General features: G+C 36.2%; 3 protein-coding genes and 7 non-coding genes across 13 annotated transcripts; 1 reads left to right on the top strand and 9 right to left on the bottom strand.

The window, feature by feature from the left end:
* The first annotated feature begins 22,066 nt into the window (after positions 1-22,066).
* On the top strand, positions 22,067-24,826 carry LOC133822366 (small ribosomal subunit biogenesis GTPase RsgA 1, mitochondrial). Its single transcript, XM_062254670.1, has 5 exons — positions 22,067-22,807; positions 23,580-23,798; positions 23,909-24,103; positions 24,216-24,409; positions 24,537-24,826. Exons 1-5 carry the CDS (start codon positions 22,139-22,141, stop codon positions 24,709-24,711), a joined length of 1,452 nt encoding a protein of 483 aa, XP_062110654.1. The 5' UTR covers positions 22,067-22,138; the 3' UTR covers positions 24,712-24,826.
* Positions 24,827-25,322: 496 nt separating this feature from the next.
* On the bottom strand, positions 25,323-28,969 carry LOC133822367 (large ribosomal subunit protein uL22y-like). The gene is made up of 7 exons (XM_062254671.1): positions 28,852-28,969; positions 28,715-28,751; positions 28,488-28,528; positions 26,081-26,311; positions 25,892-25,994; positions 25,740-25,807; positions 25,323-25,613 (listed from the first exon to the last, which is right to left on the bottom strand). Exons 1-7 carry the CDS (start codon positions 28,852-28,854, stop codon positions 25,548-25,550), a joined length of 549 nt encoding a protein of 182 aa, XP_062110655.1. The 5' UTR covers positions 28,855-28,969; the 3' UTR covers positions 25,323-25,547.
* On the bottom strand, positions 26,483-26,611 carry LOC133828431 (small nucleolar RNA snoR74). Its single transcript, XR_009891042.1, has one exon. It is a non-coding gene; the product is annotated as a small nucleolar RNA snoR74 (small nucleolar RNA).
* On the bottom strand, positions 26,757-26,886 carry LOC133828434 (small nucleolar RNA snoR74). Its single transcript, XR_009891045.1, has one exon. It is a non-coding gene; the product is annotated as a small nucleolar RNA snoR74 (small nucleolar RNA).
* On the bottom strand, positions 26,970-27,099 carry LOC133828436 (small nucleolar RNA snoR74). The gene has a single exon (XR_009891047.1). It is a non-coding gene; the product is annotated as a small nucleolar RNA snoR74 (small nucleolar RNA).
* Positions 27,307-27,436, bottom strand: LOC133828435 (small nucleolar RNA snoR74). The gene has a single exon (XR_009891046.1). It is a non-coding gene; the product is annotated as a small nucleolar RNA snoR74 (small nucleolar RNA).
* On the bottom strand, positions 27,631-27,760 carry LOC133828432 (small nucleolar RNA snoR74). The gene has a single exon (XR_009891043.1). It is a non-coding gene; the product is annotated as a small nucleolar RNA snoR74 (small nucleolar RNA).
* On the bottom strand, positions 27,974-28,103 carry LOC133828437 (small nucleolar RNA snoR74). Its single transcript, XR_009891048.1, has one exon. It is a non-coding gene; the product is annotated as a small nucleolar RNA snoR74 (small nucleolar RNA).
* Positions 28,248-28,378, bottom strand: LOC133828433 (small nucleolar RNA snoR74). Its single transcript, XR_009891044.1, has one exon. It is a non-coding gene; the product is annotated as a small nucleolar RNA snoR74 (small nucleolar RNA).
* Positions 28,970-34,342: 5,373 nt separating the features above from the next.
* On the bottom strand, positions 34,343-41,977 carry LOC133822368 (uncharacterized). 4 transcript variants are annotated; one of them, XM_062254673.1, is made up of 22 exons: positions 41,819-41,975; positions 41,467-41,713; positions 41,014-41,099; positions 40,762-40,863; positions 40,452-40,558; positions 40,255-40,355; positions 40,056-40,143; positions 39,539-39,627; positions 39,216-39,355; positions 38,954-39,113; positions 38,723-38,858; positions 38,399-38,495; positions 38,012-38,141; positions 37,149-37,208; positions 36,862-36,980; positions 36,657-36,781; positions 36,143-36,367; positions 35,785-35,945; positions 35,427-35,590; positions 35,040-35,122; positions 34,864-34,949; positions 34,343-34,764 (listed from the first exon to the last, which is right to left on the bottom strand). In XM_062254673.1, the coding sequence occupies exons 2-22, from the start codon at positions 41,677-41,679 to the stop codon at positions 34,621-34,623; spliced, it is 2,616 nt and encodes an 871-aa protein (XP_062110657.1). In that variant the 5' UTR covers positions 41,680-41,713; positions 41,819-41,975; the 3' UTR covers positions 34,343-34,620. The 4 variants fall into 4 exon arrangements, with proteins under 4 accessions (XP_062110657.1, XP_062110656.1, XP_062110658.1 ...); XM_062254672.1 differs by having other exon boundaries at positions 41,467-41,977; XM_062254674.1 differs by lacking the exons at positions 41,467-41,713; positions 41,819-41,975 and adding an exon at positions 41,274-41,422.
* Positions 41,978-72,089: the final 30,112 nt, after the last annotated feature.

Genomic DNA, 72,089 nt, shown 5'->3' on the forward strand with positions numbered 1-72,089 from the left:
AAGCGTCAAAGAAAATGAGAACCAAGCACTTAGCACTAAAACTGAAGAAAACTGGTTGAGGTACGGGGGTTCTCCTAAAACTGCTTGGAGAGGTCCCCTCCGGACCTAGATTTGGGACCAATAGAGATCCCAAGATCTTAAGTCAGGAACTAAAAGTCAAAAGTTTTTCTAACTCATCTCAAATAGTCCTGAGGCGTCCGAATTGATCTGGGACAACCAAACTAATATGAGTTATCACCTAGAAAATCTACGATTTAGGTCTACCACTATCCTACCTAGAACCACCCTACACAATGGTCATAACCCTAATAGTTTTATGGCCGTAGAAATAGCGTGACAATAAAAACAACAAAAAAAAACGAATAAACATATGAGAAAATGACCAGAAAACTTACTGTGAGGTATTGGATTTAAGATTCATAGAGTTTTAGGTGACAACGTTGGCAAAATCTTAGTCTTGAATCTAAGAAGATGATGTAGCAGTTCCTTGGCACTCCCAAATGTGTGTACTGGGACAGAATTGTCTGCTGGTTGAACGGAAAGAGGCTTCGTCGGAAATAAGTGAACACGAAGTTGTATCAATCGCCGGAGAATCTCGTCGGCAATGTTGAACATATGAAGCTTTCTCTGCTCTCTAGTTTGTATGGGATGAGTAAAGTTTGGAAATAAGCATGTCGAAGTATTTATAGGGAAAAAATCCACTATTTGATCCAATGGTCCACAATGGAGATCTCGAGATTATCTCCATCTGACAGTCCTGGATGATGCAAGGGCATTAGTTGGCCTAATTGAATCCTAAATCATGGATTCATCAATCCACGATCCACACTTACCTCATCCAACGGTCCGTGTTAAATATCTCGAGACTATCCCCAACGGTTCCAGATGGTGCAGAAGCATTAAACAGCCCACGCGAGTACCCAATAAATATTTTTCGTATAGATGAGACGTCTCGAGAATTGCGCTAACACCCTTTGGTTACTTGGGCAATCAAAAGATTCTTTCCAGATCTTTAGGGTGCGAGTAGCGTAGATGCACCATCAACCTGGAGACACGTTTCTGAGACGTTGGGAATTTGAAAGGATGGGGATCGCCCAAATGGCCCCCAAGTAAATGAACTCGGTTGTTGGTAAACGAACCGGGATGTTTGAGATTGATTCGGGAGAGCGAGGCAAGTCTCCACCATGCGAACATGGATGAAGACTTGGGGGTAAATGTTATCCATGTTTTCCACCTGTGACACGTGGCATAACCCAATGGGCCCGTGGGGCCCATCCAAACTTGGTGAACGAGGTAGGAGGAAACCCCAGATAGCCCAAGCACCATCGAGCCCAACAACATTCAATGGGCGTGAGCATAACGAAGGAACCGGGACTAAGATGCAGGCCCCGACCAACTTATATCTTCCAGGATGCCAATTGAGGTAGCAGACTAACTGGTCAACGGAGACGGACCTTATTAAGGATCCAGGGGAGATACTCAGTGTCACGATGTCCATCTTGGCAAATGAACTCGAGTCTTGGTGAATGAACCAGGACTCCGGTAAATGAACTAGGACATTAGTAAACGAACCCGTATCAAACTTCCAGATAGGGCAAGCCTAGCTTTCCCTGATGTTGACCTGTCCCCATGAAATCCGGCAATTGGTCTCCTCAACTAACTTGCAGAAGAGGGTATGCACGGAACGTACATTGTTCCTAGGAAATAGTACTGCCACTACTTTGACAGATCCTATCCCCAGGATCCCCTTAGAAGCCCACGCGGACTAGTCTTTGCTAATGTACAATGGGCAGCTGTAAGGCTTGGCCATGCCTAAGCTGGCCCAATGGGCCCAGATTAACTACAAATTATTATGTAACATTCTTTGTATTATGGCTCCATTAGCAAGCAAACTATAATTACATCCCTATTGGGCCCGAATTAGTCCAGCCCAATGTGCTTGACTACCTATAAATAAGGCTAGTTGTGCAATGTAGCGGGGATCCCAAATTTTCTCTTGTAAGCAAATACTCTGCTAAAAATTTGTAGAAAACTCCATTGTTAAAAACTCTCTAAAGTCTAATACTATTGACTCGTGGACTAAGGGTCATTAACGCCCCAATCACGTAAAAATTGTGACTGTTCATCTCTAATTCTTTCCCTTTAGCTCTTACTTATTAACATATTTCTAGTTTCCGAAAAACTCGGTAAACATATGTACTTAAAAAATCTTTCGCATGATGTAATTAGAGAATTGGTAAGAACTTACTTGGGAAAAGCAAAGCTATTTTGTATGTTAATCCAAAAGAAATTCCAATATACCCTCAATTCCATTATACATGAAAGAAAAAGTATAAACAAATCAATAAAGCATGATTAATACATTTACATCAATAACAAATTACAGATTTAAAAACAACGAGAAAAATATCAAAGTAAGATTTATACTATTACATCAAAAGAATTATAAATAAAAAAAATTCTGCTTCAAATAAATAGTCAAATTTAACAATAATTATTAAATTTTAAAAAAAAATCACAAAACATTAAAACTTAAAATAATGAAGAAGAAAAATTGAGGACAATAATACATAGAAAAAAAATAAAGATAGTTTAACTGTAATTTTTATTTGGCTTACCTTCTTGCTCTTGTTTTGTAACTTTGGTTGGAAAATGGTGACAAGCAAATTGAGGTCTCAACGCAAGAGAGGAGAGGGAATAGAGAAATAGATCTAGGTTTTATAATTTTTTTTTATTTTTTTATCCTTCCTTTATATGATTTAATTGAATATATTGATTTTAAGGCAATTGCCTTTTTTTTAGTCTCCCGCCAAACTTATCTGCATAATTTTTTTCTTCAGCAACCAATGTGCATAGTTACCAAAATAAAATATAGGAAAATGTATAACTTAAAGAAAATACGTGTATGTAAAATAAAAATTATATATAGCATTAATTATTACACATAGATATATGTGGGAACTATGTGCAGTTAAAAATTAATAAAAAACATTAACACAAAAATTTTTGTGGGAAATTAATTGTAGATAAAAATAATAATTTATAGTGATAATTATTTACCCACACATAAATATGCGTGGAGCATTATGTGTAGATAAAGGCATGAAATTTAATACCACATCACTGCCAAGCCACCAAAACACAAATGTGAAAAAATTTCTCTAATAAAAAACAATAGAGGGAAAATATAGCGCCAATTTTATGTCCGCATAAAATGAAACACCCACACATAATTTAATTTATGAACTGATATTAGACACACTTTATTTACCAGACATATTTTATCACTATGTGCAGGTAAATGTCAAAAAATACCCACACATGTTACGTGTGGGGTAACATATGCGGATGAAATTTTATTTTTTGTAATTTTGTTGTTAAAAATTATTTTCTGAAAACAATGCCTAACATCTTAATTTATTTTTAAAAAACAAATTTTTGTTTTTAAAAATATAAAACAGTCTTTTACTTAAGGTTAGCAAAATGAAATAACATGAAGATCAAGAGAAGCAAAAAATTCAAGGCAGAGAAGAACAAATTCAACCAAGAATATAATTAATAAAGCTAAAAAAACAATCATGTTGATTGAAAGAGCCCATAAATAAAGAGCAACAATAAACTTGAGGAAGAGAATACAAATCTATTTTAGGGCCAGAGAAGAGGAGGTAAGTGCTTGAAGATGAAGATCAGTACATCTGAAATCTTAATCCATTTTTGTTCTCCCTCCTTGTTTTAATCATCCTCCACATGAACTTCTTTTTATTTGAATTTAAATTGGTAATGAACTATAAATAGTTGTTTCATAAATTTTTTTCACTTTTTTTCATATTCTTATTTAATTGTCTTCATTAGTTTACCTCAAAGCTTTCCGAGCAGCATTGACCAAGAAAGCGTTGGAAAGACTACTACTACTCGACCAACAAACTGTCCAAGCCCAAGTCCAAGTCCAAGGAGTGCCAAAAGCTATTCGGATGATCCTCCTAGTCTCAACTTGGGTGGCACTAATCAATCATCAAACACCATAGCTGATTCCAACGATATTCAAAGTAGTACAAGTGCAAGTAATAATACTCATTCTTCATCAGATTCTACAACTACTTTTTCTGGTGCCCTGTGTCTTTTCCTTTTGAAATGGACCAAAGCCTTTATATGTCTCTTATTTCTAGATATTTTAGTTATATGATGATTCATGCTGATATACTTCAAGTTGGGGTGCCTACTACTGCTAATCCACCATCAGATACCGAGCCACCATCAGATTTGGCTAAACCATCATCACATACTGAGCCACAATCAGAATCTGATGATTTAGCTAAACCACCCTCACATATTGAGCCACCATCAGAATTGGCTAAACCACCCTCACATACTGAGCCATCATCAGAATCTAACAATTTGGCTAAATCAGCAAATAACCAGTCGCGTGATAATTCTTCTTCATCGCCAGATTTTCAGCTTTTTCAAAATTATGACGTGAGATTTCCACCCTTGTCATAATCTTCACATCCCATCTGCTTCATCATCACATCTCCATTTGCACCTACACAACTTCACAACGAGATTTAGTATATTTTTAATTGCTTTTTTTTCTTTCAATTTTTATTTGAAATCAGATTGGATATTTATATTTTTATTTATTTTTTTAAAAAAATATTAATTTATTTATAAAAATTGAGTACAAAATTTTATTTTATTTTAACAGAAAATTTAGGGTTTATAATTGTAAATAAATATATTTTTTAATTTATATAATGTAATATATTTAATTTAGGGTATATATAAATTTATTGAGGGTAAGTCTTGCTCCGAAATTCAAACCATAATAGTACTTGCTATTATTACGGTTATACAAAATCATAGGCAAAAATCATGCAATTAAATAGGTTAGCAAAAAAAAACTGCATTGAAAAAAAACGTAATAAATTCAACATGATATGTATGTGTTTTTTAAGTACCATATTATAAATGATTATCTACTAATAAATACATTTTTTTTGTAATTATATATCCTATTTTTTGTTGCAATAATAATCAAAACAATGATTATGTTGCTGCCTTCTTTCTTTACTAGTCTAACTGTATAATATGTTCTTGTTGCTATAAGAATATGAAAAACAATCTTCTTTCTAAAGTTTTGTAGAATATTTTATTATTAATCATTATAGAGAAAAGTCTTTGATTATTTTGTTTAGTACAATTCAATGACTTATTTGATAATGGTAATAGATTACCACCATATCAATTATAATATTATATGCCTTTTTTTTTTTTTTTTGAAAGGAACAATCATGTTCATAAGCTAGCACCCGTTGGAGAAAATTGCAAGAACTGCTAGATTTCCTAGCATCCTTTGCTAAGCCATCTGCTAGACAATTGTCACTTCTTCTAATAATAAACTTAATACTACAATAGTTAAAGATTTTAATAAGACTAGAAATGTCATCTAGAATAGTACCAAGCTGCCAGTCTAGACCAACTCCAACTCCATTGAGGTACGCACTTCACTAGGCTCAGGCAATCAGTAAACAGCACACAACGACTCCAATTCTTTTCCTTGGCCCACTACAGTGCTAGTTTAACTGCGAGAATCTCCCCATGGAGCACGTTCTGTACCATCCCTCTCTGCATTTAGTGATTGCCACAGCTGCTATACCCGCGCAAATGTGCTTGACTGCTTAAGAGTGAGATGAAATATGTCAAAACAATATCGATCTACTTGATATTTATATTAAAGTAACATTCTTTCTGTGGTAATTATTGTAATCTTGACATAACTAATTATCTGATATTTTCTGTTAGTAACAGTTAAGTTTGTTTCTTTGGTTAAAAGAACTCAACTGAGCTGTCCAAGCTTTAAGAGTCATATATATATATATATATATATTTGTGGCTCATGTCTCGGATTGATAGAAGAAGAAAACAGAGGAGAGAAGTCTGATCTCAATCTCAGGTTTAAGAGGTTTTGCTAAGGAGAACTGCTTCAAGAGATTTCGGCTCAGAGGGTTCCTAGGAGTGTTGAGTGAATCTTTGTACGAGTGTGTGAGGAAATCTTTGTAATGAGAGGGGTTTCTTCTTGAGTGAAAAACCAGAGTGTTTGAGAGAGATTAGCTTGGTGTTCTACTGTTTTTCCTGTACAGTAAGAACAAGGTATTCTGACTTTCTTGGAGAAACAATTGAGAAAGATCAACAAAACCCTTGAAGAAAGCTGGATGTAGGCTAACTATATGAGTTAGACGAACCAGGATAAATTCTTTGGTGTTCTTCTTCCTTTTATTACTCTTATTTGTTTAACATTTGTTTGCACTTAATGTTTCTGATGCAATGCATGTTCTGTTTTTGGGCTTAAGTTTATGATTGTATAAACTTTGAGATACATTTGTTTTGCCTTTAACTTCACTTTAAATTCTGTTCTTCTTCCCACACTTTCTAATGATAATATATTACTTTGATAGTACTTCCATGTGTTGACAGGTTACTTTGAGGGTAATCCTAACAAGTATGGAAAAAAAAAGAACTATATATATTGTAAGAGAAAAAGCTGAAAAAAAAGTTATTTGAATTATATTTTACATATAATTAATTAAAAAAATTATTTTTTGTAAAATTAATTTGTTTACACCTTTTCTTTTGTAGAAAAGAAATATGATCAATTTTGTAATTTGTTGATATAATTAATATATGGATTGTTGGGTACGATAATTTACATATGTAAAAATTCATTTTCTAAATAAGTTTGGAAAGCTATACCGGTAAGGTTCTCAGTGTTTACAACCCGTGAACAGTTTTCGGTGCGATTTTTTTTATGACCGTGTATATTGTAGCTATTTAGAGCATTCTGCAAATTTTCAGAAAATTCCAAATAGTTTACAGTATTGAAAACTAGGTTTAAACATGTTGTTGCACGCGTGACTAACTTTTTTTATGCGTATGGAAAACAATATGTTTAAACCTAGTTTTCGGTACTGTAAACTATTCGAAATTTTTTGAAAATTTGCAGGATGCTCTAAATAGCTACAATATACACGGTCATAAAAAAAAAAGTCGCGCCGAAAACTATTCACGGGTCAAGAAATACTGAAAACTCTTCCAATAAATCTTAAAATGAAGCCCTTATAAAAAAAATTTCGTTTATATATATATTATTTGATGAATGTCACGCTTACTTTTTTTTTCTTCCCTTGAATTCGCCACTCGAATTAAAGGAATTAATTATATGTATATTAATTTAAATTGTAAATAAGTTTTGAAAAGCACAAACAAAACTAGTCAGATAAACAAAAGCTTATGGATTTATTTGGTCGTAAATTCTATTGTAATTAATGAATACATGCAAAGCTAGGATGCCACGTCATTAGATATCTCAGTTTAGAGAAATGATACGAGCGTACTAACACATGGCACCAACGTCCAAGTCATGTGGACCTCATATCGAAACCTTTAAAATCCAAAACGAAGAAACCAAAATGTGCCAAAACCATCCAAAATTTTCTAGCTCTATCTTTATGACATTTTCTTTTCTTTTGGCCTTAATTTATGTTAGAAAATGTTATGAATGGATTGGTTTTTCAAAATGAAATTTTCATGCAATTTGGTATTTCTTTCGTGAAAGTTTTTCTTTTTAATCATACTATATATAAAATTAATACATTTTGTTCATTCACATTTGGATGCATGGATCAGAGAGGTGTAACTATGTGATTTTTTGTGCTTAGCTTCTTGTATTTGTGATCACATTTGAGTGTTTGATCGTTTTAGTATTGAGTTCTTGAAGTGGAATTTTATATCTTCATTAATCTTGCTTTGTGGGTTTTGTGATTTAACTATATATGAATCATGTTTCTCATTTTTTCATCATTATCTTTACAATTTAATTAATAACATCTTGATTAGTATCTTTTTTTGGGTATATAATACAAAATACTGGAATTTAATTATAGTATATATGTTGAACATGACTTATTCTTTTTTGAGATTGTTGCTAATAAGTTTAAATTTTTTACTATTTTGAGTATATATGTCTATATGAAATTTGGCCTCCATATCTTCAAGATCATAAATAGTTACATGAAATGGATATATTTGTACGTCAATGTTATTTCTAAGTCATTTTATTTCAAAATAGATTTGATAATAATTGTGGAATTAGTTTCTCCAAATCCTAACCCATACCAGTCATAACATAATAACTAATTTGTCAACCAATAACAAGCTTATTAGAAGCCTATATATTGAGACTTGGTCTTGCTCGAGTTAAGAAAGAAGCTCAAGAACAGAGAAAAGAGAGAGAGAGTTGTTAGCTGGAATTTGGGTTTTGTATTGAGTATCACAACTGTTAGAGAGTGACTACTCAGGGGAGAGTGTGAGGAAGAAATACAGTTGTTATTGAGAGGAACATCTCATTAAGATTCAACTATATTGGTGTACTCATTTGTTACTGATTTGAGCTAATAAAGGAGAAATAGAAATGTTCCTAAAACTGGATTAGGAACAAGATCATCACTGATCTTATTCTGAACCAGTATACTCGACTCTCTTCTTTGTCATCTTATTTCATTTTCTCCACTTATTTCATGTACGTATTGATAGTATAATTATTGAGATTATTGTTGTGATTGAGTAAACTAACATTTAGTTTGCACTTTTGGGATCTTGGAACAGAAATCAAATTTGATTTCCTACAAAATCAGAGCCAGGTTTGACGATCTAAAGCAATCAAGATCCTAGTGCTTCCGCATCAAGATTAATCAAGAACAACATCACACTAAGAACATGTCGACAATGGCAAAGTTTGAACTCGAAAAGTTTGATGGTTCTACCGATTTCCCTTTATGGTGTGAAATTTTTAGGGGTATTCTTGTTCACCAAAAGGTTGCTAAGGTGCTAAGAGACAAAAAATTGTTGGAGAGTAAGAAGGCAGAAGAAGTAGCTGAAATTGAGGAGATGACATACTATACAATCATCATGCACCTTTCCAATGGAGTAAGGAGAAATTTGACTAGAGAAACTACAGCAAAAGACATTTGGGATAAACTTGAACAATTGTACTTGACACCCTCAATTTAGTCCAAGATCAACCTTCTTGAAAGACTATACAGGTTTAGAATGAATTGTTCCTTTTCTTTAGATGATAATATTAATAAGTTTAATGAAATTATTGTTGGACTTGCTAACATCGATCATAAGGTAGATGAAGAAAGCCAAATCATTATTCTACTAAGATCACTACCAATAGCTTATCAAGAAGTTAAAGATGCCATCAAATATGACAGGGGTGTTATCTCACTTGAAGATGTAATTGGAGCTCTAAAATCTAAGGAGTTCGAGTTACAATTAGAGAAGGAATCTAGGAAATATGAGGCCTATTTTGCACGAGGAAGATAATTAAAGAGAAGTTTGTCAAGGCAGCCATCTCACTTTCGTTCCAAATCAAGAAGCAAAGATTCGAGGCAATGCTACCATTATGGCAAAGTTGGCCATATCAAAAGATTTTGCAACATGTTGAAGAACTAGAGAATGTTCAAACCGAATCAAGACAATAAACACCAAAATGACTACAATTCACAACCGGATCACAAGAGCAATCACAAACCAAAGCAGTATAATCAAGAAACTGCTGCTGTAGCCGAAACCAATGATGATTGGTCCTCTAACGGAGATGTGTTTTCAATCTTAGAGAATGCATCTAGCAAAGAATGAAATTTAGATTCAGGATGCACTTATCATATGTGTCCTAACCAAGAGTCTTTTTTTATTATGTTAAAACTGATGGAGGTAAAGTACTAATGGGGAATGATATGTATTGCAGGGTATATGGAATTGGCAAAGTTGCAATGAAGCAATTCAATGAAGAAATCAAAATCTTGACTAATGTGAGACACATACCAGATTTAAGAAGAAACTCAAACTCACTTGGGTCACTTGAAGATGAAGGGTATACTTACAAATCTTCAAATGGAATTATGAGAATTGCTAAAGGCTCTCTGATAGTAATGAAATGCAAGAAGACAAATGGATTGCATGTTTTGGAGGGAGAAACCGTGACTATAACTGAGATGCAACTTTGGCATCAAAGATTGGGATACATTAGTGAGCAAGGATTAAGAGAGCTTCACAACAAGGGAATCATTAAAAAATTGAAGCCATGTCACTACCTTTCTACGAAGCTTGTGTCTTTGGCAAACAACACAAGATCAAATTGTCAACAACAAAACATAACACAAAATGAGTGTTGGAGTATATTCATTCTAACTTATGGGGGCCAAGCAAAATCCCTACACTATCATGTAAACACTATTTTTTTTGTCTATAGTTGATGACTAGTGAAGATGTGTTTGGGTATACTTGCTTAGAACTAAAGATGAATGCCGAGAACAATTTAAAATATGGAAAAATCAGGTTGAGACTCAAACAAACTCTAGGATCAAAACATTGAGAACTGATAATGGTTTAGAGTTTGTAAATTATGAATTTGATTTGTTATGCACATAATGTGTTATTACTAGGCATAGATTGTGGTAAGAACTCTTGAGCAAAATGGAGTTACGGAAAGAATGAAATGAACTCTATTTTGAACAAAGTTAGATGTTTGTTGGTTAGCTCGGGTTTGCCAAAATCATATTGGGGAGAGGCTTTAGCTATTGCATGCTACTTAATAAATAGAAGTCCTAATAGATCCATTGATTTGAAAACTCCATATGAAATATGGTATGATAGAAGTCCTAGTTTGAAACACTTAAAGGTGTTTGATTGTGCAGCATATGAACACAAATCTGATGACAAATTGGGAACTAGATCTATAAAATGCATTTTTCTTGGATATCCTATAGGAGTTAAGGGTTATAGATTATGCATTGTGCAAAATGATAGATCAAAAATCATAATATCAAGGAATGTAATTTTCAATGAATCTGATTTCCCTTATTTGACAGCTGAGTTTGGTAGTGTTTCTGTTTCTAATGGTGCAAGTGGAACTAACAAAGGTATTACTAAGTTTGAGCTAAAATATTTTGAAGAAAATGCTAAAGACAATGAAGAGCAAACCAATGTTGAAATTGAATCACAATATATAGAGCAGCAACATGATTTGGTCGACTATCAATTAGCTAGAGACATGGAGAGAAAATTTATTCAACCACCTGCTCGATTTTCTGAAGTTGATTTGGTAGCATATGCACTTGCAACTGTACAAGATATTGATATCCCTGAACCAATTAGTGTGGAAGAAGCTTTGTCTAGTAAATACAAAGATGATTGGATGCTTGTAATGAAGGAAGAAATGGAATCATTGAAGAAAAATAAGACTTAAGATCTGGTTACTAAACCAAAGAACCAAAAGGTTATTTCGTGTAAATGGAACTTTAAGATTAAAGAGGGGAAACATGAAAATGAACCTGGGCCAGATTGGTAGCAAAGGGCTTCACTCAAGTGGAAGGCATAGATTATACATAGGTATTTTCTTCTGTGGTAAAGTACAAAACAATTAGACTATTGTTATCTATTGCTATTCAAAGAGGCTTAAAAGATGAGCAACTTAATGTTAAGACTGCATTTTTTAATGGCTACATTGAAGAGGACATTTATATGCACCATCCACCTGGTTTTCAGATGGAACCAAGTAATCAAAAGCTGGTTTGCAAGCTTAGAAAGTCACTTTATGGACTTAAGCAGTCCCCAAGGCAATGGAACAAGAGATTCAACACTTACATACATGGAATCGAGTTTACTCAGTCCAAGTTTGACCATTATTTGTACCATAAAAATTTGCAACAATCTACTAAAGTATTTCTCTTACTGTACATGAATGACACGCTCATTTTGAGCAAAGATAGAGTTGTGATCAAACTATTAAAGAAAAGTTACAGCAGGAGTTCGAGATGAAATAGCTTGGCAAAGTACAGACAATACTCGGCATAAAAGTAGATAGAAGACAGAATGAAGGGGTAATATTTCTTTAACAATCAAGCTACATCAAGAGAGTTCTACAAAGGTTCGATATGCAAGATGCAAAGAGTGTTTCATTTCCTCTTGGAGGACAATTTACGCTAACTCAAGAGCAAAGCCCAAAAACAGAAGAAATGAAAGAAATGGAGCAAGTGCCTTATGCAATGGCACTTGGCTGCCTAATGTACATAATGGTGGGCGCCTGATCTAATATAGCACATGCCTTAAGTATTCTAAGTCGATTCACTTCTAATCCTAGAATGGAACATTGGAATGCTCTCAAATGGTTACTTAGATATCTAAAGGGTACTTCAAATATGAGACTTAAGTTCAAAAGGCAAGAAGATCATATTTTTTTTAGAGGATATGTTGATGCAAACTATGCAGCTAACGAAGACACTAGAAGGTCAATTACATCATATGTATTCACCACTAATGGGAATTGCATATGTTGGAAGTCAAAACTACAATTAGTAGTAGCACTTTCAACTACTGAGGCAAAGTTTATGGCCACCACTGAAGCCTTTAAAGAGGCAATTTTGCTCCAAGGATTACTACAAGAATTAAGGATGCTAAAAGAAAAGGCAACAATCTTCTCGGACAACCAGTCTTCTATACACCTCTGCAAGAATCTTGTACATCATGAGAAGACAAAGCATATTGACATTAGGATGTTTTGGATCAGAGAGAAAATTGAAGAAGGAGCAGTAAACTTAGAGAAGATTGCCACTGAAGATGTAACATCCCAAATTTCCTAATGTGGCTTAGTGCTTGGATTAGGGGGCCGGGAGGCAATAATTGAGTTATTAGGAGAATTATATTATAATATAATTATGCTTGCATGTTAAAAATATCAAATATGTGTATGTGGGCCTGTTTCTTATAAGAAGGGTATTTTAGTAATTTGACCCGTTCAGGGTATAAATGCAAATATGTGTTTATGTGATTGATACCACATTATTATGTGGGTATATTTGGGTTACTCGACGCGAGGCGTTCCTGATGAGCAAGTTAGCGGAAAAGTCATAGCGGGGTTTTATACTCGGCTCGGGGTGAGCTTGGGGGTAATTTAGTACATTACCGGGAATTAATGGGTAATGGGAAATTATCGGTAATCATGTGAGAATATTGGAAGTAACGGGAATCAAAAGACGTAAATTGTGGATAGCGAGGTTTGAGACAAAGGACAAAATTGCCCGTGTGAGAACTTGATGAATAGGCTAAGGGCAAGGGGCAATTTGGTCATTTCCATTCAATTTAGGATTTGGTTGGCTGGGAACCCCTTAGATGACTTAGGAAACTTAAGGAAAAAGGGTCTCAGCAGCTCTCATTCTCTCTCACGTTCTATATTTCATCTCTTGAAGCTTTAGGTGGTTTGGATCAACTTGAAGGAAATTGGCTATGAAGGAAGGCTTGAAACCAGGGAGTTGTTTGGAGCAATTATCACTTGAGTCATACAGTTGAGGTAAGGGTTCTGAATTGAAGTTCTTATGTTAGTTCTGTTGATCTATTGAGAGCTATGGTGTTTTGCATGTTTGATAGTTGTGAGGATGAGCTTTGAGACTATTGATGGGTTTTAATCTTGTAATTAGTTTTGTTGTTGGAAAGGGTTGTGTTAATTGTGGGAATTGAGTTGGAAGATTGGGATAGAACTAGGTGGTTTTTAGTTGGGTTCGGCTAAGGGAAAAACCCAGAAATTATGGGTTTGAAGAGTTGGGCCGCGGCCTTATTCTTGGTATGTCGCGCCCCTATGAAGCAAGAAGGAGCCAGGAGGGCTCGGAGGCAGAGGCGGGTTGTGGCGCCTTAGAGGAGTGTCGCGGCGCATGTTGTTTTTCCAGGGAGGCCGAGCCTCTGACTTAGAGGCGGGCCACGGTATGGGTCCTTAGGGTCGCGGCCCTTAAGGGGATCTTTGGCCCTAATGAGGTTTTTAGGTCGGGAACTTAACTTCTTGGGCTCGGGGTCGATTCTACTTCCTTATTGAGTGGAATTCGATGACCCGGAGGCTAGGATTTGGTCTGGAAGCTTTTATTCTCCCGTTGTTGATGGAATTCCTTATTATTGTTGTGACTAGGTCTACGCTAAGGGCTCGAATCAGGAATCGTACTCAAAGGGTGTCGCTGGTAACTAGCATTCAGATCGAATGTAAGAAAACTGCACCCATTTTGTGAGTGTGTGATTAGAGCTTAGTCAATGCTAAATACATACATGATTAAGGCTTGGGCCCTGTTAATGAACATGATTATAATTATGTTTGTGAATATCTGATTGAGTACACTGGAATGCGCATAATTATGATTGTAATGCCCCAAATTTCCTAATAAGGTTTAGGACCTTGATTAGGAGGCCGGGAGGGCCATAATTGCTTTATTATTCTATTTAATGATAATATGCATGTTTAGGTGTATTAAATATGCATGTGAACCCATTTGTGATTGATTGGGTGATTTTCATATTTTGGCCATTTCGGACATTTTTGGCATATATGTGAAATGGGCGTGGTGCTTTGTTATTATCTGGTTATGCCAGGGTTACCCAGCACAAGACGATCCTAGGAGGTAAGCTAGTGGGAAAGTCACAACGGGATTTAAGCTTGACTTGGAGTAAGTCAAGGGGTATTTATAGCATTACCGGGTTATTGGGTAATGGGAATTAACATTTGGTGATAAATTGGGAGTTAGCAAGACCAGTGGGAAGTTCTGGAAGTTTTGACTATAATGTCCCCGGGGGTGTTTTCGGGACCCCGAGCATTAGGTTTTATTGGAAGCTACTTAAGCTTGAAGTAACCTTTTAAGAAAATAAAAAGAACGTTCTGAACGTTCTCTCTCCCAAAAGTTCCCTTTTCGTTCCCGATCGCATTTTCGAAGGTATCTTGAGTTCTAGGACTCGGAATCAAGCGAGGATCGAGGCATAGCAATCCTAAGGAGAATTAGAAGCTTATTAGCCGGAGGATTTAGTTGGAAACAACTCAATCAGAGGTAATTCAAGTTTAAGTTTTAAGTTTTTTAAAAGTTTTTAAGCTTGAATTGAGCTTTGTGAATCGTTGAGCTTTTAGGTTGTTTGAACCTCGGGTTTTGGTGGTTTTGGACCATTGGGGAGTTTGGGAACTTTGATTTAATGATTTGGGAATGTTTAGACATGTTTTTGGGAGGTTTTAAAAGGTTAAAACGAAGGAAAAATGGCTGCCCCGAAGTTGGGCCGCGGCCCTGTTCTTGGGCGCCGCGGCCCTTGCTCGAAGAAGCAGGTGCCAGGATTTGGCCTTGCTGGGCGCCGCGGCCCTTGATGGTGGGCGCCGCGGCCCTAGCCTCAGAGAACCCTGGGGGCCGCGGCCCAAGGTGCTAGGGCCGCAGCCCTTGCCCTGTTTTGACCCCGTTTGCTCGTTTTGACCCCGGAAACATGGTTTTGGGCCTCGGGATCATTCCTACTACCCGGATTAGTGAGGATTGATGTCTTGGAGGCTAAGTGTTAGTTCAAGGATTGGTTTTAGAACTTGAACTCATTGGATCACCATTTGTGGTTGTGACTAGGTTTACACTAGAGGCTTGGATCAGGATCGTGCTTGTGGCTCATTTGTTGGTAACCTGTGCTTGGACCCAAGGTAAGAAAACTGCACCCCATATGTGACATGCATGGTTATGATTGATGCATGTTGAATGTTTAAATGTAAACATTGATAGCATAATGAATGCTTGGCAATCTTGCCCATTTGCATATGATTATTGTTGAGGCATGCTGGATGGTTAAGTGTGATGCATGTGATGCACGAGAAACATGTGATTAGGGCATGCCATGAATGATGAATATGAGATTGGTCAGAGCTTGAGTCTCTGTGTTTGTGCATGATCATTATTATGCTCGCAATTGTTAACTAAGCATGTTGAATGCCTCATCTTTGGATAATTGGCATATGATACACATTGATAGCATTGCTTACTTGTGCATGGTACTGACTAATTAGTCAGATTTGGCAAAGGTGCTGGTATCAGCTGTGAAGCTGTGACTCATTAGTCAGGTTCGGCAGTGGTACTGGGCACTGGTCACACAGGGCTGACTCATTAGTCAGAATTGGCAAAGGTGTTAGTATCAACTGTGAAGTTGTGACTCATTAGTCAGGTTCGGCAGTGGTACTGGGCACTGGTCACATTGCGCTAACTCACTAGTCATGACAACCCTAGTGTGTAGTGCAAGCTTTGTCGATTGGATCTAATCGACCCTCTGCATTGAATGACTCAAAGAGCATTAATGCAGGACCGAACTCAAGTTCGATGAATATAAACAAGCATTTATCTAGCCAAGGGCTAGCCATGTAGAGCCATTGCGGGAAATGGGCACTGGGCCCCTAGTGACCTGGTTGTCAGTCACTCAGTATGGTTTACCAGAACCTCAAGTGATATTCACTCATCTGATCAGAGCTATGGGCTCTGCATGATCATTTCGATCATCATATGCATGGCTTGGGCACTGAGGCCCCTAGTGGCTTGCTTGTTGGTCACTCAGCATGGTTTATCGGAACCTTTAGTGTTACGACACTCATCTGATTAGGATTGACTTGATAGTCCTCCAATCAGAAGGCCAGGATTTCTTATCCTGGATACCCCAGCATCTGTTTGAATTCATTTGCATGCTGAGTAGAGCTATGAATGCTAGGCATGCCAGATATGATTTGATATCATGATATGACTGTTTATGAGCATATGAGTTTTCTTGCTGGGCTTCGGCTCACGGGTGCTTTGTGGTGCAGGTAAAGGCAAAAGGAAGCTGGACCATCCTTGAGTTGGAGAACTTAGGTGATGATGTGTACATATGCAGCTGCTCGACCAATACTTGGGCGAGGTTTGAAAGTGGAACTAGGGCTGAACCCTGTTTTGCCGCTTAGTACGGCTTGTTGTAAATAATCTTTTGTAATAAACTCTGAAATTATATTTTTGGGATCCCAATGTATACAGTAAACGTTCTAGTGAAACGTTATATCTTAACCAAAGTTTTTTAACCCCTAAACCGCTAATCACACTTAGTTACACGTTTATGGCCAAATGACTCGATTAGCGAGTTTAGCATTGTTTGCAATGTGCACTGTAGCGGTCCCTGGAGTTGGGGCGTTACAATGATTATGTCTACGACTGTTGTTTGAATGTATTATAATGCATTGTAATTGTTGATATGTATGCTATATGAGATATGTGATTGTCTGTTGTGACTGGGAAGCTCGGTTTATAAACCAGAGGGTTATTAGGATGTTAAATGGGGATCAACTTATTAGTCGAGGGTGTACTGGACTTCGAAAGACTCGTCTTATAAGTCGAGGGTCCTAAAGCATTGACTTACAAATCGGGGGCACGTGAAGCTTGACTTGTAAGTCAAGGACTTAAAGGACTCATTTTATAAGTTGAGATTGGCATTGTGCACGTGGATTACAGGCCACCATGGCTGGGCCACCCCGGGAGTGCAACATGCACTTGACTGGCTCGGATGCCAACAAATTGAAAGGAAGTGCGACACGCACTTGCGTGACCCTATGGTTGCTAATTTGTATAATAACTTCATCAAATTCAGTTATTACTGTCTGACAGATGTGTTACTCTGTGAACTGTTTAATATGTTTTCTTGTTGAGTCTTTTGGCTTACAGGTGCTTTGTGGTGTAGGTAAAGGTAAGGAGAAGCTCAACCAGCCATGAGTCGGAGGGCGATAGTAGTGACATGTACATATGCACTTTGCTCGACCACCACGGCCGAGATGCTCAAGGGAACTAGGGTTAAACCCAGCTTTTGCTGCCTAGGTCGGCTTATTATGTAACTTGAATGTTGTAACTAGTTTTCAAACTGATGTTTTTGGGATCCCGTGTAAAGAACATGTTTTTAATTTAATGAAAATGCTTATTAGTTGACCAAAAGTTTTAATACCTAAACCTTTAGTGGCTTAATCACATGTTTAGTCCAAATGACTTGTCTAGCAAGTCCAGCACTGGTTTTAAACGTACTTGGTGACGAACTCTAATTAGCAGGGCGTTACAGAAGACAACCCAGTTGATGTTGGAACCAAGGTTCTTGCTGTGAACAAGTTTAAGCAACCTTGGTAACTAAAGTTGATGAACTAGGAACACTATCTCAACAAGTGGATTTTTCTACATCTTGGTTATGATTTGAAAGAACTAGGTGGAATTTTGTGGAATTAGTTTCTCCAAATCCTACCAATACCAGTCATAACAGAATGACTAACTTGTCAACCAATGACAAGTCTGTTAGAAGTCTATATATTGAAACTTGGTCTTCACTTGCTCGAGTTAAGAAAGAAGCTTAAGAACAGAGAAAAGAGAGAGAGAGAGAGAGAGAGAGAGAGAGAGAGAGAGAGAGAGAGAGAGAGAGAGAGAGAGAGAGAGAGAGAGTACGAGAGTTGTTTGCTGGAATTTGGGTTTTGTATTGATTATTACATCTGTTAGAAAATGACTACTCAAGGGAGAGTGTGAGGAAGAAATACACTTGCTATTGAGAGGAATATCTTATGAAGATTCAGCTGTATTGGTCTACTCATTTGTTTCTGATTTGAGCTAATAAAGGAGAAAGAGAAGTGTTCCTAAAACTGGATTAGAAACAATATATGATCTTGTTCTGAACCAGTATACTTGACTGTGTTCTTTGTCATCTTATTTCATTTTTCGCACTTATTTCATGTTCTTATTGATAGTATACATACTGAGATTATTGTTGTGACATTTAGTTTGCACTTCTAGGATCTTGGAACAGAAATCGAATTTGATTTCCTACAATAACAATAATGGAAGTTGAAGATGATCGAATCCGCTACTGAGGCCTTTAATAGTACTAGTAATGGAGCTAATTTTGAAGATTATATGCTTTTCTCACCCACAACTTCTCATCCTCTTCCAAGTTTGCCTCGATCAGTTATTAGAAGTTTATTATTATCAACAACTGATAGTTATTTCGCAACCAGTTATAAAGAATATTTCAAAATAACCAGTGGGGGTGATCAACTTCAAAAGCCAAACACTTTCAGCAGTAGTCCAAGTGCTACAAATAATTGTTCTTCATCAGATCCTAGTCTCAAGATAGATGGTACTCATAGTAACATTAATCCTAGCAGTGTCAGAAGTTTCTCAGACCTCCTAGTCTCAACTTGGTTGGTACTAGCATTCAACTTGGAGTGCCTTGAAGACTCCAGATAGAACAAGGAAATAGTAGTACTGGTTTACCATCAGAATCTGATGATTTGCCTCAACCACCAAATGGGCAGTCACATAATTTTTCTACGGCTAGTAATGTTGTTGTTCAGGATAATTCTTCGTTTGAAACACCAAAATTCCAGCTTGATGATCACACTATATTTCCATCCTTGCCACTCCAGGGTCATCTTGACGCTGACATATATAGGCGGAGGAACTTTATGATCACGTTGATCGGCAGCCCAGGATTATGCCGCCACATCCGCAATTGCTGAGTGTTTCACCATACATTGCTCCACAATTTTAGACAACGAGACATGTATACAGTAGAGGTACCATACGTGAAGTGAATATTATTTAAAACGGTAATAGTATTTATTTATATATACTAGATGAGAGTAACGTGAAATGTACATTTGTTTTGTTTTATTTAAAAAAAATTATTAATTATTATTACTAAATTTTTATAATTGTCATATAAATTTTAAATAAATAAATAATATTATACATAAAATTATTTAAAAAAATTAAACCAAAATATTGTTTATGATTTTTTTAGATATATATATATATATATAATATGATAACATTTTAGATCACAAACTAACATATTTAACATACAAAACATTCATGATACTATTCAGAATACACCTTAATGGTTGGATAATAAACTTGTTTATTATTTGATAGAAGATAAATGTTATTCTTCATAGTTACACAATTATATTATTCATATATACACAATATCTATATATAATACTAGATGCAAAAATGCACATTTGCATAGTTTTATTTAAATAAAAATATTGAATATATTTATTAATTCTTTATGATTGTCGTATAAATTTTAAATAAATAAATAATATTATATATATAAAAGAATGAGATAACATATTAAAAGAAAAATTAAACATAAACATTGTTTATAGTTTTTAAAAAAATAAATAAATATATATATGTTAACATTTTAGATCATAAACTACACTATTTAATGTATAAAGCATCCATAATGTTATTCAAATGACACATTTATAATTGAAGAAGAATATTGTTTATTTATTATAGAAGATAAATATTATTCTAATTTCTTATATATTATAAAATATTTAGCTTTGTATTAAAGATTATAATAATAATAATATTTTTTAATATTTGAATTTATATTAATATAATTAATAAATATCTATTTTTAATAACTTTTAAATGTATATTTCGTTGAATATTTGTAATATTATGTTAAAGTTAACAAAAAAAATCTTTAAAATCAAGAATTTATGTTATCTACACACATTTTATATAGAAGAGAATTTATAATATTTATTATTATTTAATATGAATATATATTTATACAAGTTAGATCAAATAAAAAAATAACATATTTTTCATTTTAAATGTAAATGATAAAAAAATTAATAAAAATTAAGATTATATATTATTATTATAATGATATTTTATAATATTTAAATTTATAGTAATATAATTATTAAATATCTAGTCTTGTATTAAATATTACTAGTTTTGTATTAAATATTCTTATAATAATGATATTTTATAAGAACTATGATTATATATTATATATTATTATAATAATATTTTATAACATTGAAATTTATATTAATATAATAATTAAATATTTAGTTTTGTATTATATATTTTAATGATACTTTATAACATTTGAATTTAAATTTATATTAATATAATTATTAAATATATAGGATCTTATATTAAATATTATCATCCTAATAATAATATTTTATAATATTTAAATTTATATTAATATAATTAATAAATATCTATTTTTAATTGATTTTAAGAGTATATTTTATTAAATATTTAGAATATTATGTTAAAGTTAAACAAAAAAATTCATTAAAATCAAGAATATTCCTTAAATACACACTTTTTATATAGAATAAATTTCTACATTTACAATATTATTTTTAAAAATATATATTTATATATATATATTTGACACTCTTAATTAAAAACTAATACTCATTTTAAGAATAAAAAGTTTAATCACAATTTTTAATTTTTTTTAACTCAAAATAAGAATAATATATATGTATACTTAATTTAAAAATTAAAATTATTAGTGAAATCAAAATATTCAATTTTCATGCTTTTAAAAATTAAAGTATATATTTTTAATTAAAAATGATAAATCAAATAATAGATAAGTGATATATTAAATATTTTAGAAGAATAATAGATTCTGAAATTTTATTATTTTTTAATAGATACTTCTATATACAGTTTTTTACATCACATTATTTGTATTAATTACAAAAATAAATAATATTAAAACGTAAAAATTAATTTAAATTGTTTTGTTTCTTAAATTCATCGTGATTTATTTGATACATTACACTAGTTATGTTAACTAATAAAATTACTAGTCCTAAACACTAAAAATAACATTATATAGATTTGAGAAGAGGTTATTGATTTGAATATGAGAAATAAATAATTATTTCATATATTGTGTTTTATTGAAATATAAGATCTTATGTTTTCAATAATATTTATTTAGTATCCTGTAAATTAAAATTGTATATATTTGATACTCAAGATTTAAATTTAATTAATAAAATTTTATCACCAAATTATTATCAGTTATATGTAATTAAGTAGTTATATTTGAATTTCAAACACATATAATTGAGTACAGATTAGTCGTATTAATCAAATTTAAGTATATAATACTAAATATGTATAATTTTAAATTAAATTTTAATAAATATTATTGAAAAGATACATATCAAATTTGTATTTTCATCAAACAAGGTTAACAAATTAGTATTTACGGGATAAATAAAAGAGATAATCACATTCACGAACGTGTCTTAACTCCGCAAACGACACCGTTTTTTTCGTGTCAGTTCTAGACACTGTCACAGTGTCTTCGCCAATTAACAGAAGTGGATAAAACGAGACTCTACTTCTTCACTGATCACTCCTACAAATTAAAATCACAGCCAAATTCTTTTTTTTTTTAAACACAGAAAGAAAAAAAAAAGTCGATGCCGATTTTTTCAATTTCCATATTTTGTTACCGGAGCAGTGCTCACCCAACCTTGAACAACGTCCTCCGCGGAATCCGATGCTTCTCAATAGCTGCAGCCAAACAGCAACAGAATCCGAACAGCGTATCCAGGAAGCTCCACCAGCAAACAAACAAGAAACTCCTCAGAGCCAAACACACCTTCAAGGACTATTCCTCCCTCGCCCCAGTGCTATCCCCTAACGACAAGCCACCGCTCTCGGAGACCCAAGCCGTCGGCACCGTCGCCTCCGCCCAAGCCAACTTCATGCGAGTCGTTGTCCAATCCGAAGAGTCTTCTGGAAACCTCGACGAGGGTTCGGACGATTCTTCTAGAAATGGAGTGGAGTTACTGTGCGTGGTTAAAGCTGTGTTGAAGAAGATAAAGAGGAAGGTTTTGGTTGGGGATACGGTTTTGGTTGGGTCCATTGATTGGGTGGACCGTAGGGGAATGATCGAGAATGTGTTTCAGAGAAGCTCCGAGATTCTTGACCCTCCAGTGGCTAATGTGGACCATTTGCTCGTGCTCTTCTCTATGGACCAGCCTAAGGTGGAGCCCTTTACGCTCACCAGGTTCTTGGTTGAGGCCGAGTCCACTGGGATTCCTCTCACCCTCGCCTTGAATAAGGTGGAGCTCGTAGATGAAGAGGTTAGTATTTGGTTTGGTTATATTTTATTACTGTTCTTGCTAGTTGCTATGTTCTGCTCCTTAATTGATGAAGAACTAAGTTTTTGATACCCAGTTAGTGTATACAATCATAATGGTAGGTCGAGTGGTCAATCCCATTCTTTGCTCCTTACCTCATGGCTTCGATTGTTCATGGAACCATTGTGCTAGGATTTTAGTTAGCTATGAACTAATGAGAAATTGCTTTTGACAATAATGTATATGACTAAGAAACTAGGATCCCTGTCCTAGACTAAGAAACTAAAGCAATTGCAATGTAGGTTCCAAGGAGACTCTACAATATGACTTGGAAACTATAGCAATTGCTATGTAGGTTCTCAGCGGACACTCCAATCTCAAGCCTTGTGGAAGCTACCGTTCTTGGGTTATCTGAAATTTTAGTTCCTTGTTTCTGTTTCAACAAGCTTCTAGCTGATTTTTAGGAGTTTATAACAATGTCCAATGAGGTAGTTTATTAGAACCTAAACCCTTGAATCAGAATGGAAGATGTAGATGGCCTTGTCTGCAAGGAAGGACAACTAAAACACCGCTGTTTTAAGATGCGGTTCTTGAGCTTCATTGAAGTTTTTTTTGGCTTTCTTTTTGATCCGATAGGGCATCTTATCTAAATATTTGGCATACAGTCCAATCTTTCTAATGTTGACATCTATGATCTATAATGTTTATTGTACAATACCATACTTTTATGGTGGTAATCATGTTTAAATAGTGGTGCTTTTGATGGAATACGCAGACAATAATTTCATGGAAGTCTAGACTACGAAGCTGGGGATACAAACCAGTGTTTTGCAGTGTTGAATCCACACGTGGACTTGATTCCCTTGCTTTTATTTTGAGAGATCAAACAACTGTAATTGTGGGTCCAAGTGGAGTTGGAAAGTCTAGTCTGATAAATGCTTTAAGAAACAATCAACTTGCTTCAAATGCTACAATGGATAATTGGTTTGACACCGTGAGTAGTATGACCTATTTCTTATTATTTTATTCTTCATGTAAGTGATAATGGCAATATCAATCCCCCATTTCTTCTTACTTGTATTTTTTTTCTTTTTCCTTCTACAGATTCTAGGAAGCAAATGGTTAGAGGACCAGCGGGTTGGGGAAGTTTCTACGAGAAGTGGCAGGGGAAAGCATACTACTCGCCATGTTTCATTACTTCCGTTATCTGGAGGGGGTTATCTTGCTGATACTCCAGGATTTAACCAGCCTAGCTTAATGAAAGTAACAAAACATTCTCTAGCTCAAACTTTCCCAGAGGTATGCTTGTTTATTAACTGCACTTCATTTCTCTATTTGGTTTCTTGTGCATCTATTTTTCAGCACGAAAATCTACACACCTGTTTTAGCTGGCCAGTCTGTTTTTCTTCAGATCCAGAAACTGCTTAATGCTAATGAGCCTGCAAAATGTTCTTTCAATGATTGCCTACATCTCGGAGAACCCGGATGTGTTGTCAAAGGTGATTGGGAAAGATATCCATTTTATTTTCAACTCCTTGATGAGATAAGAATTAGGGAGGAATTTCAATTAAGGACATTTGGAACCAAAAAAGAAGGTGACGTAAGGTATTTTTCTAATGACATGTTCTTCAGAGAAACGTAGAACTCTTTAATGGGTTTCACAGTTTCTGATTTAAGACACTGTGACTCGGGCACAGTTTTGTTCAAGTAATTGAGTAACTGATTCTGACAGGTACAAGATGGGAGACAAGGGAGTTCAACAAGCAGAACCAAGGTTGGAACTTAAGAAGCATAGGAGACAATCTCGTAAGAGGCTTAACCAGTCAGTTCTTGAGGAATTAGATGAGCTGGATGAAGACAACGATGATGACAACTTACTAGACCAGGAGAATCATTCTGTAAAATGAGTCGCTGGGAATGAAAGACCAGTAATATGTTGGTAAAGCATTGTAAATAGTTGATATGAAGACCCTTTTTTGTTTTGGAAAAGGAATGCCACTCAAGCAAAGTGAGCAACTGCTAGACCAGATCTTCAGTCATTATGTTCACAGACCTCAGTACCTATCCAGTGTTTCACAGAAACCTCTTTTTTTCCAATAATAAATTGGTACAACCCGCTTACCTGACATAACACGTTGCCTATGCGTTTTACTTTAAGCTAGGAAAATAAAACAATAATAAGGGGTAATAAAAACCATTGACGTGAATAACTGCAAAATTCTCGTACATGTTACTGACAGATCCGAACACAGTGGTCAAGTACTTGGAATTTAATCAATCAATTTCAACCCTGGATGTAATGTAATAAAACAATATTCGCATCCCTTCATAACTAAAGAATTTGTAAATGTAGATACCATGCCACAGATAAATGTTGATTTAATTAAGAGCTTTTAGAAAACAATTTGGGAGATAATAATTCGATGACAAATTAAGGTGCAACTCGAATTTTCAGTTTTCTTATTTTCCAAGTTGTTTTTAGAAGTATAGCCGCCGATAATATAACATGACAAAATAATGGTCAAAAAAGCCATAAAAGACTTGGGTAAATCTATCCACCAAATAAATACCAATCCAAAATTCTCAATGACATTGAGCTAACCAGAACTTGGACGAACACACGATGTCTGAAAATTATCTAGATAACATTTAATTGTTATATTTTTAAAGCAACAAAATTCCACAGGAGAAAGAAACGAAAAATCTGATGACCCTCCAAAGTAGAACTAAATGAATGGAACTCTTAAGAAGAAGCACCACTGCGAAGTTGGGTTTTCTTTGATTTGTTTGTTGCCAACTGGGTCTCGGCCTGTAATGGTGAAACGACAATTTTAGAGAGCCATTTTAGAGAGCCAAGACCTCACTTATCAAAATTGAAAATAAAACAATAATAATCATTTGACCAATATCTAAAATGTAATAAACATTAAATTACCTCTTTCTTGACAGCTTCTTCTTTCTCAGATAAAGTCAACTCAATATGGCAAGGGGATGACATATAGGCTGAAAAGAAAAACATCTACAAGTTAATATTGCTTTAATAATCAGAGGATGCATGAAACTAAATCCTAGAATTGAGATACATACGGTTGATCCTTCCATGAGCACGGTAAGTACGGCGTCTTTGCTTCTGTGCTTGGTTGACCTGGATGTGAGATACAAAGAGTGCATCGACATCTAAACCCTTGACCTGGAAATGCACAAGGGAAAAAAATTAACGTTGAAAGAAAAATTAAGATCAGTAAATAGAGGGTAAAGCCGGAGGAGATAAGGTACCTCTGCATTGCTCTCAGCATTCTTAAGCAAATCAAGTATGAACTTGGCTGACTTGACTGGCCAACGACCTTGCCCATTGGAATGCCTGTTTTTAGCCTGTGCAGTACGCCCAACACCACGACAGAACCTTCGGAAGGGAATGGCTTGTTTGTGGACTAGAACATCTTCCAAATATCTCTTAGCCTTGATCAAAGGCAACTTTCTGATGGCAAACGCTGTTTCCCTGGTGTTCTGTTAATGGCAATACAAGCAACATCAGTTAAAATCGCAAAGACAGTATATATAAAATACATAAACAAAAAAAAGACAAACTATTCATAGAAGACTATCTTTCAAAAACCATTGATAATGGAAAAAATTCTTCCTAAAAGAGACTCATTGGGGGGAAAACAAATTATGTTTGGATGTGCCATCATTTACTGAACCTTTAGCCACAGACAAAAACACAGGTTCACCCAAAAACAATGCAATTAATTTTCCTGAAGTTTACAAGAGCCAAGTTCACAGAAGGCAACTTAACCCTGCTTTTTTTTAGCAGGTTACGAAAGAAATATAACAACGATATGGACAATGATGAAATGAATCAAGGTGAAGAACAAAAAAATTGACACCAGTAGAAACTTTACTATTGTTTACCCTAAACCTAATCATGTACATTAATTAGTTATAATGCATACAATGTAGCTTCATTTACTGAACCTACAGCCACAGTCATCAAAACAGAGGTTCACCCAATAACAATGCTAATGATTTTCCTGACATTTACGAGAGGCCCATTCACAAAGGCAAGAGGCCCCTGCTTTTTTAATCAGGTTCGACAATAAAAGCACATTTAAAACCCAAAATACGTCTTAAAAAAAAAGTAAAGTAGGAAGTATAAAAATGAAAGTCATGTTGCTTCATTTACTGAACCTTCAGCCACAATCATCAAAACAGAGGTTCACCCAATAACAATGCTAATGATTTTCCTGACATTTACGAGAGGCCAACTCACAAAGGCAAGAGGCCCCTGCTTTCTTAATCAGGTACAACAATGAAAGCACATCTAAAACCAAAAATACATCTTAAAAAGAGAGCAAAGTAGGAAGTAAAAAAATGAATGATAGTTACAAATGAAATTAATAGATTTCTTATCATTTACTTAATAGATTCCCTAACCTATTAAAAAACAACAACCATTACACAACAAGATAACAACCGCTACCAAGATACATTATGAAACAGCAAAATGTTGCATCATTAACTGAACCTTCAGTCACAATCATCAAAACAGAGGTTCACCCAAAAACAAGGCTAATGATTTCCCTGACATTTAAAAGAGGCCCATTTACTAAAGCAAGAGGCCCCTGCTTTTTTCATCAGGTTTAACAATCAGAACAACTCTCAGAATGCAGCACATACCTAAAAATAAGAATATATAGCTCGGAAATTAAAACTTCTAGAACTCAAATTTCTAAGCTTACAGTATTCTAATTACTGTTTATCATATCTAACTTGACCTAATTATGCACAATAAAAAACATATAGAAGAATAAATTTGTACATTAAAAAATTGTTGCATCATTTACTGAACCTTCAGCCACAATAAACACAACAGAGGTTCACCCAAGAACAAGGCTAATGATTTCCCTGACATTTACGAGAGACCTATTCACAAAGGCAATAGACCCCTGCTTTTTTAATCAGGTTCAATAAATTCCCACAACCCTACAAAAATGTGTCCCCTTAATTTAAGGATACAGTAAGAAAACTACTTTGAAGTAGAAATAAAATCCAAAAAAAACAATTACAAATATTAAAATAAAAAACTAGCGTCCACCTTAACCTCAATCATTGAAACAAATTACAATACTATATAAAAGACATTAGCAAGACAAAAACCATGCAACTAGAAAAGGTTGCTTCATTTACTGAACCTTCAGCCATAATCAACAAAACGGAGGTTCACCCAATAACAATGCTATTATTTTTCCTGACATTTAAGAGAGGCCCATTAACAAAGGCAAGAGGTCACTGCTTTTTTAATCAGGTTCTACAATCAAAACAATTATTAAAACCCATCAAAACATGTAACATTCTTATCACTAATTTAACATCCGATTCAACATTCCTAAACATGCAAAAATAAACTACAACACTAACTAAATCGAATATCAACCCAACTACAAAATGTTGCATCATTTACTGATCCTTCAGCCACAATCAACAAAACGGAGGTTCACCCAACAACAATGCCAATTGATTTCCCTGAAGTTTACGAGAGGCCCATTCACAAAGGCAAGAGGCCCCTGCTTTTATCATCAGGTTCATCAACGCAAAAACTAAAAACTACTAGAACAGCCCACAAAACCAAGAAAATTAATAATAATAACACTACCAATCCACCCCTAAAAAAACGTAATAATACCTTGAAGTGAACTCTGAGGTCGGATCCTCTTGCCTTGCAGGCTGCACATTGAAAAATTAATCTTAGAAAACAATATTTGTATACTATGAATACAAAAATCGATTTCCCATAATCACCAGCTAAGTGGGAAAATAGCGAAATGAAGTGAATATGAAGATATAAGAATATAGATTCGAGTTAACACAAACACAGGAACAAAAATGTAGACAACCGAATGAGGAGCTTACACTTGGTGATATTATCGGGCTCTCTTGAGTATTTCACCTGAAATGTCAATCGATGAAGATTTATTTAGAACCCTAGACGATAAGAAAATGACCAAGGTCATGTAAAGTAAGAGAAAGAAGAGGATCTAAAGAAGTACCATGGCTGCCGGCGAGTGTGCAGTTTCAAACCTCAGTAATAGGTTTTGTAAACTCCCTACAGCAGAGAGAATAATGGAGGCGGTAGGGTTTGATCTTATAGAAGGTAAAGAAAAAATAAAACCCTAAACGCTTGACCAAAACTTGGGCCAAGTTAATTAAGGCCCATTGGGCCAAGTAATAAAGGCCCATCATCTTATGGGCTACAACCAAAACGTCGTAACCTTGTTTACGGCCCAATAAATTATGTGAACACCCTTGTGAGTTGTGGGGGACTCTTTTTCAGGCGTATTATCATACTTGTGTTCAATTGTTGAGAAATTTAAAAAGGAAAATCTACAAAAATGTACTAAAAGTTAAAAAAAATCTGAAAAATACGGTACATTACAAAAATACGGAATTTTTGGATAAAAACACGGAATGGCAAAATTGTAAATACGGAGTGGCAAAATCATAAATAAAAGCTGCAAAATATAATTTCTTGTGATCAACGTTTACAAACTAGTAAATATATGTTACGAACTTGTAAATATCTGTTACGTGTTTGTAAATAATATTTACAAAATCAGTTATAGAATTGTAGATTTTTTTTTTTTGTAGATAAAACTTACAAATAAATTCGTAACTAAATTTTTTATTTTTGTAACAATAGTTTACAAGTCTAGTTTTACAACTAAGAAAGATATTTTTGTAACTAATATTTACGAAAATATTTTATAGTTAAGAAATCATAAACAAAATATACATAAAATTATTATACTTTTTCATATTGTTACAATATTGTACCAAAAAGTTACATGAACCATCGTATTTATGCTATACAACTTAAAAATATAAATTTAAGATATTCATTATTTATAAAACACTTTATTGAATATAGTGGTGAAATACAATATTTTTTTAAAAACAAGTTTTACATTTTTGTAACAACAATTTACAAAACTAATTTCACAACTAAAAAATTTATTTTTGTAACTCACATTTACATAAATATTTATAAATTTATTTAACATGATTATTACAAAGATTTACAAAACTAATTTTTTTAACTTTAAATATATTTTTTGTAACAAAACTTGAAACTTGGATTAGATTATGATTTTGGTTTAACATTGAGTGTTGAGACTTGACTAGCTATGATTTAAAAAATATATATAATATTTTTATAAAGAATAATAATATTGTGATTATCTTTAACTATATATTATAACATATAGTTATTAATATTAATTTTAATTAACAGCATATTGTAATTTGTATAAATATTTATTTATTTTTTGAGTAATTATATAAATATTAACTTTAATATTAATAAATATATTTATTTTAAATAAAAATAAATTAATCTACTTTATTTTATTGAAGTTAGTAACTATAATTATTATTACTTTTATTATTATATTAATTGATATGCTTAAATTCTTATTAAAAATTAAGACAAAAAAAATAAAACAAAGGTAAATGTATATATATATATATACACAGGTGGGTGTGAAGAGCCGTATATTTGTAATTTATGAGTGGGGAGAGCCGTATTTTTGTAATTTATGGGTGGTACCGTATAAAACAAATTTTTTTTTATATTACCGTAGGAGATGTAATTACCCCATTTATATTTGGTTTCTTGCTTGTTTGTTTTTGGGAAATCTACAAAAATGCACTAAAAGTTAAAAAAAATCTGAAAAATATGGTACATTACAAAAATACGGAATTTTTGGATAAAAACACGGAATGGCAAAATTGTAAATACGGAGTGGCAAAATCATAAATAAAAGCTGTAAAATACAATTTCTTGTGATCAACGTTTACAAACTAGTAAATATATGTTACGAACTTGTAAATATCTGTTACGTGTTTGTAAATAATATTTACAAAATCAGTTATAGAATTGTAGATTTTTTTTTTTTTTTTGTAGATAAAACTTACAAACAAATTCGTAACTAAAATTTTTATTTTTGTAACAATAGTTTACAAGTCTAGTTTTACAACTAAGAAAGATATTTTTGTAACTAATATTTACAAAAATATTTTATAGTTAAGAAATCATAAACAAAATATACATAAAATTATTATACTTTTTCATATTGTTACAATATTGTACCAAAAAATTACATGAACCATCATATTTATGCTATACAACTTAAAAATATAAATTTAAGATATTCATTATTTATAAAACACTTTATTAAATATAGTGGTGAAATACAATATTTTTTTAAAAACAAGTTTTACATTTTTGTAACAACAATTTACAAAACTAATTTCACAACTAAAAAATTTATTTTTGTAACTCACATTTACATAAATATTTATAAATTTATTTAACATGATTATTACAAAACTAATTTTTTAACTTTATATATATTTTTGTAACAAAACTTGAAATTTGGATTAGATTATGATTTTGGTTTAACATTGAGTGTTGAGACTTGACTAAGTATGATTTAAAAAATATATATGTATAATATTTTTATAAAGAATAATAATATTGTGATTATCTTTAACTATATATTATAACATATAGTTATTAATATTAATTTTAATTAACAGCATATTGTAATTTGTATATATATTTATTTATTTTCTGAGTAATTGTATAAATATTAACTTTAATATTAATAAATATATTTATTTTAAATAAAAATAAATTAATCTACTTTAATGGTAACTATAATTATTATTACTTTTATTATTATATTAATTGATAGACTTAAATTCTTATTAAAAATTAAGACAAAAAAATAAAACAAAAGTAAATATATATATACACAAGTGGGTGGGAAGAGCCGTATTTTTATAATTTATTAAAGGTACCGTATAAAACAAATTTTTTTTTATATTAACGTAGGATATGTAATTATCCCTTACAAAAAAGACCTTAATTTAAAAAAAAAATCAATATACACTTCCCTTACAAAAAATACATATTTAATTCATAAAAATAATATTTTTTTGTAATTTTTGTAAATAACATTTATAGACTAATTCATAACTAAAAAATACTTTTTATTACAAAAATGTATAAATTAACTTCGTAACTAACATTTACATAGACAGCTAGATTACAAAAATTAACGAAATCTTTAACTGATGGTTACAATAAAATTTAGACGGAACGAGAAGAAAATAGAGATATTGGGTAGCTAGGCTTTGTTCTTCTCAACAAACTAAGTTTAATATAGCAAAGATATCTTTATTTTGATATCAAAGTTGACTGGAAATGAAGTTTAACGGTTGCGGTACTACAAGCTTCAAAACAACATTTCTGGTGGCTAGCGGTGTGTCTGGTGAAAATGTTTCACGGCTAAAGGTTTTGGCAATCGACGAACAAGGTGGTGCGACACATGTGGCTGGTGGTGCGATGGATGGCAGCTGTTTGGCATGTCGACCATGGACGAAGAAGAAGAAGAAGAAAGAGGTAACTCTCCTATGTATGTTATGTAGATTATTTTAACCCACCTTATATTAAAAAAAAAATCAATAATTGCTTTTTCTTAATTTTGCTTTAATTATATCTGAGGGTTTCATCCATTATTTATTTTCAAAATATCCTTATTTCTTTTTTCCGAAAAATCACCCATACAACTAAAAAATCTTAAAATTGAAATTTAGTTTAGTATTTTTTTAAAAAAAAAGTAAAATAAAAGCACTTATTGTTCTAAACAAAAAATAATGACACAGCTTCTAGTTAAGTTGTACGATTTCACTGTCTTTATTTAAATTTTGGAAACTTGTCGGCGGTGGAATGGAACCTCCCCCTTTCTCTACAAAAATATTTTACTCGTGGCTTTTTTTTTAATTCATTTGTAAATGACTTATTAATGTATTTGCTTTAAAATGCAACAAAATCAATTATAAATTTTGAAATCGAAGTTTGGTAATATAGGTTTCAGTAAATTTGAGGTCTCATGCAGAAATATGAAACGATAAAAAAATACTATATATTATTGATTCATGAGAAACATTGGTATGAAAAAATGAGTACAATTAACTATTAAATTATAAACTTTGACATGGCATAAAGAAGCAAGTAGTAGTTGTGCTTTACTCAAAACATGTTACTAGTAGTCTAGTAGTGTAAACCTTGTTTATGGTTTTTGCTTTGTTCCGTTCTCCTTACACGATTATAATTAAAAATAAGTTTAGAAGAACTCCAATATATAAGTGTTTAAGATTTTTCTATAGAATTATTTTCAGTGTTTCGCTCCTTAACTAGAATTTTTTTTTTTTAAAATAAAAACTAAAAACTGTTTTTTTAAACAAATACGATGTAAAGTACAAAATATAAAAAAATTTGAGAACAAAAAATTGTTTTTTCTTGCTTTCAATTTTTTTATCTATATTTTTTTTAGTAATAACATGTGCATCAAAATTATGTATCAAAATATTACAACTGACGTGACAGTTTCATTTAAATAATCAAATTTATTTCAGGCGATACCCACTGTTTTAAATAACATTACCACATTAATTGGTGTAATGTTTTGGTACATAATTTTGTCAGACATATCATTATTCTTTTTTTTTCTCATACCACTTTTTTAATTATTACTATTATTTCACAACATTTATTCTTACATCATTTTCTCTCTCTAACTTTCTTTCTCATCATTTTCTCTCACTTTTTCTCTTATCAATTTCTCTTAACTCAATTTTTGTTTCATCACTTTCTGAATCCTCAAATTTTCCCTACTTACTTTCTCACTTCTTATTTTTCACTACTTTTTCTTTCAAATTACTTTATCTCATTATTTATCAAAAACTTAAAAAAAAAAAAAAATCTCAAAATTTGTTTTTTAAAAAATATTAACTAAACACTTCTTGATTCTAGGCATGTCAAAATGGGGCGGGACCCCAACCCGACAGGACGTCTTCACCCAGTAAAAACGGGGCGAAATTCGGGGCCCTATTAATTCAAGCGGGACGGGACTGCCCCACCCTGAAATTTTTTTTCTGTACTCAAACCCAATATAAAAAAATATTATTTTAAGATATATGCAACTACTATATATTTTTATTAATATTATTATTTATAGGATGTCTTAGTGTTAATTCTAAAATAGTGATGTGTTTTTATATGTATTTTTTTGTACCTTTTTATATTAGTATTCTTTTTTTTCTTTAGTCAAGAAAAATAAGCTACAAATATCTAGTTATACTGTGATTTTACAAATGAGATAATATATATTTAGAATATTTTCTTATTAAAATGGAGCCATATAATGTATCCTGTATAAATTATTTAGAATTTCATTTTTTACTTTTAATCTAATTTAATTCTAATTCCAATTTTCTTAAAAAAAAAAAAAGTTAAACGAGTCAGAGCAGACCCACCTCGATTCAGCCAAGTCGACCCGACCCGCTCCAAGGAACTTATCGAGGTAGAACAGGTCAGACTCGTCCCATTTACATGCCTATTTGATTCTTGAAAACTATAAAAGCTATTTTCAGTTCTCTCTAAAAACAAAAGTTTGAAAACAAAAAAACACACCATAATACCAAACAGGCCATTAATTCTTCGGATTCTTTGATGCCTTACTAAAACACTACCAAGTTGATTGATACTAATAGTACACTGTAGTTGCATTGAATGGATTGAAAAGGAAAAAAGCAGCTCAGAAGAATAGATAAGATTAATTGAACTACACTGAATTAGCTTAAAAACTAATTGAGCTACTATCTCGAACATTATTTTTCAAAGCAATATGGGGTGACCCAACTATTTTGTTAAATGCCTGAAAATCAATTAATGGAGATTGGAGAGGCTGTTGCTAGAACACGTAACTGGATACAAAGCTGGAGTATGCAACGACATCAACCCAATCAGGGAAAAGGCCTTTCAGTTTCTTTGCAGGACCAACCAAGTATTGGTCCAACACTGCAACTTCAACCCTCAAATCATCACCACTGCTAGCCTGCAATGACCCACAAGCAAAAAATTCTTACTCAGAGACATAGTAAAACCAGCAAACTAAACTGCCACGTGGCCCACGCTTATAGTTGTCGAACTTTACCTCTAACCAGAATGTCCAATTTTCGTGACTGGCTCCGCTAATACGACAAATGTATGATGGTGGACCTCCATCAACTGTTTCAGGAGCTGTGAACCGATTTCTCAAGGGTGTGAATTTAGGTAGTAGCAAGGAGAAAGCTCAACATCTTAGATGTATTCAGAAGGATCTTTTCGTACCTGGAAGCACATTGTCAGCAAATGACCAACTTGATAATGGGCCAGTGATGTTGAGGACTGTCACCCAAACCTCCTCTACGGACCTGAGAGAGAGCAAACAAATCTGTGAGATCATGAAATTCAATATGCAGTTCAGAAAATCAAGTCGAAAAAGCCTAATTTATTCATCAACAGATATAAACATAAGTCAAAATTCTCGACTTCTGTCCCAAATTGAATTATTCACATAACTTGTATTGGAAGCAATTACTCTAGAATAGATAGGATGATTGGTAAACTCAATTGAGACTGCAGTTGTAGATTTATGCATCATTGAGTTTCGCATTCTATTAATACAAAAAAAATTGAATTATTCAAATGGCAGCAAATGCATACAATTCTACTCACCCCATGGAAAGTTCTAAGTGGATTCTCCGAGTTCCATCGCTAAGTGTCGTATGAGATTCATAACTAGACAGAAAAGGAAATCGATTGTATTGCTCTAAAATTTCATTACTCTTTGATGGAAACTTCAAACTTCTCGAGAACATGAAAGAAACAGGAAAAAGTGCCTGCAAAAGATAAAAATTATACATGAAAGTTTTGGTGAAAGTTGTAAATTGCCTACTTCAACAGCTCCATACGTAAATAAATGACTTTTACTACTCAAACAAAACACAGCAAACTTTGGATAATTAATCAAATTTCAGAGTGGCACAGGTGGTAAAGGACAAGAAATATAGCAGCCAGATTCACAAATACATACCAACCAAGACTCCCTGTGACAAAACTTTGCAGTTTCAAATGAGAACTCTGGAGTTATTTGCAACTCCTTTGCAACTTCAGGTGCATATTTGAATAGAAAAAGTAAAGAATTGGAATCCACCACAGCAAAATCATAACTGGAGTCCACAATGCGATTTGAATCTTCAGTCATATAAGAAATAACCTTTTTAGACAATAAACCCAACAAGAAGATATGAAAAGGTTTCGATTATTTAACATACAAGGTAAATACCATCAACAAAAATAGGTTTTAGTTCAAAGTAAATTACACAAAGCTATAATCCAATAGTTTAGAAGTCATGCAAAATATTGGACATTTTTGTTGCTAGCTTTAGTACCTGCAGTAAGAAACGTATGCTGAAAAACAACCCTTTTAGGTGCAGCTGTGGTGTATGGAAAGAATTGAGATGACAGAGCTAACGCTAGCACAGTAAGATGAAGCAAGAATTGCATAATAGAGTGTCTGGTTAACCAGTGACCACAGACAGGTAGTAGAGGGCCCACACACCAACTCGTCACAACTCCAATAATTGCTGCAACTACAACATCCGGAATGAAATAACCTGCACCCAAAGGAAATCCAATGGTTACATGTTCCTATCAAATTTTGTAACTTCCACTGAAGAGCTTGTACTTAAACATCAGTTTTGGTCATATAAGAAAAAGAACTGCAACTAAAAGAGAAGGAAAAAAAAAGAGACTTTACAGTTGGTCAACAATTAACAAGGAGTTTAGTCTCATTTTGGGTCTAGTAAAACGTCTACTGCATCATGCTTCCATAGTAAGGAACTGGAAGTGCCTAACTAAAACAGTAAATATATGAGAGAAAGTGCTTGATATTGAGAAACTAACCATATGGGGGTGGAACAGCACCCATCATGCCCATCTTCTCAACCAAGAATTGGATAAGAAACCCACCAAAGTAAACAGAGTAGGCAAGGAATGGAATTTGAGGTATCACATAAATCATTGTTGACCTGAGAGAAGCAATATAAATCAGATCAAAATGATAATGTTATTCCATGACATAAAAAGACTTTCTCATGAGCCAATATACCTGAGAGATTTATGATCAGAACTTTTGACTACCAAGCAAACTAAAATCCAAGCAAGAAGCATAGAACCAGACAAAACAAAAGTTGAGAAGCCTCCAGATAGCCCAGCTACAAGATAAGCCTGCATTCATTTGAGAATTTTAGCCTCTTCAGATTTAAATATAACACGACACATATCATGCTTAGAATAAGTAAAAAATGGACATATCTCAAGTTAACCACTTTCAATAACTAATTGAACTATTCCAAAAACGCTCACCATACAACAATAAATTAACATACTACATACCGTAGTTAATGTAGCATAAAACCCAAAAGCTCCCCAAAATCTTGCTTCAACGGATAGTGCCTGAAAAATTCATGTCCAACAAAAACTTTGGCCTCGTAACAAACGATAAGGGATACAAAGTGACAGACAATGAACCATTATAAATTTTATGACATACCAATCCTTGCCTAAATGTAATAAAGGGCAGTCAACCTTGAAGGTGAAACCAATTAAATTCAAATGGTTATTTATTTATTTAATTTAAATAGCTCTTTGGTTATAACCCAAAAATTACCAAATCACCAACAACAAAAAAGCATAATATCACAATTAGTATTTCAGTTATTGCTAATGACACTTTCAAAATTGCTCCCTTTATTACTTATCTATTCCAAAGCACACTGTTAAATCTCCAGTCCGATTTACTTATGCTAGGCATTAGAAACAAACTGAGTCGATTGTGTTTTTGTTCTGTGAGACTGTATTTTAGGCATTCTCTTCTGTTTCTGTTCTATTTCTGTGCAGGCTGAATTTATTTAGTGCAGTGTCCTGTATTTGGTTGTTTTGTAATGTTTTAGCATGAGGTGTGCAAGGGAGGCTAGAGGCATTGAATCTTTGATGTATAGTTAGTGTGAGCAACAAATCCTTGCACAAGGGGAGACATCAGGTCTCTCAAATAACTGATTACTGAGTCCACCAATGTACCCAATTCTTTTTCCACAATACAGTTCTTCACTTTTCATCCATTTCTCTCATTGATCCTCCACACATTGCATCTACTTAGGAGTTAAAAACTAAGACCAGTATAGCCAAACGGCTGTTAAGAATGCAACCATTTAAATTGACCACTGTCAGTTATTAAGGATTTCAGAACATATTACTACCTCCTTTGATCTGCGTTGAGATGCAACATCTTGCAAGAGGGCAGAGCGGCCCAACACAGCTATAGGAATCAAATGACCAAAAAGTGCACAAGGGATGAACATCATAAAAGCCAAATATGGATGAGCAAACCTACAATTCAAGTCCTAAAAGTCAACAAGAATCTTGCAAAACAACAGATCACCAAGGGAGAAAGCTATTTTCAAATTAGACCTACTCCAAATAGAATGACTGAAGTCCAGCTATTTCTTAAATTTACATGCATAATGTGCAGATCTATCATCAATTAAAAGAGCTTTAGCAATACTTCTGAAGCATAATCTAATATTAATTAGCTCATAGAAATTTAGAAACTAACTTGAGTATAGCATAAAAGTATAAAATCTCACCAGTTCATTGCCTGACTAGTAAGAAGCAATCTCAGAATGGAAAAAATTATTGGGAAAATGATTGCAAGTATAAACCCAGATGCATGCAGTAGCATTCCTGACACATAATTGAATTGGACAACATTAACAGATAATAAAGTTGAAATACACTTAAAAAAAAGGGAAAAAAAACATAACTTTAAAGATAGAGAATAATAACATATCAGGATTGCCAAAGGATGCATATTAAATTAAAAGTATAATATAATATTACACAAAGAAAGAAACAAAAATATTTATGTACTTCTATCTACACCAATTTTAAAATCTACTTAAATTATTTACCTTTCATAAAATCAGATAAAGTTGCAAACCAAGAATGCAGCCCAGGCGACCTTAAATGTAAAAGGAGTGGCATAAAGAAGAAGATGGCAATAGGAATGTTGTGAAGTATCATAGCTACTCTTGCTGGATAGTATATCTGTGTAAAAGAAACAAGCAGAGGAGGGCAAAAATGCCAGTCACCTTAAAAGGCACTTTTTATAAGAAACTGCAAAGAGAAACTTAAGAGCATACCATGAACCATGATAAGTAATCAAAGAAAACAGCACGTTCACTTTTGTCTGATTTGACTTCATGAAATTCTCTTTCGTGTGCATTATGTAGCTTAGAAGAATTGGCAAAAGCCTTTGTAATGCTAAACAAATTTTCTCCGCGTGCTTGAATACTTCCTGGTCTGTGAGTTAATTAGATGAATCAGAGGAAATGTTTAGAAAGGAATGATATTAAAATTCCATATTAAGTAAATCTGTACCAAAATAGCAGTTGTAATGCATACACTAGTCTGTCCACTGTATCATAGGAGGTATGGTAAAAGTAACCACCAAGAAGAAAGATAATGTCCAGACCAGGTATGTTGCCATAGTCTTGGGAAAATATTCGATAATCTGTATCTCCAGGAATAACAGGAAAAACGTCCTGCATATACCAAATAAATATTTACAACAAAGAAAATACAAACAAATTTAACCATGACCTGTGATCATCTAACATGAATTAAAATCAGGAAAGACAATGCGGTAGATATGGTTAAATAGAAACTAAACTAGGTTGCCAAAACAAAGGTTCTACAGTAATATAAACCTTCTAACCAAAAAGTACCTGGGCAGCACTATGTGCCATAGGGTATATTGCTGATTCAGCATAGACCTGCGAAGCCCATGAACCAGGTCCAGATTGACAAACTAAATCTGCAATTTGAGTAATAAAAGTCAAGAATGGAGCAACATCTAAAAGCTGTTGATCTTTCTGAGCAAAAACAATTGTTTCATTTTTTATTCGTAGTTCAGGTATATAGTACCAACCATGTTAATTTTCCTAACAATTTCCAAATCTTTAATCAAATGCATAACTAAACAATTGAACTATGCAGAAATTTCGAAGAGAAAGCAGGTGAAACCTGTCATAAAACCAATAGATCCAAATCCAATATTCAAAATGACTGATATTGCATTTGAAAATGAAAAGTGGTTTCTTTATCTTATTACAAGAGCACGCATTTTAATCAAAGGAAATATAGGACAGCCAATAAGTTAATTATACACACGTAGCATGAATGAATTATGTGTACACTTTTATATTTTCCAAGTAATGACAGGGGTAATTGATAGTGTCCTACCTGGCCCGCCTGTCCCAGAAGCTTCCACATTTATAAAAGCTCCAATGGTCTCACGCCACTTGTGAGTCCTCATAAAACCATGTGTGCCCTGAAACATTCATAATTACTGATTAGAAAATATGACAATGAGCATAAAGTTGCAATTGATACAGGTGAGTCATAGTTTCTGTTGTGGAATAAATTCAATATAACATCTTACCAACATAAAAAGTTCCTCAGCACCATTAAAAAGAAAAATAATAGGCCGGGGAGGTACCCAACCAGAGTCTGTAATAAGTCTTGCCAATTCCAGCATTGATGCTGCATAGAAAAAGATGAAGCAATTATTACCACCATCAAGCCAGAAATAGTGAATACCATTCTACAATTAAAAAAAGATCTGTTTTGTGTACCCACCAACACATGAACCACAATCACCCGCTCCCGGGGAACCAAGTGGACTATCAAAATGACTATTCAACAGTACAGATGAATCATAGTCTTGTGAATCTGCAGATGATACCCTGCCATTAAAATTTAAATTATTTTGTGATGACATTTCTTTTAAAACTTGGAAGATGAAAATGCAAATGATTCACCATATCCCAAAATATGCATAATCATGCTTAAAGTGGGACCTAAAGTTAGGTGCAAACTGCTGTATTTTAAGGTTGGTACAATAAACATAAAGTTCAATTAATATACATAAGAATGGATGGAAAGGCACCTCATAATGATATTTACGTGGTTTCTGTAAGTCAGAGATATGCTATAGCCTAAGAACATCATATTAAAGGAGCCATTAACAATAGTCTCCTCGATTTCAACCCTGCAAAATATACATATATTTATATGATTTGTCAACTCAGTTATAGAATAAGCTGATGAACTAAAGTTGAAAAATAAAACATCTAGATGGGGCAAAATTTTCTTACTAATTAATTAGTAGAACTCCATCGTATTATAACTGTATACCCACCTCATATTCAACCCAGCTCGTTCCTTTATCGTTTCCAACTGCCCTTTGATATAACGGGCAGCTTCTTTTAAACCATGGCGCCCTTCCTGTCAACAACGTAGGTCAATCACCAATAAATAACGCAACAAACAGTATACGTCTCTATCAAGTACAAACATATACAGTAAACGTTTACAATAACTCCCAATTCGTAGTTCAGAAACTGTGAAAAAATAAATCAAAATTACTTTAAATTTTAAAAATTTCGCTTGCCTCGTTACCTACTCTTTCCCGGAAACCAAATGAAACATTGAGATTGAGTTTTCAACAATCCACAGAAACGTTCATTCAAACAGCGTTAAGAAATCAGAATGATCACAACAAAACAATTTCGAACACGCTTAATCTTAGGTATCTCGATTCCACTACCAAAAATAAAGAAAAAAAAATCAAGATAACTGAATAGCGGCTCACTTGGCGACCATCGATCTCTTTGGACAACACTCGAACATGTTCGACTGCTCTAGCTTCCGAGAACCGATCCAGAGGCGCGTCGATGTCAAGCGGCCTAATGAATTTCATGTGAACAATGGAGTAGGTAAGCATCGACATTAGTCCGTACATAACGGCCAGAAACAACAAGAGTTTGAAGCCGGAGACATCCGCCGAGCTCAATCCGATCGCCATTGGGCCTTGGCCAACCTATAGTCTCCAACTGTGCCTGAATCAGTTTAAACTGCGTGAATGTATGCACTTCTTACATATACATATATATATTTATAGTATTGACTATTGAATGAGGAGGAGGCGTGTGAGCTAGGAAAACCTTTCACTGTTTTGAGATTGTAAATGAAATATTTTAATATATATTCAAAATTTCTCTATCAATATTTTTTTTCTAATTCATTGGGGCAATGGTTTTACAATGGAGCTTCCGGCTTAAAAAATATTCTGGGGTTTGGCACTGAGTACCCGACGGGACGTTGTTGTTTGTTGTGTTAATGTTTTAGAGTTTGTGTCTTTATTGGGTGAATTACGTCAAGAAATTTAAATTTGAGCTGATGGTATTATGGGCCGGGCCTATCCAACATATTAAATTCAAGTCAGGCCCATTATCTTTTGTTTAATAAGGGAAATCGACAAAGCCCGCAGGATTGGCTAATTCTTGGGTCATTCATGCCCTGACCCCACTTTTAAACCACCAAGTATGTCACACTATTTATGTGTTATTATAGGTACAAATTTGAGTGTTCTTGTTCTAGACGTTACCCACTAACATAAAATAAAACAAAAGGAACCGAGGCCAGTTTGTTACAGCTATATATAACGTGTGAAAATCGTTGTAGTGTGAAAATCGTTGTAAGTGTGCTGCAGAGAAAAATAATTATAATTGTGCCGTGAGAAAAAATTATTGAGTGTTTGATAAATTACAGATATTAAAGTGATGTGAAATGGAAATGTTGCATTTATATTTATTTAAATAAATTTACATGTTTAAATTAAATATGTTTCTTAAAAATTAAATATTGTTTATTTTATTATAATATTAATTTATTTTAAATATTTTTATTTTGAGTAATATATAATAAATAAGTTTATTGCAAAGTCTTTTCAAGAAATTAATTTTAGAAAAAAACTAAAAATTAAGTTTTGTCAGCTATAATTTCTGCATAAATTCTTTAATAAGTTAATGTTTTACTGTTTGCAAATATTATTATTGCATAATTTTTTTTGAAGGTAGCTTTTTATTCTTTTAAAAGATGTCCAAAATCCGAGCAAGATTTTCTTGATCTCATGTTTTTCTCCTTGGAATCCTTGCCTTTTGGATATTCTATGCACTTGGTCATTACTAATCCTATGTGAGTTGGATGAATAGATCTTCTGGTTGAAAATAACAAGGTCTGTATTTAATTTGAATATACTTTTATAGTTTTTGACAACTTAAATTTTGTGGGTCTTATCAAAATAAGTGATTGGTTAGTTATTGGTTAAAATTAAATCCAAATCAATATATGGATTTTATGTCGCAAAATGAAAAACGAGAAAATCATGATTTTTCCATTTTATAAAAAGTTCTTCTCCAAAATCCAAAATCCTAAAAGCTAAATCCATTTATTCTCTCTCTGCTCCCTCCCCTCTACCTCACTTCTCTCATTAGCCACATATGGATTTTTATGTTGTGAGAATTTATCCTTTTAATTTTCATGAAATAAAATTTGCTATGAATGTATATGTTAAATTTGGGTTTTTGTGTGCGTACATATATAGGGTGCACTTTTTCCGTAGGGGTGTTTTTTTTATTTTCGATACATAAAAAAATTATAACCCAATTTTTTTTTGTATGATAGCGTATTTGATAATTATAATATGCACCCTGCTAATTTTTAGGAAATTTTAAATAATTTACAGTGCCGAAATCAGAGTTCAAATAATCTCTTTTCCACTCGAATAAAAAAAAATAAACACATGCATGCAACTTACTGTTTGAACTCTAATTTCAGCACCCTAAATTATTCGATTTTTTTTTAAATTGACAAGATATTTGTTATAACTATAATGTACGTCATAATACAAAAAAAAAAAGCTGGGTTATAATTTTTTCAAGTGTCAAAAATTAAAAACGTCCCTACAGTAGAAATAAAAGCGATGCCCCTACCTAAAAATTTTTATATATATATAAATACATATATGTTAAATCTAGATTTATGCGGGGCTACCCTTAAAGTATTTTATACAAGAATTTTGAAGGAGACTCTGCTATTTGAAGGGATGGCAACATAGATTATCTCTTAAATATAGCATAATTCTAGAGCATGATATCTATTTGTATAAAAAGTTTGTAGATAACAAAAAATTCTTAATTTTAACAATTTTTTTTAACTTTAATAGAATATTCTAAATATTTAACGGAATATATCTTTAAAATTAATTAAAAAAATATATTTATTAATTATATTAATATAAATTCAAATATTATAAAATATCATTATGATAATAATATTTAATATAAAACTGTATATTTAATAATTATATTAATATAAATTAAAATTCAAGTATTATAAAATATCATTATTATAATAATATATAATATAAGATTAGATATTTAATAATTATATTAATATAATAAAATATTATTATAAGAATATTTAATACAAAATTATATATTTAATACTTATATTAATATAAATTTAAATATTATAAAATATCATTATAACAATAATATATAGTATATAATCTTAATTTTTTTTTAAAAAAAGTTATCATTTATATTTAAAAAGAAAACATGTTATTTTTTTATTTGATCTAACTAATATAAATATATATATACCAGATAAAAATAACGTGCAATGTACATTTTCTTAGTTTTATTTTCAAAATATATTAATTTAATATACACATTTTATTTAAAAAAAAGATTATCATATTATATATATATATATTTTTAAAATACCATAAACAATGTTTTGGTTTAATTTTTCTTTTAATATGTCTATATCATTCTTTTATATATAATATTGTTTATTTATTTAAAATTTATATGACAATCATACAAATTTAATAAAAATAATTAATAAATTCTATAAATATGCACTATACAAATTATATATTTGTATTTATACAAATTATATAGATACATATTTAGAGCTATACAATGTTATTTGGACGTATATGGACTTACATTTATATATTTGTATTTGTTTGTATTTATACTGACTTATAGTCCATCATATAACCACAAGAAAGGATGAGATAATAATAATGATCGATTAATGAGTAAGATGGTGGGTATGTTTGATTCGGTGGTTAGACAAAGAGAGTGAAGAGATTTTTTCTTGCAGGGATTTGATGAATTTGTGTAGGAGAGGTATATATATCTTTTTCTGCTATAACATATATTTAAATATATATATATATATATATATATATATATAGTATGTAGAGTTTTACCAACGAAGAATATATCTAAAAATGATGAAACAAAGCCGGAAACCATGAAAAAATTGGGTCATTAAACAACTACGTAGGATGAAATGAAAAGAGGAACATTGGGAAATATGGTGATGATTTATATCATAAGAGAGATAAAGTTATGTGTGTGAAGAGAGAGGATAGATAGTGGACTCTTATTTCTGAACATACATTTATCATTTTAGAGAGAGAGAGAGTGATGTGTGGGAATATAGTGGATTTTGTAGTACTATGCTATTGAGTATATCCACGAGGAGACTGAGAAGAGTGGAAGAGTGGCCAGTAAAACATTTATAAACATTCTTTGCCATGCTGTTATATTTTTGTTGTTTGCATGTTTCAGCATGCATTCTATTAATGATAGCATATTTCAACAAGGTGGAGATCAATGTGAAATTTATGAGACACCATATATTATAATTTCAATCAAAACTCATACGACTAACATGAAAAATGGTGGAGATGATATTGTTGGGCAATGTGTGGTTTAGTTATAATAATAAAGCTTAATTAATTAAAAAAATGTAACTTTGATTCAAAAATATAAAGTTATGAGAATGAAAAATGTTATAAATTTAATCAATACACTAATTTTAAATTTGATTTAATTAAATTTATTGGCAAATTAAAATTTAATTTCATAGACAATTTGTTTCATGTTGTTGTTATATCATACAAAATAGTTTATTTTACTCTACCAATCACATATTTTGAATTTGTTATATTTTTCAGATTTTCTACTAATCACATATTCTATTTTTTTAAAACTCAAAAACAATTTACAGACAATAAACCAATCACATTTTCAAAAACATGTTTTCAGTCACTAAATTCAAATTTTTATTTCGGAATCACAATTTTTAAAAATAAAATTTTCTAATCGCGAACCAATCATATCCTAAACTTTTTATAAACCGAAATCTATAGGTTTTTTTCATAAGAAATATGCAGTAACAACTTGCTTTTTTTGTAGGGTATAAATTTTATTACTATTTCGATTGAAATGGAAAAAGACTACAAATGGGAGGAAAAATTTCCTCCAACCAACAAAACTCATAGCCGAAATGTATACATAGTCAATTCATGAGCCACTGTATTAATAAGCATACGACTAACACGAGAGAAAGATGCTCTTGGAAAATTAGAAAATGGAGTTCTATTATCAGATTAAATAAAAATCAATTTGTACGCCCTAATATTCCCACGGGCTATTAGCGAGCTGAGGTACGGCCTAAATCATATCAGCCACGTGGATCCCCCATGACCGGAGCTGTTGTCGTCAGGTCCCACCTCATTAGCTCGGGGTACCCAAAGGTTCGCCAAGATTACTTAAGGGCTGAGTCTGGACTGTGAAGGCCACAGGTCGAGGGGAGCATCCAGCTCGAGGTACGAGCTAGAGTTGGAGGCTGTGACCTTTTGTAAAGTCAACCACGCAAGGTAAACGTGCATATATCAGACATCACGTGTCTGATATATCCCTGACTTCTCGGACACGCAGCATGAACGTGCGTATTCAGACGCCCACGACTGGGTTGGGCCGTGCGGCCTATTATCCCCCTTACCCATTGATTAGACCACACTTCATGTGTCAGGTTTTAGGAATTAATCATGAATGTCACAGAAGTGACATGATGGGTAAGAAGGTCACGGGATGACCTTCTTACCAACTCCTAGGTGCCCTCTCCTATAAATATGGAGACCCTGGGAGTTGCAAAGGGTTGGATTCTATTGTGTAAGGAAATACCCTGTAAAAGAATACCAAGCATATAGCAATAATATTGGCTGGTGGAGTAGAAGGATTTTAACCTTTGAACCACCTAAAAAACGTAATTGTGTCACTAGTCCATTTACAAAGATCATTCATCTGTTTCGGTTCATTACAAAGCACTAATCCTTTCCTCTTATCTTCTTAATTATCTGTTGGCGAAGAACCGCATCAACAGTTTGGTGCTTTCATTGAGAGGTAGTTAGATTGGTGCTATCGCAAACATCCAACTATGGTGACCACTCGATCAAGACACGGTAACGAGGCGGAACAACATGATGGGCAGGAGGCTCATCATGCCGCCATCTCTGGTGAACAAATTCCTGAGGTCTAGCAGCGGCCGGGCAAACAGCCGGTGGGCCAAGATGACACTGGAAGTTCGGCGCCCCGGCCACCTAATCCAAACCCAGATTTTTACACTGCGGTAAAAATGGAAAACGCTCAGCTGAGGAGCCAACTAGCGAAAGCTAATCAACAGATTAAGGAGGTGTTGGCCCGGCTACCCTCTCTTACAATTGACGCTAACGTCGGAAAGAGGCAAGGCGAAACTCATAAGTCCCGCTGGGGTAATCGGTCCAGGCCTAGCCGATCGGACAGACCGCCAGCATCCAACTCTGTTCCCTCATCGCACCGTCGAGAGGAAAACTTCGAAGGAATGCCTAGAGCCGAGCAACAGTAGAGCCGCTCGGTCCGCACTTCCACTCCCAGTTCACAGCCAGCCTCGAGCGCGCCCAGGAGGGCTCGAGGGAATTCCAGAAGGAGATTTGGGGAGGGCTCACAGCACCAGCCCGTCCCCACCAGCCGTCCTGCGCCTCGTCCAGGTCGCCAGGCACGGGACCCGCAGGTTGGCAGGGCTGAAAGGCCCTCACCTAACTTGATCCGTCCTGACGGAACCAGGATTGCATCTCCGGCCAGGCATCCTCCGTCTCCAATAAGATATCCGTCTCCTCCTCGGCCCATCCGAGATACTCCAGCCTATGGAAGCAGCAGGAGAAACCCGCCGTCCGCAGGACCTTCCCGACGTAACAGGGCGCCCAGAGGGAGCCCGGATCCTCACCCCCAGAGGCGGACTCCGAGCTTCTCTAACGGGAGCTATTGGACCGGCAGTCGCCGGAGTGACCTTTTTGGCGGAGACCTGCGCCAACGTTTAAGCTCGGCACAAAGTCCTCAAACCACCCAGGGGGCGACCTGCGAGATCGACTAAACTCTCATAAAGGGGAACCAGTAGGAGGTGGCAGCCATGCTCGCTCAGGGGGAGACCTGTCCGAGGTGCGTAACGGTGGGAACGCCCTAAATAACCTATCTCAAGATAGGAGGGGCAATAACCCACCAAACGTACACAATGGATCCGGAGCTGGCGAGCAGCCCCGGAATAACCAAGGAAATCAGGACAAAATCCTTGAGCGCCTGGCTCAGATGGAGGAGTTGATGAGGAAGCTCTTGAGAAAGACGAGTATGATTCTGGGGACGAGCTTGAACTCTTCTCCCCCAACATAGCAGCAACGACTTACCCACCCGGTTTCCGTATGCCGCACCTGTCCAAATTTAACGGAGATGGAGACCCGTCGGATCACCTGGGGATGTTCAACACCCTGATGATGGCCCACAACATTGGCCTTGAGCTGAGGTGTCTGATATTTCCCTCCACACTGACTGGACCAGCCAGGCAGTGGTTCAAACAAAGCAAAAAACAATCAATCAGCTCCTGGAAAACTTTCTCTGCTGACTTCAAAAGGGCATTCCGAGCCTCCCAGGCTGCCCGCGTCAAGGCCGACTCTCTGGCTAACGTGAGGCAACAGCCCGATGAGCCTCTGAAGGCTTACCTGAGCAGGTTCGCGAGTGTTGCTGCTCGGGCCAGAGACGCAGATGACAACTCCAAGCTCATGGCCTTGAGGACTGGAATCCTCGTCAGAGGGGGACTCTGGAAAGAAATACAAATGAAGGGAGTTAGCTCAGTGAACGAGTTCCTAAATAGGGCCCATGAATGGATCAATTTGGAGGAGGTCGAAGCCTCAGCTGCAGGGACCAGCCAGGTCCCTAAGCAGACCGCTGGAGTAGGAACGGAGGTCGCGATAGCAACCCAGAACGTTACACAGAATAACCAGTTCGGCGGAGGCAAAAGAAAGGGGAACGGCGAGGGCAGCCAGCACGACCCAAAGAAGAATAAGTCTGTAGACAAATTTAAGCCGGTCTACGCGACTTATACAGAGCTCACCCACTCTAGGGAGAACATCTTCCTAGCGAACTCTGCTCGCCTCCCCTTGAAGAAGCCAGAGCCGTTAAAGCACCAGAAGGGGAAGAGAGACGCCTCCAAGTTTTGCCGTTTTCACAACGACGTTGGCCACAATACTGATGATTGTAGGCATTTGAAAGATGAGATCGAAACTCTCATCAGAGTCGGCCCCTTGGCTCAGTACGCGTGGAATAGGGTTCCAGCAAGCCGACCTGCTCCGGAAGCCCCGATCAGCCAGCCCGGATCTCGGATAGATCAAGACGTCCCCCCTCCAGTGGAAGGAGGGGAGATATCCACAATCTCAGGAGGTCCGCATTTAGCTGGCACGAGCAGGGGTGCCCAAAAGAGGTACGTAAATGAACTCAAGGCGCATAATGGAGTAGAGTTCGTCCCGGAGCAGTGTCTACCAAAGCAGCAACGATTGGAGAGGCAACCGATCATTTTTACAGAAGAAGATGCGGGCCATGTCCAGTTCCCTCATAACGACCCTCTGGTCGTAGCAGTGCAGCTTGTTAATCGGAGGGTTAGGAGAGTGTTGATCGATAATGGGAGCTCGGTAAACTTTCTATTCCGGTCCACGCTGGAGAAGATGGGTCTAACTGTCGCCGAGCTGAAGGCGACCTCCATAATGCTGTATGGTTTTTCGGGAGAAGGATCAGCGTCCATAGGGACGATCGAGCTGGTGATCACCCTAGGAGAAGGACCTCGGACAGTCTCCAAACTCCTCGAGTTTGTGGTCATCGACTGCTCCGCTGCATACAATGCTATTTTGGGTCGACCCACACTCATAGCTTTTGAGGCCATCACCTCCGTTCGCCACCTCGCGCTGAAATTCCCTTCTTCCACGGGGATATGCACGGTCTGTGGTGATCAGCTCGCTGTCAGGGAATGCTACAGCATTTCCATGAAGGGAAAATCGAAACCCGGGCAGCTAGCAATGGCCATCCAAGGTGGAGGAGAGGAATCTCAGGAACCTTTAGCTGATCCTGAGATTGAAAAACCTCAGAGCGCCGAAGGGGAAAATATCGTCTTAAGTGAGGATATTGACCCCCGAATAGGTGAGGATAAGTCCGAGCCCCAGGCTATTGAAGAGCTCGAGGAAGTAGGCATCGATCCACAAAAACCTTCATAGATGGTCAAGCTCAGGAAAAGCCTCTGTAACAAGAGGAAATCGGAGCTGATTAAGTTTCTACAGGATAACCTAGATGTGTTTGCGTGGTCACATGAGGACATGGTGGGAATCAGTCCAAATGTCATCATGAACACCCTTCATCTGGACAAGAGTGTTCCTGCGAAGTCCCAGAAGCAGAGCCGCTTGGGAACAACTCAGGCTGAGGCCTTAGAGGAAGAAGTAGCCCGGCTCAAGAAATGCGGCTTTATCCGTGAAGCCAAGTTTCCGATTTGGGTCGCCAACCCCGTGCTGGTCCCGAAGCCCAACGGGAAGTGGCGGACCTGCATCGACTTCTCCGACCTGAATAAAGCCTGCCCCAAAGATTGTTTTCCCTTGCCAAGGATTGACCAATTGGTGGATGCCACAGCGGGGCACGAGCTCATGTCCTTTATGGACGCGTACTCTGGCTACAACCAAATCGCCATGAATCCGGCGGACCAGGAGCGCACTAGCTTCATGACCCCAACTAACGTCTATTGTTACAAGGTCATGCCGTTCGGGCTGAAGAACGCCGGAGCTATATACCAGAGGTTAGTAAATAGAATGTTCGCCAACCAGATCGGGAAGAACATGGAAGTGTGCGTTGACGACATGCTGGTCAAGTCGAAGACTGCCGATAACCATGTTTCCGACCTGGAGGAATGCTTCAAGATACTACGGGAGTATGGCATGAGGCTTAATCCACAGAAGTGCACTTTTGGGGTCGCATCTGGAAAATTCCTGGGTTTCATCATCAATACCCGAGGAATCGAGGCAAACCCCGACAAGATCAGGTCATTACTCGAGCTTCCTTCGCCCAGGTCGCGAAAAGACGTCCAAGGCCTGACAGGAAGGGTGGCAGCCCTCAATCGGTTTATTTCAAAATCCACCGATAAGTGCCTGCCATTCTACAACATGCTCCGAGGAAATAAGAAGTTCGAATGGACAGAGGAGTGCGAAAGCGCTTTCCTCGCCCTGAAGGCACATCTGGCCGAACCACCCGTATTGTCCAAACCAAAGGCAGGAGAGCCCCTTTTTCTCTACCTAGTTGTCACAGAGGATGCAGCTAGTGCCGTATTGGTCTGAGAAGAAGACCGGGTTCAAAAACCTGTCTATTACATCAGCAAGAGACTTTTTGGGGCTGAATCCCGATACCCGTTGATGGAAAAATTGGTGTTCTGCCTTATCACGGCCTCCCGAAAGCTCAGGCCGTACTTCCAGTCCCACTCAATACACGTCATAACCGATCAACCTTTAAGGTAGGTTTTGCAAAAACCTGAGGCATCGGGACGCCTATTAAAGTGGGCTATCGAACTCAGTCAGTTCGAGATTTTGTACACCCCACGAACTGCTATAAAGAGTCAGGCCCTGGCCGATTTTGTAGTAGAGTGCACAGGATTCCGGGAGGATCCTGTAGAAGACTCACCCCAGCTCACCTCGGCCCAGGTGTCATGGAAGATCTTCGTGGTTGGCTCATCCAATGAGAACAGCTCCGGGGCTGGAATTATTTTGATATCCCCCGAGGGACATAGATTCCACTCAGCGCTGAGATTCGGATTCAAGGCCTCCAACAACGAGGTCGAATACGAAGCTTTGTTGGCCGGGCTGAGAATAGCCCAGGGGCTGAAGGCGAGCTCTGTTCAGTGCTTCAGTGACTCCCAGCTCGTGGTAAACCAGGTGCTGGGCGAATATCAAGCACGAGGACCCAAGATGGCTGCCTACCTGGCAAAGGTAAAAGTCGAGCTGTCTGCGTTTGGGCGAGGCTCAATCGAGCAGATACCTCGGGAGAAGAACGCCAACGCAGACGCTCTTGCCAAGCTTGCCACCTCCGGGGAGACGGAGGCTTTGGGGTTAGTGCCGGTAGAATTCTTGGAGAAACCAAGTATAGAAGAAGCCAGGGTGGAGGTCGAGATGATCGATGCCAGGCCGACCTGGATGACCCCCATTCTTGAATATCTCGCCGAGGGGAAACTACCTGAAGGGCGTAATGATGCGCGGCGGGTACTGTACCAGTCCCTAAGGTATGCGGTGGTAGACGGGGTGCTATACCGGCGTGGGCACTCCCTACCTCTCCTACGATGTGTTCTTCCAGGTGAAGCAAAGGCCATCCTGTAGGAAGTGCATGAGGGCTTTTGCGGGGATCACACTGGGGGGCAAAGCTTGGCCCTAAAGGTCTTAAGGCAAGGGTATTACTGGCCCACTCTGTCCAAGGACTCGATCTCGTATGTCAAGAAATGTGACAAGTGCCAGCGGTTCGCCATAGTTGCCCGAGCTCCCCCAGTCGAGCTGAAGATGATCTCTTCCCCATGGCCATTTGCGGTCTGGGGAATCGACTTGGTTGGCGCCCTCCCTACTGGGAAAGGCGGGGTCCGTTACGCTGTGGTGGCCATCGACTACTTCACGAAGTGGGCTGAGGCGGAACCTTTGGCAACAATAACTTCCAAAAAAGTCCTCGACTTCGTGGTTAAGAGCATTATCTGCCGATTCGGCCTGCCCAAGAAAATCGTTTCCGACAATGGGACTTAGTTTGACAGCGACCTATTCACCGAATTTTGCGAAAGGTACGGGATCGTGAAAAGCTTCTCGTCCGTGGCCTATCCTCAGGCAAATGGCCAGGTCGAGGCCGTCAATAAGACCCTAAAGGAGAGCCTCAAGAAGAGACTACACGAAGCCAAGGGGGTCTGGCCAGAACAGCTCCCCCAGGTTTTGTGGGCATACCAGACCTCGCATCGGACTCCTAGGGGTCATACTCCTTTCTCCCTGGCTTTTGGGAGTGAGGCAGTCCTCCCTGTGGAGATTAAGGTACCTTTCATAGAATCCAGGCATATGACCAGGACCGCAACCACGAGCTACTTTGCGCCTCCCTTGACTTGGTTGATGAAAGACGAGAAGATTCCCAACTCCAGCTCGCACATTACCAGCAAAAAATCACTCGTTATTTCAACTCAAAAGTCAAAAAGCGCGCCTTTAGCATTGGCGACCTGGTCCTCAGGAGGGTTTTCTCAGCCGGAAAGGATCCCAAAGATGGAGTATTGGGACCGAACTGGGAATGGCCATATCAAATCATCGAGGTCATTAAAGAAGGAACTTACAAATTAGCTCGGCTCGATGGAGGGGCAGTCCCACGAACTTGGAACGCCATCCATTTGAAGAGATATTATCAATGACACCCTTGTAAGGCCTAAAAGGCCATTTTATATGCATTAAGCAATGAGAATTAACTTTTCATTTATGATTGTACATGTTTACAAGTGTAATCTAAAGTAACCACGAAAGACCATTTCCCAGTTACTTGGGGGCATATGGTGCCTAGATATAACCAGGTCGCCTTAAAAGGCTTAGAAGTTAATTCAAATCGATTGATCGTTGTTTTTCTTAAAAAGCATGAGATATTGATAAAAATTAACGCGAACTAAGGTGTACCCTGGATATAACCAGGTCATAAAACTTAGAAGTTAATTTAAATCGATTGATCGTTGTTTTTCTTAAAGAGCACGAGATATTGATAAAAATTAACGCGAACTAAGTTTTCAAACTAAGTTCCTGGACATAACCAGGTCATAAAACTTAGAAGTTAATTTAAATCGATTGATCGTTGTTTTTCTTAAAAAGCACGAGATATTGATAAAAATTAACGCGAACTAAGTTTTCAAACTAAGTTCCTGGACATAACCAGGTCATAAAACTTAGAAGTTAATTTAAATCAATTGATCGTTGTTTTTAATAAAGAGCATGAGATATTGATAAAAATTAACGCGAACTAAGTTTTCAAACTAAGTTCTTGGACATAACCAGGTCATAAAGCTTAGAAGTTAATTTAAATCGATTGATTGTTGTTTTTCTTAAAGAGCATGAGAAATTGATAGAAATTAACACGAACTAAGTTTTTTTTAAAGCAGTAACATAAATACGAAGAAGCAAAAGGAAGTAAACCAATCAAAAGTAAAAATTGATAAAACCAATTGTCTCGAGGTAGAAAAACCTCATGCAAAGTTACAAAAAAAAAAGAATGAGAATATTAAAGGAAAGGGTGTGAAAAAGAAAGGCCCTAAGCTCCACCAGGCTGCCCCGAGGAGGTCGCTGTCTCGCCCTCCTGCTCTGCCACGACGAGTGCCTCCCCGGTCTCAGAAGGTGCCTCCTGCTGGAGGCGAGCTTTGAACCCCTCCAGGAAGACCTCCCCGTCCGCTCCTAAGAAGGAGAAGTCGTCGTCCGGGTTATAGGCCCAGCAGTGGTAGAGCATGTCCTCCATGGCGGTGTTGGAAGCTGCCTTCTCCGTTTCCAAGGCGGCCTTAGCCTCCTCGGCCCCAGCCTTCACAGAGTCTAGCTCGACCAGCGCGGCAGCAAGGGCAGATTTGGTAGCCTCGACCTCTTGAAGCTTGGGACGGGCTTCTTCCAGCTCGGCCTGTACGGCCGCCAGAGCATCCTTGGCGTCTTTTTCCTTCTGTTGGGCCATCTGCAAGGAAGTCTGATGGGCGGCCAAAACCGCCTGATGCTCACCCCTCATATCCTCGAGCTGGGCCTTGGACCTGGCTATGCTCCAGTGAAGGGCCAAGACGCTCTACAAAAATAGAGGCAACTGCCTTAGGAAAAGAAAAAGGAGAGGAAAAACAGGGCAAGGCATGATAATAAAAAATAAGGGTAAAGTCAGCTTACCGTTAGGGTCATGCCCAATGAAGATTCCATTACACCCACCGGGCTCCTTGTTTCAATAGCCCACAGCTCCCTCTCATTGAAGCGGTAGAAGTGGCCAACGGCGTAGCTCGCCGTCTCATACACCGTCCCCCGAAAGACGTCTGGAATCTTCTCCAGGGCTTGGGGGTCCACCGGGATACGCACCTCGGGGGCCGTGATTGTTGAGGCCCCGAGCTTCGCCCCTGTGTCCCGAGTAGGAGACTGAGCTCGTGGAGGGGGCGGGGGCATCTTCTCCACTGGCGGAGGCGAATGTACCTTGGCCTGGGCAGCAGGGCTCTGATCCTTCCCTTTGGCGGGGAGTTGGATGTTGCCCCGATGGCCTTCTTGGTCATCCAGAGCTTCTTTACCATGGGCCCGAGGGCCCTAGCGGAGGAGTTCCCTCCAGTGAATTTAGCTCGCAGGTTTCCGAGCTGAGACATCTCTTCTGTCAAAACAAAGATATTGTTAGTACACAAGTTAGCAGTCATGCAAAAACAAGAACAAAAAAAAAGCGAAACCCCTTGGACATAAAGAACTGGTCTTTGAAGTCGTTGGGGGTGGCTGGGCAGCTCGATGACCGCAGCCGTATTTGGAAACCGGGTCAAGTAATAGAACCCGTCGCCTCGCCTCTGCTGCTCCGGGCTGGCCTTGAGGCAAAAAAAGTATAGGATATCTGCCGGAGTGGGGACCTCCCACTCCTGCTTCAAGAACAGATATCTCAACCCCGCCAACAAACTATAGGAGTTGGGGGTGAGCTGGAAAGGGGCCAACCTCACATAGTTGAGGAAGTCGGCGAAGTATTGATCCAGCAGGAGGAAAGCCCCGGCTTTGAAGTGTTCGTCACTCCAGGCCGCGAATTCCTCGTCGAGCGGCGCGTAGCTCCGCTCACCTTCTAGGGGAGGTCGGGCGATCAGGGCACCCCTCCCCAGTTCGATGTTGTGGGAAAGGAATATCTTATTCACTTTCCCTTGGTTAGTGATCTTCAAGATGATCCTCTCGACCTCAAAGAAAGCGTCGGGTGCCACCTCGAGCTCCTGCTCCACGGCCAGCCCGAAGACAGGAATTGGGGAGTCCGTCATCACCTTTTTTCCCTTGGATTGTTGGGAGGATGAGCTGCCTGCGATCCTCTTAGAAGCGTTCTTCTTGGGTCCCATCTGGTCGCCTAGCGAACAAAAGAAGAAATTTTAAAAAAATGCGACCTAAGCATAAGGGAGAATAAAAAAAAAGGAGTTTCCTTTGCACGAGCTGAGGTAATCTCAGCTCGTGGAGAGTGAGACCATGCGGTTCTATGAACACGCGCCTGTGCTCCCAACAGATCCCCGATTGCTCGGAATTCGTGTGTCAGGAGGGTCAGGATGAAAATTTGCCTTGGAGGGAAAGTTTCAGTAAGCAAGGGGTGCAAAACCGCCTGTGAGGCGTGTCCCCTAAGCTACTCGGTTTTGCACCCAAAAGTACTGGATATTTTAAACAACCATACCAAAAATCCTACCCAGAAAATTTCCCCAGAAAATGCATCCTATAAACCGTGTTCCTAAATGGTTTTCTACTACAAGCAATACCCTAACCTAAAAGGCTTTCACCCTTCATGCCCACAAAAAACCAACGAAACCTTGCATGCGGCTACAGTAAATATTTACCTAGGCTACAGTGAAAAATAATTTCAAAACATGCACAGTCAGGGGACTTACAGAGTATTCTAGTTGAGAAGAGGATGAAGGGATCATTTGGGTTGGGGCTTTGTCGAAGTAGTTAATTCCAAAGCTTCAAGGGAGCCCTTACACCTGAACTTCTTGAGTGCTGGGAATGGCGGCCGGAAAGAAGAGGGTTTTTCTTTTGAAGATGAAGAAGAGGGAAGAAGGAAAATTCTGAAAAATTTCAAATGAACGGGTGGCCCATGCGTAAGGTGGCCACCCCTTTTATATACGTGAAAGACCACGTGAGGAGGGCCGTTGGATTGCCCTGATGTGGGATCCAAGGCTTTCCACTCAAAAGACGAAACGACGGCTGAGTATAGGCTAGGTCATTTAATGCGGTTCTCAGAAGACGTACCGTCACCAACCACGATGTTTCACGTATTCGGCGCCTACATAAAATGTGGAATATGAAGAGTTCATGGGGAAGCCTAAAAGCCCCTACTGTGGCCCTACATGACGTCGTGTACCACGAGCAGGGGCTTGGGGGGCAAGTGTACGCCCTAATTTTCCCACGGGCTATTAGCGAGCTGAGGTACAGCCTAAATCATATCAGCCACGTGGATCCCCCATGACCGGAGCTATTGTCGTCAGGTCCCACCTCGTTAGCTCGGGGTATCCAAAGGTTCGCCAAGATTACTTAAGGGCTGAGTCTGGACTGTGAAGGCCACAGGTCGAGGGGAGCATCCAGCTCGTGGTACGAGCTAGAGTTGGAAGCTATGAACTTTTGTAAAGTCAACCACGCAAGGTAAACGTGCATATATCAGACATCACGTGTCTGATATATCCCTAACTTCTCGGACACGCAGCATGAACGTGCGTATTCAGACGCCAACGACTGGGTTGGGCCGTGCGGCCCATTGATTAGACCACACTTCATGTGTCAGGTTTTAGGAATTAATCATGAATGTCACAGAAGTGACATGATGGGTAAGAAGGTCATGGGATGACCTTCTTACCAACTCCCAGGTGCCCTCTCCTATAAATATGGAGACCCTGGGAGTTGCAAAGGGTTGGATTCTATTGTGTAAGGAAATACCCTGTAAAAGAATACCAAGCATATATCAATAATATTGGCTGGTGGAGTGGAAGGATTTTAACCTTTGAACCACCTAAAAAACGTAATTGTGTCACCAGTCCATTTACAAAGATCATTCATTTGTTTCGGTTCATTACAAAGCACTAATCCCTTCCTCTTATCTTCTTAATTATCTGTTGGCGAAGAACCGCGTCAACACAATTCATTTTGATAGGCAGTGAAATTGTTGAATGCCAAAACTAGAGAAATAGAATCAAAAGAAACTACCCCAAGTGGAAGGCCAAGTCTTTGAGCTTAATCAAGTCCCACTAGTAATGCGAGTGCTGAAAATTTGATAAGACCCTTGCAAAACAAACGAAGATAGATTTTTTTTTTTTTGAAAAAACAATCAACCAAAGGGAATTCCCGCTGGTTAGGTTCCTATGATTTGTAATTCTAAGGTTGCTTGCCTATAGAAACAAATTTTAAGAGTCATAGTAACAATGAGATTTAGTTGAAACAATTTAATAGTTTTGAAAGAACACTAAGACACCTTTTAATAGTTTTGACAAAGTTGTCATTACTTTTTGATCTGAGGAAAAAATAATTACTTAAAATCCTGCCACATTCATATGATTTGAAATTGCAACATCAACAAATAAAGTAGGAGGATAGTTCATTGATTCATCTCTGCTTTGATTTGGAGCTCTTTGATGTAGGAAGCAGTGTTCGGTTGGTATTTGTGCACTTTTTATCGCCTCACAATAGTGTGATATCCATTGAAAAACTTGGTGGGTTTGCCCTCCTGATTGTCCATGTGTTAGTTTATTCCTTTCCCATGCTACAATCAACATTTTCTGAAAAGATTCATTTCCCATTCATAAGCATAAATGTCTTTTTTTCTATGTGAGAGGAAAGGGTAATCCTCATACCCCCAAATTTTTTTGGCAAAGGAACACTAGAAAATTGCATGTGCATTAAACTCATCCCCAAAACCACAGAGCGAACAACCATTATGTGCAAAAATATTTCGATGACCCGTTAGAGTGGGCAGAATTTACCTCTCCAGGCAAAGTGCAAAATTTTACATGGAATTTTAGTTCCCCAAAAATATGTCCACCATTTAGATAACACTTCTCTAAATGAGAAAGATAACGAACTATCACTAGACTTAGCAAGATTGTAACTGCTTTTGACTTAATAGTTGTCATACTTTGTGTAATGCCAAAGCCACTAATCTGAATGCTCAAAAGGAGTTAATGGCATGACTAAAATGTGTTGGTCATTTGGGGCATTATAAAGTTATTGAACTAATATCATGTTCTATGTCCCTGGTGCATCCATGAGGTTAGACACTCTTAGAGGATCAGATATGCTAGTTGTACTCTAGAGAAACGAATGAGGTCTTGGTATCCAAGGATTATTAAAGGCTAAAGTATCTCTTCCATTACCCATACGACATGTCAAACCCTTTTGTAAAATGTCATTATCCTAAATGATACTTTGTCGTGTCAGAGAAGGGTAATGACATTCTTTAGCTTCCATAATACTTGAATATTGGTAGTAACTTGCCTTAAGCGCTTGAGGAATGAGAGAGGAGGGATTTATCAGGATGCGTCAGGCCTGTTTTGCCAATAATGCTTGATTATGTTGAATGAATGTATACATGTTGTGGTAAAATTATAATTGTGCAAGTGTATACAGTTAGAAACAAGTAATATTGATAAATACGAGTATTGTCTCCACAGATATTGTGTTAGCAACAAATTGTGTAAAATCAACACTTAACAACTTGAAACAAAATAATTAATAATAATTTGATTAAACCTAAAAGCTAAACAAGAAAGTAAATAAAACAAACAAAATAACAAGAGAGCAAGAACAATTAATTCCCCTTAGTATGCAAAACTGATGACAATGCTCCAAAAATACTTTAGCAATTTGGGCTTTACTAACCAAGATTTCATATAAGTTCATAGTTTTTTTCGATATCAGTATGTTTTCAATTCTCTAATTAAACAAACATATGTCTATGCTAATCTAACTTCAAGAAAATTATTCCAGGCATCAATTCCAAAAATAATTATACAAGGTAATAATGTCTACACCATTGCAAATTACAATCAAAGAAATCAATCTTGCACCACTATAGTTTTGTATATAATAATCCTAACATTTTTAGTATTAAAATTAACACAATTATTTACATTTGGTGATCAAACAATAACAAGTAATAAACCATAAAACTACTTGAATGAATAAAACCCCACATTACCATTAACAACATTAACAAAGCACCAAAAATCACATATTATGGTTCATTAATCATTGTAGCTACTAAGAATATTAGCTCATGAATAAAATCTGAAAAACAACTAAAATATCCACATTCATGTTTTGAAAAATTTACAAAAGTAAAGGTTCAAACACAAAAGAGAAAGAAAATAGATTCAAGCCACTAATGGTGTCACAAGGTAGTTCTTCTTCCTTCTAATCATCTCCCTGTACCTTTTCCTCCTCCTTGTAATCACCTTCTTTTTCTTTATTTCATTTTTCTTCATCTCTTGGGTTTCCCTCCTCTAATTGTTAAGAATGGTGTCCTTAAAAGCATATGCATTGGACAATGTTTTATGAAATAAATAATTAAGATAAATTTTTGTATATATTGATTATTTATTATTATTATTATTTGAATGATATAATATAAATATCAGAAAATTTACAAATTCGCTATTGTGACTACAATCTTGTATTGGTACGAGAAGATTAAGATTATAGGAAATGAATTTAAATAGTTCACAATAAACACAAAGTTATATGGAATCTTTGGATTAAATATTGTTAGTACAGTTCACTAGTATTTGGAATATATGTAATCTAGATCCGGATTATTGATGCGGTAGGATATCCTAGTGGATGTACTTTGTATAATGTGGTTATACAGTACTGGACCCGATATGTTATTAATACGTAATTGAATACCATTTTGTATTATAAGTATTAATTAAACATATCAATAAGACGATCATATACAAATTGATCTTAATCCTGAAGTTATTATGAACTCTTGTTTATGTCATTTAAGTCCTTTGATTCACTCGTTATGGTTTGTCAAAATGATTAGGCTGAAATTTTTTGTTTTGAGGACTCAATGATGTAAGTGGCTCGGGACATAATATACAGATATAGAAACTATACATTTTCGAAAGGAAGTTAATGATTCTCTAAGGGTTAACTTTTGGAACTGAAAAGTTATTGAGCTCAAATTCATAAATCAATTTATGAATTAACCTTCACTAGTAAAGTTAATGGTACTTAAGGAGACAATAAATAATTAAAGAGGTATAATGGTGATCTTATCCCTACTTTAATTATGAACCATTAATAGAGAATTGAATTGTATGAAATGATTAAATCGATGGACTTTTTTTATCTTTAAAAAGTATTCCATAAATAAATGTCTATAATTACAAGATTGCAATCTCATAATTTTAGTGTAATAATATTGAGACTAATAAATTAAGGTTATTATATTAAAGAGATTTAATTAATAATATAAATTTATTAGAGCTTGAAATTATAGGTCCATAGATCCCCAATGTGACTCTATCAACACTATTCAAGGTAAAAGTTGAAACCTATTAAAAATCAATAAAATGACATATTTGGAAGAAATTTGTTCTTCATGGCAAATATGTAATTGAGATAAATAAATAAATTAATTGTTGATTTTAAAAATTAATTAAATTTTTAAAAATTATTAAATAATAATTGTAATTATCGAAATATATAAATAATAAAAATAATTAATTTTGAATTAATTTGTTTTTTTTATTTAAATAATGTGAAAAAATAAATCTATTAATTCAAATTGGATTTAAATTAGTTTAAAATTTATTCGAATAATTAAAATATTTATTTAATAAGGTTAGTTATGGGAGTTTTTATATATTTTATTATTTTTAAATAAATAGATTATTAAATAATTAATAAATAAAAGTTGTTAAGACACATGCCCTTAAATTGGACATGTGATACACGTTAAGCATTGTAACAACATAATCATATTTTTATTTATTTAATTTAATATTTAATAATTGCTTTATTATTTGAATTTCAAATTTCAAATTTAATTATTTTATAAAACTATATGATAGAAAATAGTTTACAGACACTTCCAAGTTTAAGAATTTACGTTTTTACAAAGAGAAAAAGATATCATATTTTCTTCTCTAAACCTAAAAAATTTCAAGAAGTTATGTGTTGAGATCATCTTGTGAATCACTAAAAATCCCACTGTTACTCTAAGTGCCCACACGCGTTTTGAGATGTAGAATGTTGGAAATATATAAACAATGAAAGATGATTACAATCAAAATGACACAAAATATACATAATATAAATAAAGGGAAATTTGACTATTAATGCATTAAGTGATACTGTATAATAAAATTATACCAAGCCAAAAAAACCTCACATTTTTATTCTAGTATTCTTTGGATTCCCAAAAATGCCCCTATCATAAATTTCCATATCTTTTTCTCCCATTGTCTTCTCCCTCTCTATCTCTCACGTTTTCTCTCTCTATCTCTCAAGCTCTTGTACACAAAAAAAATAAGGTGGCTTAATCTATACAAATTTTCGAGCTTATTTCAGGGCAAGTTGTGAATCATTTCAAGGCAAGGACTTCGTTTTGGATTTCAGATAAAAAATCGTATGGGTAAGTATATATTTGTTATATGTAGTGAAGAAACTTGTTTATCAACATTGCCTTTGCTATTTCGAACAGATCTATGTATGCCTTCATGTTTTATTGTAATTTTTCACTGTCGGAATGAATTTTCGTTCCTTTCTTGGTTTTTTTTCTGGGTTTTTTTTCTGCCTCGATTGGACTCGATGGTCCTCGATGGACCTCGATAAACCTCTCATATGTTTATATTATTTGTCTACCTCGATGATCCTCGATGGTCCTCGATGGACCTCGATAAAACCCTCACATCAGGGGGGAAAATGGCTACCTTGTTGAGACTCGATGGTCCTCGATGGACCTCGATAAGAACCTCAGACTTTAGGAACAATGGGTACCTCGATGGTCCTTGATGGACCTCGATAAAGGCATAGAACTTAATTTATGTAGTGTATACCTCGATGGGACTCGATTGGCCTCGGTGGGTTGACCTTGATAGTTTGACCTCGATATGAATCGATTTTATGCTGTTTGATATTATAGTTTTAATTTTTGACCTATTTTTTTTATACAGATTCATATGTTTCCATATTTGTTGCATTCAATGGTGTTTGGGAATTGAAAAATAAGGATTGGATTTTCAGGGATGCTGAAAATCAAGTTCTGTCTGTGGAGAAGGGTGTGACGTATGAGCAACTCCTTGACATTCTATACGATGAGCTTGAAGTGGATAAATGTGTGCATGACTTGAAAATTGAGGTCCCGTACACATGCCTATCACAATCCGTCAAACCTACTAAAAAATGATAGGCATGTGCATGCATTCATTGGGTTAGCATCGAAATCTGTAGAGAAGCTAATTCCTCTATGTGTGACATTGATTAAGAAAGGAGGTATAAGAAATGCATCGGCTTCTGCCAGCGTTAATAAAGAAGTTCGATTTGAAAAAATTTCTCCTCTATGTCATGGTTTCAAAGGAACTCAAGGTGAGATTGGAACATTTGTTCCCGAGACAAATCCAGACGGCATAGTCCATGATGATATCCCGGTTAGAGATCTGCCATATTTGCATGACACGGCGGAGTACGATCCCTATGGCTACGATCCTTATGTCAACGACGATCTTGTTGCTGATAAAACAGATCTTGGTGGGCGAGATATTAGGGCAGATTTGCCAACAGAAAGTTCAGATGTTATGGTAGCTGGGGAGCGCAGAATAGAAGTTCGTCAAACACCTGAGGCCAGCAGTAGTCGTCCAGGTCCAAGTAGAACCGATAATAGTTTTAGATGGAGTTCTCCATTGGACTTAGGTGAAGATTGTTGAACATGGAGTGCTCCCATGTTCACCAAAGAGGATATAGAGGCCTCACATCAACATCATTCCTCAATCAGCAAAGCTTCAGGAGAATTGCACCTTGGAAAGTTCTTTCAGAACAAGCTTGAATTGAAAACCAAAGCATCCATATTTGCGTTGAAGAATAATTTTGAGTTTGTGGTGAATAAATCTGGGACTGATGTATGGTACATTACCTGCAAGGATCCTGATTATGGTTGGAGATTAAGGGGTAAGAAAAAAATGCGATTTGAAATGTTCGAGATTACTGTATATAATGAAGTACACACTTGCTCACAAGAAATTCGAGATAAGGACCACCGTCAAGCATCACCGTGGGTTGTTGGGCACCTAATCAAGAGGAAACTTGCTACCGATGGTACGCGGTACATGGCAAACAACATAAGGGAGGACATGAAGCACCATTTTGGGGTCAAAATGAGCTATGAGAAGGCGTGGAGATGCAGAGAAAAGGCTTTTATGTATGTCAGAGGGATACCTAAGGAATCATACTCCAAGTTACCTGGACACCTGTGTCAATTGGAGCATAAGAACCCAGGTACAATTACTGATTTTGTAGCAGAAGATGGTCATTTCTTGTATTGTTTCTTTTCCCTCGGTGTTTCTAGGCGTGGTTTCCAGTACTGTCATCCTATAATTTGTGTGGATGGCACATTCGTGAAGAATAAGTATGGTGGCCATATGCTCTGTGCTGTTGCGTTGGATGCAAACAACTAGTTGTTTCCAATTGCGTTTGCACTGGTGGACAGTGAGAACCATAACTCTTAAACTTATTTCATGAGAAAATTGAAGGAAGCCATAGGGGACGTTGAGAACCTTGCTTTTGTATTGGACAGGCATAAAAGCATTAATCATGCTTTAGAGCTTGTGTTCCCAGATGCCTATCACGGTGCATGTTACCATCACATCTGTATGAATGTGGTGGCAAAATTCAAAACTGACCACGTGCAAGACATCATGGGGTGTGCAGTGTACGCGTTTCGAAGAACGAAATTCCACAAGTTCTTTGACAAGATTAAGGTAATTGATCCGCCTATTTCTCAATATCTAGAGGGAATTGGCTTTGAAAGGGGGAGTAGCGCTTATTTTCCTGGTAACCGATACAATATCATGACGAGTAACTACGCAGAAAGCTTTAACAATAAAACCAAGGAGGCAAGGAGCTTTCCAGTCGCCACTTTTCTTGAATTCATAATATTCACTCTTCAGTCTTGGTTTGCAGATAGACGTGAAAGAGCTACAAAAGCAACAACTGTGTTATCACCTGAGATGGAAAAGGATTTGAAGCAAATAGGTGATAAAGCAATTTTCAAGGATGTCCAAGTCCTTGGTCATCATGAATTTCTTGTGGTCAATGGTAATGGTGATGGTGGGGTGAACTTGGCCACAAAATCATGCTCTTGTTGCATGTTCCAAACCATTGGGATACCCTGTGTACATGCTTTATCAAACATTATCTCATACTCGTCATAGTGTTCTAAAGATGAGTATGTCATCACAAGTGTTCTAATCTATGTAGTGCATTTTTTAACATTCACACATTACTTCCAAGTGAGCAAGATGGTTTCTATTTATAGAGTTCTCATCCACCATTTGATTTTCTAATTCCACCAAACTCCATTGAGAGTTAGAAATATGTACACAACAACTATAAAATATTATAGCTAATGAAAATCAAATTCAAGATTGTTACACCCAAATTTCAACAAAGTCATAAATGAGCCTCGAAATGTAGGCTCGCAAAGTGAGCTCGAAAATGACAAGCAGTAGCTGGACACTTGTACAAATTTGCATGATTCCTGACTTGTTCTTGTTGGCGATTGAGCACAAGTTTAAAAGGCTTGAGCTTAAGCATCAAGCTCGAAGGAACAAATCTTCTCCGATGCATATGGGTGTTATTCCAGCCTTAGTTGCAAGCTTGAAGATATTGGTTTCTGAAGATTGAGCTCGATGAAATCACTGGCTAAGGAGGAGGCTGACTAGAATAACGAGCTCGAAGTGTTGGTCGATCTCGAAAGTACGTTAACCTTGCGTTCGAGGTCAACAACGCGTTTTGCATACGACAACTATTAGGAGATCCCTATTCCTTAGGGATTTGTTGTTATCTGGTATTAAATTCCAATTATCATGGGATATTATGCATTTAATGTATTAATTTACATTTATTTCAAATCTGTATAATTGATTGCAACTTCCCAAAATAAGGGGAAGATATTCTATCAACCAGGTCTATAAATAGCCTGGGGAATTTTATTTGTATTCACGCACAATATTGTATTGGGAATACTTTGTTGAATTGCTCTAAGAAAGCTTAGAGAGAGTATTACGAATCAATAATATTGACTCGTGGATTAGGTAGATTTTAACTGCTGAACCACGTAAAAATCCTACTGTTATTTTCTTATTTTCTGAATCTTTGTTTAGTGCTCTTCAGATTTAAGTTAACAAAAAAAGGCGTCAACAAAGATGTGTAACTCCTTTTACACATCAATTCGTGAATATTTGTGAGAGTTACAAAACTTATGATCATCATTTCTTAAGAATTGTAACTCCACTTTATATGTTACAAAACTTATTATGATCAACATTTCTCAAATTGTAACGCCACAATATATGTTACATTTGGCAAAATAATATTTGTCACATAATTCATTTAATCAAAATATTATATTATTGTAAAATAATATAACATTCCCCCACTTGATTAAATGACACTTCTCTAGTGAAAAATAGTTTGAAATATTTATTTATTAATCAAACATTATATTGTAGAATAATATAATATAAAGAAACATCTTGGAAGATCTCAGTCTGAGTATTTGGAGACTGCTAGGATTGGATGTTCGTTGGAGATATGAAAAGATAGCGATGAAACTTGATAGTTCATCAACTAGTAAAATTCCTAATCTTTTCTATTTCTTTGATTAATGTATGTATATTAATGGATCTGTTATTTAAAGATTGTTTAAATAAAAAAAATTGAAATCTCTTGGGCCTACCACCCCGTACATTTTGCTGCGCACATGGTAAACATGTTATTGACACTAATGGTTGTTGAAAAGAATGTGTAGAGTCTAGAATGATGGCTGGATTTTTCTCTTTTTAAAGTTAAGGTTCCAATTACAATTAGGGAACCCCTATTTTTCTCTCATTCATTCACATGTCACATTCTATATTCTTTCACCTTGAATTAATTCCAACTCACTTCATTTTTCAAAAAACCACCAAATAAATCATAAAAAGCTCACTAAATGATCAGCTAGCCTTATTTCTCACGTTGGTCCTTCAATAGCTAGCATACTCGAAATGATGCATCATGGTTGTAGCAATCTGAAAAATCCTACACCAAAAGTTAGCATTTTAAATCAATTTAATTTTCTTCAAAACTACACATAGTTGAGGTAGATTAATTAATTATTGAGAAACTAAATAAAAAATAATCCAAAAATTATAAAGATTGATTAAAAAATAATATAAAATATTAAACTTAATATTTATTCAAAGTTAAATAAAACTAGCTAAAATTATGTAAATTAAACTAAAAATTATTGAGAACATAGCTAAATTAATGCACAAAAAGAGATAAATAGCTCTATTTTTATAGAGTTATCAATATACTCGCTTATATATATATATAATATTGTATTTACTATTAAATGAGGAAGAAACACGTGAGATTGAAACGTATTTACAATTTTGAGATTGCAAATGGAATATTTTAACATCTATTTAAAATTTCTTTATTAATATTTTTTTCTAATGCATTAGGGTAATGGTTTTGGCAATGGAAGCTCTGGCTTAAAAAAATATTATGGGGTTTGGTAGTGAAGGTTAAAATAAAATCACTACTATAAATAAGAGTTATTAGGCCACACAAAATGCAACTTAATAAGCTTTTGAGGCTGCATCTTTGTATGGCCTAAAAGTCATTGGAGTAAAAAGTTAAGGCTATTAGGTCACACAACGAGCATCCTAATAACATCTTATTAAGTCGAGCATAACGTGGCCTAATAAAGTCAACCAATGAAAAGAATAAAATAAAGAAATCTGACGAGGCTAGAACCACCAAACCTAGCCTCAAACCTAGATTTAAAACAAGAGTAAAAATAAAAATTCAGATTTCAGCATAAACTTAAACAAGAGTAAAATTAAAAATCTGACAACATCGCATCCACTTGTGAGTCAAAAAATAAAACTAGTGTAGCCAACGACTTTTAAGAATACTATAATTTAAATTGACCATTGTCGGTTATTTATGATTTTAAAACATATTACTACCTCCTTTGATATGCGTTGAGAAGCAACATTTTATTCTCAACATTTTACAAGAGGATCGAGCGACCCAACACAGCTATAGGAATCAAATGACCAAAAAGTATACAAGGGATGAACCTCATAAAAGCCAAATATGAATGAGAAAACTTGCACTTCAAGTCCTAAAAGTCAATAAGAATCTTGCAAAACACCATATCACTAAGGAAGAAATTGGTATCATCATAACATATAAAGAACACTATCATACCACATCTAAATGTTATTGGTTGAATTCCATCTTTATATAGGTCAATCGTTCCCACTTAGCTATGTAATGAAATTAAGTATTGCAACTAAAATAGAAATAGTAACAATATTTACTACAAATAATTACTATGTTTTGACTTAAAATTTTCATATTTCTTTTATGATATAATAAGTATCATATTAAATAAATATAATTAGTTGAAAAAAATATATTATATTGTTATTGGTAAAAATTTGATTAATGTTTGTTATCCCTCAAAAATCCAGGGATGATGTGGAAAATGAGAAAGCGGCACGTGGCATCACAAATTGGAAAAAACGATGAGTATTGAAAAAAGACCAATGAGCAAAAAAGATTGGTCCAAGACCTATAGGGAAGTCGACCAGGCCTAAACCCCCTAGGGGTGGTCGGCCTGGCCCTAGCCCTAGGGGTGGTCGGCCTGACCCCAACCCCTAGGGGTGGTCGGCTTGAAATGTTCAAAAACCCCCTAGGGGTGGTCAGCTTGGTCCTAACCCCTAGGGGTGGTTGGCCTGACCCCAACCCCTAGGGGTGGTCGACCCAAGCATGCCCAAGAACCCCTCGTAGTGGTCGGCCCACCCTATCCTCCATAGGGTGGTCGGCCTACCCTCCTGAAAACAAGTAAAACTCACACTCGTTCAGAATGAAATCAATAGGCCTAGCACCCAGAAGATCAACAGGCCTAGCACCCAAGCTCTAAAGGGTCGTCGAGCCTAGCACCTAAGTCTCATAGACCAATCTAGACTTAGCATTTTCCCAAAGGTTTCAATCGTGCATTGTCTACCATGATCCAGAGAAACAACGAGAAGACCCATGATCTCATAATCATGGGGAGGTGGACATGTATCTCCACTACCTAATAATCGTGTACCAAACCATGATCCCAGTACTACTAATCATGTAATAGCCCCTGGGTACTATAAATAAAGGACCTAGGGCTTCATTGAAGGGGATCAGACAAATATTTTGGGGAATAAACTCTGGGCAAAATAGAAACGAGTGAATACTTTTGTTCATCGGTGTAATTGTCGAGTGATTCAATACTAAAAGCTAAGTGGATTAGGTTATTACTGCTCATCAGAACAGGGCTGAACCACTATAAAATTTATGTGTGTTTGTTTAAGATATTTGTACTCTGTCGTTTATTATATTGATTTTGTTCAAAAGGTGTCGTATACTGTACATACGACCGTTGACCAATTTCACAGGTCAACATTTTGGTGCTTTCATTGAGAGTACGAAATCAAGAAACACACTTTCATCAGTTATACGATGCCTCCAAAATCCAATCAGACAAAGAAGACGACTCCCAGAGATTCCAACACTTAGGATCCCATCGATCTCATTAATGAACCTCAGGTGGAGGTTGGAGACCAACTTGAAGCAAAAGATCCACTGAATGCTCACCAGGAGGAGATGGCGCAGTTTCTAGCGAGGCAGGAGGCCTTTGCTATAGAAATTGCCCTCCAGAGGGTGACTATGGAACGACAACGACGGGAGATAGATGAGCAGGTCCAGAGGAAGTTGACCGGAGGCACCAGTAGGTTGATGTGGCCCTTGAGGCTACTACCCAGTTAGCTCGAGCTAACGCTGAAGTCGCTGCTCAGGCGGTGAGGGAGGCTCAGGCCAAAGTAGCAGGAATGAGAGACAACAGTAACAGGGAGTCCCAAGGGAGGAGTCGAACCCCAAGGATGCTCTCAGAGCCACTTTCCCAGAGACAGGATGAAGAGGCACAGTCCAAGACTGCCTCCTCCATGACTAAGAAGAATAACACTTCATCTTAGAGTAGGAGTGTTACCAACCCGAAGGCACCCTCCCAGGGGGACAGACGAAACAATGCAGGAGATGAAGGTCAAACATCTGAGAGGGGTGAGAGGAATGGAAATGGCCGCTCAAAATCTCAAAGCCATTAAAAGTCGTTGTTGTCTTCTCCAGATGAGATGATCGATCCATGATGGCACCTAAGTTCTGAATAACAGACTGGTGTGGCTCAGATAAGGGAGCAGGAGTAGACCAGGAGGCACCCACATCAGTGAAATTGGAGGAATTGGTGAAGGCAGAGATGGCTCTACCTCTCCGACAGGACTAGACGCCAAAAGAATCGAACTAGACGCCAAAGGAGTCGGAGGAGACACCTCGAGAGGAACCTCCATTACCGACTCTTCCTCAATCCTGGCCCTTTTTGCCACTCGAATAGAAGGACTGACCTCGGTGGGAGTCGACCTCTGCTGGGTATGAACAAAACCAAACATGCCTGAGCCTGCAAAAGAAGATCAAATGTTAGAAGGATATTAAACACATATGAATCATAAAATAAAAGTGATAAAGTGTTGAACCTTCTGAATGAGAATCGAGCTCGAACACAGTCTCATCAAAGTCGTCTGAAGCAAGCGATGAGCACGCAACAGATGTGCCCACCTCATCACCCTCTTGTCTAGCTAGCACAGGCAAAAAGGGTACCTCCTCGACATGAATGGGTCCCGGTGATTCTATGGCGTTCACGGGCTCGGGACCATCGTCATCTGGAACATCGGCTATAGTAGGAGGAAACAGTCCAACCTTCCTAAGGTTCTCTGAAGTAACGAAGGTCTTGACATTTTTATCCTCAGGGTCATGGCAATCAATTCCTTGGCCCTAATCATCATAGTCTGGGTCGGGAGCGGTCTATAAAAAGGCCCAACGTGCTTAAACTTTGAGTAGTTGGCCTCTGTGTCCTTAGTGAAGAAATAGTTGTCGGCATATCTAAACACCTTGCTATTTACAGAGATCTCTTCCAGGAAGGTGTTGGCACCCTTGCTCATATAATGGTGGAAGTGGAAATACCTCGAGTTGCACTAAGAAGGGTTCATCTTCAGGTCAAATAAGTAGTGGATCTCGTGAGGCACGGGGGCAGCCCATTTTCTGCGGTGATAAATAATGTACAATGCAGATAAGACCAAGATCACATTAGGAGCCAGTTGATAAGGACTAATACCAAAATAGTTTGCAACGCTACAGAAGTATAGATGAAGAGGAAGTAGGGCGCCAGACTTTATGGCAGAACGTGTCCAAGCGCACATACCCAAATGGGGGTCCTCAACTCTATCATCTAGACTAGGGATATTAATGGACATGCTAGAGAGGTCAAAGGTCTTCCTTAAGTTCTTTACCTTCTCTTCAGTCATGTTAGAGGCAGCCCCCTTGAACCACACAACCTCGTAATCAGCAAGGTGAGGCTTCTCAACCGATTTCCATATGATCTCACTAGCCAAGGTGGCCCCAAAATCTGATGAATGGAACTCCTTTTGTCTTCTCTTCTTTTGCTGCGCAGCTGGCGAGACTATCTTACTCTTGGAAGGAGGGCAAACTACCTTAGGGCGAAACCTGTGAATAGAATGCTCCTGGGATGAGTAACATGGCGACGAGAGACCTCGGTATGTTCTCGCTGAGAAGAAGAGTGATGGGAAACCTGACTGGTATCCTAGTGCAAAGAGTGTTGCAATGAGTCTCGCAGACTTAACATGCCCCGCTGAGAAGAATGGCTTCACTGAGATGTGCCTTGAGAGCTGCGGGGCGTACTGTGTTGAGAAGAAATCTGAGAAGAGCCAGGCAAAGAGCCTTGAGTGATGTGCCTGGCAATATGAGGATCATCTTCAGAAGGTTGTCGAGTTTTCTATTTTAATCTTTCCATTAGGCTATACCTTTTCAAGAAGTCTTCCTCACTAAACAAATATAAAGCAGAGCGAGGGAAAATCCTTTTCACCCTTTCTAAGAACTCCTGGGGAGTACGCTCGCTTACTGACTTGTCTGATGAAGAGGAGCTGGACATCTGCAATAAAGGAAAAATAAAGAGTAAAGTTAGTAAATGAGCATATTGAAGCCAATAGCTGGGGGCATACCCATGAACTAAGGAGCAAAAATGAAGAAATCAGGAGAAAAAGTTTATATAGGGGGTCGGCCCAGCGAGACTAAGCCTGGGCCGACCACCCTGAGTCCCTAAGATTACAAAGCATGAAAGATGGGGCATAGGTGGTCGGCCT

Source organism: Humulus lupulus, chromosome 3 (genome assembly GCF_963169125.1).
Source record: "Humulus lupulus chromosome 3, drHumLupu1.1, whole genome shotgun sequence".
Taxonomy (NCBI): domain Eukaryota; kingdom Viridiplantae; phylum Streptophyta; class Magnoliopsida; order Rosales; family Cannabaceae; genus Humulus; species Humulus lupulus.

Bases quoted from the DNA above. Each gene is read 5' to 3' on its own strand.
- LOC133822367 (XM_062254671.1), bottom strand. The intron at 28,529-28,714 runs GTAAGCTCCTCA...TTCAATGTGCAG, and splicing joins GCCCGATAATATCACCAAGT to CCTGCAAGGCAAGAGGATCC. The intron at 26,312-28,487 runs GTATTATTACGT...TGCCATTAACAG, and splicing joins ACCTCAGAGTTCACTTCAAG to AACACCAGGGAAACAGCGTT.
- LOC133822368 (XM_062254672.1), bottom strand. From the start codon at position 41,679: ATGGCGATCGGATTGAGCTCGGCGGATGTCTCCGGCTTCAAACTCTTG. The intron at 39,114-39,215 runs GTATGCATTACA...ATTAACTCACAG, and splicing joins GATACAGTGGACAGACTAGT to ACCAGGAAGTATTCAAGCAC. The intron at 36,981-37,148 runs GTATGTAGTATG...AAATGAATGCAG, and splicing joins TTTATGCTACATTAACTACG to GCTTATCTTGTAGCTGGGCT.
- LOC133822366 (XM_062254670.1), top strand. From the start codon at position 22,139: ATGCCGATTTTTTCAATTTCCATATTTTGTTACCGGAGCAGTGCTCAC. The intron at 24,104-24,215 runs GTATGCTTGTTT...GTTTTTCTTCAG, and splicing joins TAGCTCAAACTTTCCCAGAG to ATCCAGAAACTGCTTAATGC. The intron at 24,410-24,536 runs GTATTTTTCTAA...TGATTCTGACAG, and splicing joins AAAAAAGAAGGTGACGTAAG to GTACAAGATGGGAGACAAGG.